At 42.9% G+C, this 71,894-nt stretch overlaps 4 protein-coding genes across 7 annotated transcripts; 2 read left to right on the top strand and 2 right to left on the bottom strand.

The window, feature by feature from the left end:
• The first annotated feature begins 13,621 nt into the window (after nucleotides 1-13,621).
• On the top strand, nucleotides 13,622-16,513 carry LOC147868973 (uncharacterized). Its single transcript, XM_087325354.1, has one exon. The coding sequence runs from the start codon at nucleotides 13,917-13,919 to the stop codon at nucleotides 16,131-16,133; it is 2,217 nt and encodes a 738-aa protein (XP_087181480.1). The 5' UTR covers nucleotides 13,622-13,916; the 3' UTR covers nucleotides 16,134-16,513.
• Nucleotides 16,514-18,883: 2,370 nt separating this feature from the next.
• LOC147868972 (Galactose oxidase/kelch repeat superfamily protein) lies at nucleotides 18,884-30,198 on the bottom strand. 2 transcript variants are annotated; one of them, XM_087325337.1, is made up of 21 exons: nucleotides 30,006-30,198; nucleotides 29,554-29,640; nucleotides 27,519-27,587; nucleotides 27,293-27,425; nucleotides 27,005-27,051; nucleotides 26,781-26,867; nucleotides 26,579-26,640; nucleotides 26,118-26,160; nucleotides 25,939-26,019; nucleotides 25,726-25,845; nucleotides 25,235-25,340; nucleotides 24,646-24,709; nucleotides 23,879-23,921; nucleotides 23,748-23,805; nucleotides 23,520-23,680; nucleotides 23,221-23,379; nucleotides 23,028-23,141; nucleotides 22,669-22,818; nucleotides 22,495-22,581; nucleotides 19,337-19,405; nucleotides 18,884-19,259 (listed from the first exon to the last, which is right to left on the bottom strand). In XM_087325337.1, exons 1-21 carry the CDS (start codon nucleotides 30,138-30,140, stop codon nucleotides 19,158-19,160), a joined length of 1,977 nt encoding a protein of 658 aa, XP_087181463.1. In that variant the 5' UTR covers nucleotides 30,141-30,198; the 3' UTR covers nucleotides 18,884-19,157. The 2 variants fall into 2 exon arrangements, with proteins under 2 accessions (XP_087181463.1, XP_087181471.1); XM_087325345.1 differs by lacking the exons at nucleotides 18,884-19,259; nucleotides 19,337-19,405; nucleotides 22,495-22,581 and having other exon boundaries at nucleotides 22,722-22,881.
• A 3,733-nt stretch (nucleotides 30,199-33,931) lies between these two features.
• On the bottom strand, nucleotides 33,932-38,675 carry LOC147868971 (uncharacterized). The gene has a single exon (XM_087325326.1). It carries the CDS (start codon nucleotides 38,414-38,416, stop codon nucleotides 34,058-34,060), a length of 4,359 nt encoding a protein of 1,452 aa, XP_087181452.1. The 5' UTR covers nucleotides 38,417-38,675; the 3' UTR covers nucleotides 33,932-34,057.
• Nucleotides 38,676-65,017: 26,342 nt separating this feature from the next.
• LOC147868970 (uncharacterized) lies at nucleotides 65,018-71,177 on the top strand. Of its 3 annotated transcripts, none has more exons than XM_087325308.1 (6): nucleotides 65,018-65,273; nucleotides 66,603-66,769; nucleotides 67,056-68,123; nucleotides 68,223-68,293; nucleotides 70,336-70,422; nucleotides 70,719-71,177. In XM_087325308.1, exons 2-6 carry the CDS (start codon nucleotides 66,643-66,645, stop codon nucleotides 71,121-71,123), a joined length of 1,758 nt encoding a protein of 585 aa, XP_087181434.1. In that variant the 5' UTR covers nucleotides 65,018-65,273; nucleotides 66,603-66,642; the 3' UTR covers nucleotides 71,124-71,177. The 3 variants fall into 3 exon arrangements, with proteins under 3 accessions (XP_087181434.1, XP_087181427.1, XP_087181441.1); XM_087325301.1 differs by having other exon boundaries at nucleotides 65,018-65,291; XM_087325315.1 differs by having other exon boundaries at nucleotides 65,021-65,291; nucleotides 70,753-71,099.
• The last annotated feature ends 717 nt before the right edge of the window (nucleotides 71,178-71,894 follow it).

The raw sequence follows: 71,894 nt of genomic DNA, 5'->3' as shown, positions 1-71,894 counted from the left end.
GCACCAAGAGAATCGAGACCTCTCGATTTGGTCCACTCGGACGTCTGTGGCCCAATGCCGCATCAGTCTCTCGGTGGTGCCTCTTACTTCGTCACTTTTATTGACGATTCGACTCGAAAGGTGTGGGCTTATCCAATTCGCACCAAAGATCGGGTCTTCTCGATCTTCACCGATTGGCTCGCTATGGTAGAAAATCAAACCGACCGAAAGCTGAAATGCCTTCGGACAGACAATGGGGGAGAGTTTAAATCTGAAGAATTCGTCAAATTCTGCCGACAACGCGGCATCCGACGAGAATTTACGGCACCACACAGTCCGGAGCAAAACGGGATTGCCGAACGCATGAATCGGACAATCCAAGAACGGACAGTTTCCATGCTCCAACACTCCGGACTGTCGGATGGCTTCTGGGCAGAGGCTCTACTCACGGCAGTACACATAATCAATATGTCGCCAAGTAGACCTCTAGGACTTCAAATTCCTCAGGAACTATGGATCGGCAGTAAGCCGAATTACGACAAGCTGAGGATCTTCGGATGCGAGGCGTACACCCTTATTCCGAAAGATGATCGCCGAAAACTTGCACCTCGGTCCAGGAAATGCATTTTCCTTGGATATGGATCCAACGGCGAAATGGGATACCGACTCTGGGACCCCGAACGCAGACAAATCGTTCGAAGTTCGGACGTTGTGTTCAACGAGTCGGCCATGAATCCATCAGTCGAAAAACCGATCGAAGTCCGAAGGGTAACCTTTTCCGATGTGCCGACCCTTCAAGAAGGCCCCGCTCTCAACACACGGTCAGCTTCACGGGTAGCTGAACCTTACACTACCGACTCGGACAACTCCGACTCGGCACAGCAGAACAATCCGCTTTCGGACCATCCGACCACGATACCCGATGCGACCAGTCCAATCATGCCTCGACGATCCGAGAGACTGTCGCAACCTCCGGAGAGGTATTCTCCTGGAATTTTCTTCACCGACGCCGGCGAACCGACGTCTTACGAAGAAGCATCGACATCCGTCGATTCAGCCACCTGGCATCTGGCGATGGAGTCGGAAATGCACTCCATTCGGGCAAACAAGACTTGGGATCTGGTCGAATTACCTAGGAACCGACGTGCTCTTCCTTGCAAGTGGGTTTATCGACTAAAAGAGACGTCTGATTCGACCACCCCAAAGTACAAGGCCAGACTAGTTGCGAAGGGCTTCCGACAAGAATACGGCGTCGACTTCGACGAGATTTTTTCACCAGTGGTGAAAATGACAACCCTTCGTTTCCTACTCGGCGTAGTGGCAGCCGACAACTTGGAGCTGATTCAGCTAGATGTCAAAACAGCATTCCTCCATGGTGATCTAGACGAGGAAATTTATATGGAGCAGCCAAAAGGCTTCGTGGCGACTGGCCAAGAACATCTAGTCTGCCGACTCAGGAAGAGTCTATACGGCCTCAAACAGGCACCGCGACAATGGTACAAGAAGTTCGACGACTTCATCAAATCGATCGGCTTCTCAAAAAGCGATGAGGACCATTGTCTCTTCACCAACACAGCTCAAGATGGATCACCCATCTTCCTCATCATTTACGTGGACGACATGCTAATTTCTGGACGCCACGCGGGCGAACTTGCCGATCTCATTCGGCAACTGCGGTTGAAGTTTGCCATGAAGGATCTCGGTCCGGCACGACACATACTCGGCATGAAGATCAGTCGGCATCGCGACAAACGACACCTTTTTTTGTCTCAGACCGACTATATCGGACGTGTCTTGGAACGCTTCAACATGCAATCAGCCAAATCTGCTTCAACCCCGCTCCCTATGAATCTTCGGCTCTCTCAGCGAGACTGCCCGACATCCGGTCCGGAGGGGGAAGATATGAAGTCGGTACCGTATGCACCGGCAGTCGGCTCCCTTATGTACCTGATGGTCGCGACACGGCCTGATATCTCTCATGCCGTAGGAGTCGTTAGCAGATTTATGCACAATCCTGGCCGATCGCATTGGAACGCAGTCAAGCATGTGTTCAGATATCTGGCTGGCACAAAAGACCATGGCATTCTTTTCGGACCGAACCGAACCTCAGGCGTAGTCGGTTACACCGACTCGGACTTCGCCGGCTGTATAGACAGTCGGAAATCAACAACCGGATACTGCTTCAAATTCGGCAATGGAGCAATCTCGTGGAAGTCGAAACTTCAGGAGTGCACAGCGACCTCAACGACCGAAGCAGAATATGTAGCTGCGTCCGACGCAGCAAAAGAAGCTTTGTGGCTCGGTCGGCTGGCGCACACGTTTCGACAAGTCGACCATGACTCGGCTCCAGTTGTCTACAGCGACAGTCAAGGTGTTGTTGCCTTGTCGAAAAATCCGGTTCACCACAACGCCTCCAAACATATCGACGTTCGATATCACTTCGTTCGGGACTGCGTCATTTCAGGGAAAATCGGTCTAGAGAAAATATCCACAACCGACAATGTCGCAGATGGAATGACCAAGTGTCTTTCGGCAGACCGTTTTCGGTCTCTTCGGCATCAGATGGGCGTAACGGCAAACCAGTCCGGTTAGAGCCGGACACAGAGCAGGATGGTTCCCGACAACCGACATCAGTTCCTTAATGATCGGCTTCAACTGTTCCGACCCGACCAGTTCGGTCTTCTGCCTTCGGACCCTGCCGACTCGAACAAAGCTGATATGTCCGAGAACCTAAGTCTATACCTGTAATCTCAGATAACCCATGTATACGCCCATTACGGGGGAGTGTCGAATACATGTGTATAATGGACGTATTCACACTATCTCGTCTTGGCCATTTATGTAATTAGCATAAAGGGTAGTTGCCCTAAGTCGGTCACTATATATATTGACCTTGTAACCTTTTTGTAAGGTTGGCTGTTGTATTATTGCTTTGGGAAATAGAAAGTTCTTTTGTGTGTGTGTGTCTCTCTCTCTCTCTCTCTCTCTCTCTCTCTATGCAACGACCTACATTCTGTCATACGCAGGAGAAGAACAGAACTGAATGCTTCAAGATCTTCCGCATTGACGACCTCGCTTCCAACACTCCCATCTCTACGCCCTTGCGCAATAATATGGCCTTCTTCCTCAATGAAGCACCCAAGGTGTGTAAACCGAACCTGCATCCCCTGGTCGACGATTTGCCTGACCGACACCAGATTCTTCGTGATGGTCGAGACGTGTAACACGTTCATAATTTTCCCTTTCTGCCCGACATGGCTCAAGGGAACTTCACCGACATTCGCGATCGGATGCGGAGTGTCATCTCCGATTGCGACTACTCCTAGTTGCGTCGGTTTCTCAAGGTATGAGAACCACTCCTCGTGGCACGTCATGTGGTTTGACGCGCCGGAGTCGACGTACCACACCTCCTCCGACTTCGGGGTGATCTTCTTCATTGAGTTTGCTTCGTGTCTCGTCACGAAGACTGACCCTTTTCCGGCTTTTCCGGATCCTTCGGCATAGTGCGATCGTTGCCGGTTTCCTTTGTCGGTATGTCCGGAACCAAATCTGGAACCAGTCCTCTCCGACTCAGCATGCTTTTTCTAGCACTCGCTCTCCCTGTGGCCTTTCTTGCCACAGTACCAGCATTCTGCGGCGGATTTCCCTTGCCGGTTCTCATCGCCTCGACTCCCCCTGTTTCCGAAGGGTCCGGAATTGCTGTCGGCATCACTTCGGTGCCTTCTTCCTTGATCCCGTCGACCACCTCCATTGCGTACCGAGTCGCCTCGTCCGCCACAACCACGGGGCCTATCTCCCTCCGTGTACAACATCTTGTTGTCGGCGTGCGTGCTCGTTGACGCACCCCATGGTTCTCCTCTACCAGGAGCATCGACTGTAAGTCGAAAAAGGACGGCGTATTCTCCCGAGTACACACAGCAGTTCGGAACGCACCGAACTTTGACACCAAACCCCCGAGACAGACCTGGACCATCTCGCTTTCCTCGATGTTCACATCAATGGAAGCTAAGGAGTCACATATGTCCTTGATCTTCGAGGTATAGTCAGCCACCGACAAATCGCGTTGTCGTAGGTTGCTCAACTCCTGTCGAAGTTGAAGCTTCCTAGTTGTGGTGCTCGCGGTGAAAATCTTCTTCAGATTTTCCCACGCACCCTTCGGCGTTTTTGCATCCCGAACATAGCTTAATAGTTGTTCACCCACACAAGACGCGAAGCAGTACAACACTCTGCTCGCCGATTGTTCCCACGCCGAGAAGTCTTTGTGTGTCGAATCGGGTGTTGTGTCATTTGCACCATCGACATAGCTCCAGTAACCGTGTCCAAGCAGGTACTGGTGCATCTTGTAAGACCAAGACACATAGTTGTTTTTGTCGAGCTTCTCCGTCGGAAGGGAGCTAGTCATTCCTTTGTCCATCGGTTTTCTTGTTCTTCTTCATTGGTTTTTCCTTCGAGCAAAGTCGGTTGCAGAGGTTCTCAACCCTCGCGCTCTGATACCATGAAAAGAATGGTGTGTGGAAGCAATATAGAAAAACCGAACAATAGAAAACTCAGGTTTAATGGAAAGCTTAGGTTTGCACAGTACGCACGGGAGAGACAGGGAGAGAGTAAACACTAGAACTTTATTAAAAAATACGGCCTTCCTACGCACCGGTTTGCGTATCGATTTACGCATCCGTTTTACGCACCGGTCCGGCCTAACCGATCGGTCCCAACCGATCCGGTCCTCGGCTTGCTCAGCCGATCCGGCCAATGTTGAGCTTGTCTCTCAACAATATTCCTACGCGGAATATCATTCCAATGGCCTCACGGTTTATGCATAGCTACGGCTTCTCGTTGTGCACCGGTTTGCGTTGTCGCGAAAATCCGTGCATGCGGGTCAGTCGAACGGAACCACCGGGGTCTTTGACCAAGGAGGATGAATCGGGTGACTTGTGCTTGTAAGGAATCGACCATCATTTAGGTTTATCATCGAGTCGTCCTTTGTTGTCGAAGATGCTTGTGTGGGTTGACTGTGAGAGAGAGAGAGAGAGAGAGAGAGAGAGAGAGAGATTGAGAAAATATTTACCACACCATAAAGATGTTGTGAAGCATGTGACGCATGTGCCAATGTCGAGATGTGTGTGTTACACGTGTGCAGACAAGCATTGGCCTCTATCCGCAAGTGGTGATGGAGGATCGAAGGATTGTTCAAGACAATGGAACGGCGGAAGAACTAGCGCATGCAAGCAGTATTAAAGATGGATTGATACATATAGGACGAATTCCCGGTTTGAACTTTTGACTTCAAATTTGAGATACAAGACACATTGTCAATGAGATAACTAAGGTTTATTAATTATTATTGATTGCATATTTTGCTTGCCTTCCTTTCCCTTCCTCTCCTTCTTATATAGATGCCCCCATGCATATGCGCATGTGAGGGTGTAGTACATGCATACAATGTATGAAATGCATGCAATGCATGATTGCCATTTGGCGCTCATGCATCACATGCGATGCATGATGACCATGTACCTCATCCAAGCTCTCATGTACCAGTAGTTCGTGTAAAAATTATGAAAAAAATAAGTTTAAAGGAGATAACCTAGTCTAATGGTATGTCAATTGCCTCCTATCTTAGAAGTGTAAGGTTCAAACCTTTACTTGCACCTCATTGTATGCGTTAGGCTTATTTTATATATTTGTGTAATGAACACCTAAACACACATCACACGTGCACATTAATGTGTTAACATATGCGTCTAACCATCACTCATTTCATGTGTGTGCACATTGCACCTTCTCGATTTCCCTCGTTCCACGCGATTTTCACACTCTTGTCGAAAATCTTCACGACAGCGTACCGGTTTACGCACCCGTTTTACTCACCAGTCACGCCTAACCAATCGGTCCCAACCGATCCGGTTCTCGTCTTGCACAGCCGATCTGGCCAATGTTGAGCTTGTATCTCAACACTCCCCCTCAAGCTCAACTTGAGGCTCTTCTGGTTCTTCCGGATCACCACTCCGGTTTCTTCTGGCTTCACGCCTCACTCACACTCCTCGTCCTGTTCGATTCCACGTGCCTCGACCCTTCCAGTCAGCGTGTGTGCTAGTGCGGCTCTTCTCAGCTCCCTTGTTGTCGCGGTGTTGGCGCTTCTTCGGCTGCCCTTTCTTCTGCTTGGCCCATAGTTGATTCGGCGTCTCTCCCCCTCAAGTTCGGCACATCGAGGTGTCACAACCCAAGCGCACCCGAGAATGGTAGCAACTTGACGAGACCAAGGGGCTTGGTGAAAATGTCAGTGGTCTGCCGATCCGTCGGAACATACTGAAGTTCGACTTCACTGGAGAGGACACGCTCGCAGACAAAGTGGTAGTGCACCTCAATGTGCTTAATCCGGGCGTGGAAGATAGGGTTCTTCACTAATTGGATGTTGTTGAGGTTGTCGCAGTAGATCGTCGTCGGATTGGACACCTCCACCTGCAAATCCTTAAGTGGTCGTTTCAACCAGATGGCTTCGCATGTTGCGACAACCGCTCCTCTATACTTGACTTCGGTGCTTGACAGGGCAATTGTCGGTTGCTTCTTACTACTCCACGTGATCACGACGCTCCCAAGAGAGAACGCAAATCCGGATGTGGATCGGCGATCACCGGCGTTTCCGGCCCAATCAACATTAGTGTAGCCGACTAACTGCACGGCAGTATCGGTCCAATATAGTAACCCCCGGTCCTTAGTGCCACTGACGTACCGGAGTACGCGTTGTGTGCACTGAAGGTGTTCCTCGGTTGGCCACACCATGAACTGACTAATCACACCGACCGGGTAACTGACATCTGGTCGAGTGATAGTCAAGCATATGAGGCTTCCGACAATATGTCGGAACCTCTTCAGGTCGCAAACCTTTCCGGAGTCGGGGCGAAGCTTGACAGTTCTATCCAAAGGAGTCGAGACGAACTTACAATCTGCCATCCCGAACTTAAAGAGATTACATAACACGTAATGTCGTTGGCTGATCAGTATGCCTTCGGGGGTACGGATCACTTCGAACCCAAGGAAGTAATGAAGGTCCCCTAGGTCCTTCATGTCAAATGATGTCGTGAGCTAGAGCTTTACACGCTCAATTTCACCTAGGTCGGCGCTGGTGATGAACAAGTCATCAACATAAAGAAAAATACTAACTGGCCCGAGTCGACCTTTCCAAATGAACAGTGAAGAGTCCGATTTGGACGTCGCAAATCCCATCTGACGCAATCGTTGCGTGATTTTCGCGTTCCAAGCACGCGGGGCTTGCTTTAGTCCATAAAGGGACTTCTTCAACCGGTAGACAATCGAGGTATTCATTTCGGAGTGAAATCCGAGGGGTTGTACCATGTACACGTGTTAATCAAACTCGCCTTGCAGGAACGTATTCTTAACATCCATCTGATGTAAATGCCACCCCTTCACCGCAGCTACTGCAAACGTCTCATCGTAGTCGATGCTATGTTGTTGTGCGTGGCCTTTTGCTACTAACCGAGCCGTTGGTGTTGTACTTGACCTTGTACACCCACCTACATCCGATCGGCTTCACACCCTTCGGTGCATCAACTAGGTTCCAGGTTTCATTCTCCGCCAATGTGCGCATCTCTTCCTCCATTTCAGCACGCCAATTTGCGTCCTTCGCTGCTTCTGTGTAGCTCTCCGGCTCACGCACTTCCGCTACACACATCATGTACGCATAGTGATGCGCCATGTACTCGTTGTATTCGAACCGCACAACAGGGTTCTTCTGGCGGGTAGATCGGCATAATTGCTCATTAGCCGCCGTTGAGGCTTTCTTGGCCGACACGGACTTCGCTCTCGAAGGCCCGTCATCGCTCTTCTCGGAGTCGAATTTGCGTCAATCTGACTCGCCCTTATCCGTGTCGTACTCCAGCATCTTCTTCTTCCCTTTTTCCTTGCGCGTAAACTGTCTCCTCAGCTTCCTGCGCGGGGAATGCACGGTCAAGTCTCCACTACTTGCCGGCTCTTCTTCGAATTGGTCAAACCAACCCAATCGCTCGTTCGGTCCACTTAGCCGAAATGTAATCAGACTCTCATCGAGGGTCTTGATTTCGCGGTCATCCGGAGTCATTTCAGCCTCGCTGACCTCATCGTCAGAACTCGGGTCCAGAGGTCTAGAGTTGGAGTTGAGGTTCAGAGTCGGAGGCAAGTACCAGGACGTGGACTCATCAAACACAACATCGCGGCTCACGCGAGCTTGTTTGGTTTAGGGGTTATAACACTTATAACCCTTTTGTTCGTCTGAATAGCCGACCAAGATACACTTCTCAGCTTTCGCGTTCAACTTCCTCTGTTTCTCCTTCGACACATGCACATACGCAATGCTACCAAAAACTCTCAAGTGTCGTAGATTCGATTTCCTTCCGAAATACAGCTCATGCACCGACACCTTGTCTCTGATCTGATTCTGGATGTAGACCACGGTTCGTACTACTTCGGCCCAATAGAACTTGGGCAAGCTCTTTTCTTCCAACATTGCCTGCGTCGCTTCCACAACTGACCAATTTTTCCTTTCAGCTACACCGTTTTGCTCCAGCGTATACCTACAACTGAATTCGCGATACAGCATCTTGCTATCGGTGTGCGTACTCGTCGATGCACCCGCATGGTTCTCCTCTATAAGGAGCATTGACTATAGGTCAAAAAACGACGGTGTATTCTCCCGTGTGCACACAACAGTTTGGAACACTCCGAACTTCAACGCCAGTCCCCCGAGATAGATCTGCACCATTTCTCCTTCCTTGACGTTCACATCGATGGAGGCTAAGGAGTCGCATATATCTTTCATCTTCGAGGTGTAATCAGCCACCGCCAAGTCGTGTTGTCGCAAGTTGCTCAACTCATCTCGGAGTTGGAGCTTTCTAGTTGTGGTGCTTGCGGCGAAAATCTTTTTCAGATTTCCCCAAGCATCCTTCGGCGTTTTCGCATCCCGAATATAGTTCAGAAGCTGTTTGCCCACAGAAGACGCGAAGCAGTAGAGAACTCTGCTCGCCGACTGTTCTCAAGCCCGGAAGTCTCTGTATGTTGAATCAGGTGTTGTGTCATTTGCTCCGTCGACATAGCTCCAATATCCATGCCCGAGCAAGTACTAGTGCATCTTGTACTACCAAGACGCGTAGTTTTTTCTGTCGAGCTTCTCAGTCGGAAGCAAGCTAGCCATGCCTCTATCCATTTTGTTTTTCCTATTCTTTTCTGATGGAAATAATCGACACTTTCCAAACTTCACCTCTCGGCCACAACCAAGAAAACACACGAATCGTTGTTGCAGAAAATGGGAAATGCAAAAGTAAATAAGTGGACACACGATTTAACGTGGAAAACCCTGTACGGGAAAAAAAAACCACGGGAGTACAAGACTCCGAACCAAAACTATGCACAGAGAAATATACAATGGCGAGCTGCAAGGCGACGACCTTGAGCTCGTTGTCCTCGCCACAGGCGGCGGAATTACACAGAGGCGTCGACCTCTTCGTCTCTCACGCTCTATCTCTCTCACGGTTGCTCTCTCTTCACTCCTCTTGAGTGGAAAAACAGAAAAATGAGTAGCAACATCAAAACTGTTTGCCCTAAGTCATATTTATACACATATGACTTTAGGGCTATTTACAACTATAGCCTCAAGGGCCCTTGGCAAACATATTCACAGATATGTCCCCGCATCCGGATCTCTCTCCGGGTACATTCGTCGTCCGGCTCCGAAGTCGGGGTCTTCATCATCCGGTTCCGAAATCGCAACCGGGCTTGTCATCATTCATCTCCGACATCCGACCATCCCATCCGAAGGGACCGTAATCCCAACATTTTCGAAGGTTAGGTTTTCTTCTCAAGCTAAGGTCGGCTGTAGAGGTTCTCAACCCTTGCCCTCTGATACCATGTAAAAAGAACAACGTGCGGAAGCAACAAAAAACCGAACATAGGAAAGAAACACAAGTTTAATGGAAAGATTGGACTCACACAGTACGCGGGAGAGACAGAGAGAGAGAGGGAGAGAGAGTCAATACACACAACTCTATTCAAAATAATAATACTCAATCTGTACATAGGATGTGCTCAATGAGCACTTTTATACAAGTCCATGCGGACTGACACAAGTACTGACACGTAATTCAATGCTCATAACTGAGTTCTACACTAACTCCCAAAATATATTCCTACACGGAATATCTTTCCGACGGCCTCGCAGTTTACGCACCGGTTTGCATACCGGTTTACGCACCAGTCTGACCTAACCGATCGGTCCCAACAGATTCGATTCTCGGCTTGCACAACCGATCCGGCCAATGTTGAGCTTGTATCTCAACAAACAATATGCCAAATCGACCGGAGAAGTCGATACTGATAGAGTCAGAACAAGCGGCAAAGCCGACCAAAAGAAAAAGGCTAGGACCAAGACATGGTCAAGGGCCTGCATACGGATAACGAATCAGAGACAACCAATTCGGTCGAGCATCTCAATTCGGATGAGCCGAATCACATAAACGATGAGAGGATGAGAAGTCAACTGAAGTTGACGTCTGATAGGTCGAGAAGCGTCGATGCCATGACAACGAGGGAGCTTAGATGGGCCTGATGCACAGAGAAACCGACTGAGGAGGTCAAGGTGTGCAGAACCGGACGGGTCAAGGAGTGTGAGCAAGGCGTGAAGACGTCAAGAGGAGCTAGAGACAAGAACCGATGGATGTTGACATAGAAGACAGACCTCAAGTTGAGCTTGATGGGGACTGTTGAGCGGGCAAGCTCAACGTGGGCCGAATCGGTTGAACAAGCCGAGAGTTGGATCAAATGAAGACCGATTGGCTAGGCCCAGATCGGATCGGAGGGCCAGATCGGTGAGCCAGATCAGAGAGCCAAATCCACGTGAGCCGATAGGCCGTTAGAGGCCTACGATCCTAGCCTTGTAGATAGGCATATTTTTAGGAGTTAATGTCAATCGCTCAGTTATGAGTATTGAAGTACATGTCAGTACTTCTGCTAGTCCTTTTAAGGACTTGTATAAAAGTGCTCTCTGAGCACATTGTATGTACAGAGTATTATTTTGAAATTGATTTTAGGTGTTCTGCTCTCTCTGTCCCTCTTGAGTTCTCTCTCACCAATGTTCTCTGTGTTCACCGTTCTCTGTTGCTATCCGGCTAAGCCGGTAGTGTCTGTGTAGCTTCCGCACGCTACTCTTTTCACCACACTTACATTGAAGGTTTTTAAGATATCAAATACTTGATCTTTAGTCTTCAATGTGAAGCACCACAACTTCCTTGAGAAGTCATCAATAAATGTGGCTTTATTTGTCTCTGCTTCACATGGTTTTTTGTAGTTTCTCTTTTGAAGAGGATGGTTTTTGTAGTTTCTCTTTTGAAGAGGAGTCCAATCTTTTGATAAGAAAAGTGCTAGAGGATGAGAGAATGCTTTTGCATTGGATGAGCATTGGAAGGCATCCCATTATAAGGGGGCCATTGTTTTGTGTACACATATATGTTGCATGTGAAGGTCTTGGCATGATGCAACTATGTGTTCCAAACCCGATTGTGGCTCAGATTGTTTCTCATACATCTTCAAAAAAATGTTAAATTATAGTAATGCATTTCAAAAAGATTTGGCAAAATGTTAAATTATTTAAGTTGACTAGGATAATATTTGTCGATGAACAATCTTCATTATTATGTACATACATATTGAGAACAATGAATTTCTTGTATTGACGGGTGTTAATGGAAGCATGTATCATGATGTATAAAGCAACTAATAAATTGATGTGATGATAAGATACTAAAAGACTTTATTAGAAATATTTGCGAAACATGCAACCCATGGGGCATGAGACATGCATGATATGCAAGCCTCAAATTGCTTAAACATATTAAAGAGACAAATAAAAAATCGTTAATGTCACTCAACTTCGTACATTTGTGGAGTCTAGTTTTGTTTTTCTTGAGTATCGAATTTCAAGTTGAATTTTATCACAAGCCATGACCATTGCAACATCTAGTGCAAATACGTATCATAATCTAGTAAATTGCAAACTTTGTCACTTTCAACATGATCGCTAATAGGAAAGGAGTTTACAATGGGCTATCCGAAGATTAGGTTGGGGCTGCTACTATAACAATAAAAAAGTTTCCTACATAACAATGTCTATCAATTCAACAATACCGAATAATTACGCAACCACCGTATTTCTAGGTTATATTCCCGTTGGCAGATTTTGGGAAGGGCGGGGAGAGGGGCAATTCGATGCTTGAAATGTGGAATAACTCATAAAAATTGTTGAGGAAAGAGCACGAGAGAGTTTGCTTATCTAAACGTGTCCTTGGTTTTTTCAACCATAATTTGCCCAAGTGTTTCCCAACATAATCTTCAAATAGCCCATTGTTAAGGAAGGAAGGAGCACGAGAGAGCTTGCTTATCTCAACGTGTCCTTGGTTTTTCATCGACATTGTTAAGTTGAGTTCCTCATCTACAAACTAGGGTTTGGCATTTGAACCCAAAGGAATGTGCTCAAACAACAAGATGAGCAAGCCAAGCAGATGCAAAATGTATGTATGAATGTATGAATGAATGAATGTGTGTGTGTGTGTGTGTGTGTGTATGTATGGAGAGTGGGTCCATTCATAAATTCATTCAACAAATAATCAGGCAAAACGGTTGGGTGGTTTAAACAGGAACAAATACATAAATACAAATAAAATGTAAATGGGCGGGCGGGCGTGCGCGTTGCGTACTTTACTTAGATTCGTTTGTTTTAGTTTTGATTATATATTTACATTTATTTTTAAATGGGCGGACGTAATTTATGAGCATGATTCGGTTCCCTATATATCTTATTTATTGCTCTCTATTATTCCCTCCTCTTACGCCTAAACACAACAAAAAAAAACCATTGAGAACAAATAATTTATACAGTATGTACATATAGAGGAAAGGCTTTTTTATACACACATTAAAATGAAAACAGCATTTTTAAAAACAGAAATAAAAATGTGCCAAAAAAACGCGTTCTCACATTCGTTTCAAAAAAAACAAAAAACAAAAAAACATTACAGAGAAAAGAAAAAGCATGAGGAGGAGGAGGAGGGGATTTTAATTTAGGATTTGAGCCGTTTTTAAAGAAAAAGTTAAATAAATAAAGAAAGGAAAACTTCCCGAGCAGAAGAAAACAAAAGAAAAACCTCTGTGAGAGAGAGACATCAATTATTATTTTTGAAAACACCAGTTAATAATCTTATCATTTGTTTTGATTTTATTTTATTCATCTTGAGTCAATCAAAAACATTTTATTTATTTATTTTATAACATATTATTATTCCGGAAGTTTTCGACATATTTATGTACATATTAGTCAATTAGTTTCTTTTTATTTTATTTTATTTATTTATTTTCTGAATGCCTTTTTCCCGCCCACACGAGAATGGCTGTAGGAGGAGGCAAAGGCGATGCATGTAAACGTATACGTATACGTATGTATGCATAGCCATGCATACATAATACAAATACACATTATTCCGTATGTACATACATACATACATACATACATACATATATATGTGAGGCATGGTCACGTGAGATAGAATATGTATGTATAGAGATCGAGCTCCGCCATCGCTGCCTCATCATCTTCCTCCTTCTATCCCATCCCCTTCATCTTCTCTGCTGCTCTTCTTCTTCTTCTTCTTCTTCTTCTTCTTCTTCTGCAGACTGATAATAACAACACACTCCATCCATATAATCGATCGCATATTCATCTGATTCCTACATTGGATTCCCCATAGCCACCATATCCATCATCTACAACTGCTGCTGCTTCTACTGCTCCATCCCCGACTCCATCACCATCACCATCGCCATCGCCATCGCCATCATACTTGATTCGTATTCATCCGAAGATCTTCTCCGTATTCTGCACCTAACCTTCGAGCATCACCATGCATTTCCGTAGAAGCAAAAACCCTCGGTCTTCTTCCGCTGCTGCCACTCCTTCTGCAACGGAAAACAGCGTTAGCAACAAACCAGCGATGGAGAAAGAGAATGCTTCTGTGATCAATTGCCAGAATCCTTCGCTAATATCTCATTCTTCTTCCTCATCCTCGTCGTCTGCTCCGCCTGTCCAACCTCTCTCCCCTCGTCTTTTCCGTTGCCACTCTGATACCTCTCAACGGAACATCTGCTCGAATGTGAACCCTAATACTATTTCCACTGCTGGTAATCTTCATCGCCATGGAGCTCTCTCCAACAATGAGAAGATCTCCAAACTCCAAGAGCTCAACACTACGCTTGTCAAAGAAGTATCTTCCCTGCGTTCTTCTCAAACCGCGATGGAATCGTCCATCCAAGCTCTCAATATTCAACTCCAAGCATCGACCTACACGACTGAATCTCTCCGAGTCGAGAACAAGGAGCTCGAAGAAGAGGTAGAGACTACTCGATCGGAGCTGAAAGAGAAATCGGCGTCTTTCCTTGCTTCTGAGGATCGTCTCCAAGCTATGGTTGAGAACCTTCAGAATACCAACAGCATGCTCGCCGAAGAAGCTTCTCGTCTCAGACAAGAAACAGAGGTAATCTCTACAGAGAAAAAAACCTTGATTGCGGAGATGGATAGCTTGTTGCAAGAGAAGTTGCGCCTTGAAGACCTCGTCGAGAGCTTTCGCTTGGGTGAAAAGGCTCTCAGAGACGAAATGTCCAAGGCCATTGCAAAAGCTGATCAGCAAAGAAAGGCAGCGGAAGACGAGAAAGAACAGCGTCTGAAGCTCAACGCGAGGTTTGAGGAAGACAAAAACACATTCGAGAGAGAAGCGCGTACTCTTCGGGCAAAGCTTTCCGAGTCCGACAGTCAGAAAAATGCCATTACAGCTGAGAAAGAGAAGCTAATTAAAGACATCTCTAAGCTCCGATTCGACCAAATAACTTTAGAGAAATATTCAGAGGCTCTTCTATCTCAGGTTTCAGACATGGCTGCTGAAACAGAAAAGATGAAGGTTGAGTTTGAAGAAAGAGAATCGGCCATGGAGGTCCAGTTTAGGTCGGAGAAAGAGGAAATACTGTCAGAGAAGGTTATTGTCGATTCAGCTCTGAAAATTCTACGCGTTGATCACGAGAAGACTATGGATCTTCTGAATGCAGAGAGGAGTTCCTCCAAACGAGCTAAGGACGAAGCTTTGGAACTCCGTAGGCAAAACAAGAACCTTCGTGATAGAGAGGAGTGTCTGAAAATGGAAATTCATGGAGTCACGGAAAAGATGAGGAATTTGCAGAACGCGCTTCTACATGCGGAGATGGTTTCTTCCGAGTGCGAATGTCAGAAAGAAATGGTGATGGAGGAGGTTTCGAGTCTTAATGTAGATCTTTCTTCTGCACAGGCGATCAATGAACAGCTGAGATCTAGATCTGTTTCTCTTCACATGGAGCTTTCGATAGCCAAAGCAGAGTCTCACCATCTTCAAGAAGAGTTAAAAAATCTTCAAGAGATTTCTACAGAGCTGGAAACTCAGAAGAAGGAATGCCAAAATCGAATGAGAGAGATGGAATCGGAGATAAAAATGCTGACTTCTTGTACTGATTCTCTTCGATCCTTAGCCGAAGTGACAAAAAGGGAGTTTAGAGCTGCAAAGGAAGAATTTACTCGTGTAGAGGATGATCTCAATGAAAAGCTTCTAGTTCTGATGGATGATCTTAAGACCAGTAAAAGCATGGCTGCGGCCAAAGTGGAAAAAGCTATCATGGAAGTTGCAGAGAAGGACGCTATGGTGAAGCAAGCAGAATCACAGATATGCACTCTAAGAGGAGAGCTTCTTATAGTTGAAGAGGAAGAGAAGAAGTTGAAGAAAGAGAGTAAAGCTGTAGTAGAAAAGCAACTGCAAAAAATAAACGTTTTAGAGAGCAAGGTTGCAGCCATGGCTGAGAAGGAGACTGCGATGGAAGCTGCCTTGGTTGCCAAAGAGGGAGCTCTGAAGAAAGCTTCTCAAGTCTTGGATATGATGGTTTCTCTGCAGAAGGACTTGTCTGTGTTTTTGAGCGTGGAACAAAAGCCATGCATGGCGACAAATGCTAGTAGTAATGTAACTAACACGAAGAACAAAAGAAAGAATAAGAAGGGACGCGATGCCAAAACAGTTAAAGTCAAGATCTCGGGAATGCAGCTTTAGCTCTAGTGTGTCTGATTATTAGTATTGTCGTTTTTCTATTCAGCTGATCCAATTACAATCTGGGTGTCGCATCAGTCAAATCTGATTCGAATTGGCGTAGTTTCTTTTCATGCAGTTGAAATGGAATTGATTCCATAGCATTGAATCCAATCAGACATGCGTTTGATCTAATTGCATTCGATGTTCAATTGAATAGCATTTTGATTCTATCCAATTTGGGTTCAACTTGAAGGGGTTGGACTGGATTGGACCCAGTTTTCTGTTTTGTTTCTTTTTAGACTGGTTGGGGGTACTTAATTAGATGAAGGGTTAGTATATATAGTTGTCTAACTTCTAGGATTAATTATTTTGTTTTCATTCCTCTGCTCTAGATTTCGGCTCTGAGTGTATGGTCTTGAAATTTCTATTTTAGAGTTTTAGGTGTGTTGGTGTTAAAAAAATCAAGACAATGCAGATCTCCTCCCTCTATCTCTGCTCTTCGGTGTTTGGAGTGACCTTTTCCTGTCTTCTTTCTTCTTCTTCTTCTTCTGTGGTCTTCAGTCTTCCACCAGTAGACTGGGTTTTAATTATGTGAATTGCTTTGCAAATGGAAATGAACAGTCAATTAATCAAAAGTTTTTGTGCTGTTTTTTATTTATTTATGCAATTCTCTTGAGTCTCTACAACTAGCATTTCAATTGATTAAGTTTTGAGTTTGCTTTCCAACTTTTTACGAATACATTAAATCATGTGGACAGGGTCATGTCAATACATGAACCTCCACACCGTCTTGACATGCATTCTTTTCCAGTAAATATTGCTGTTGTTTGGCTAAGGTTGCTAATTCTGAACTATACCTAATCTTTGTAATCGCAATGCTAATTCTGCTAATTCTGAAGAATTGCCACGCGATTGGTTTTGTGTCACCCAAATCGAATCGCTAGTTTTGATTACATAATGGATTGTACAGGAATGCCTGTCGATAATTGAATGGTAATGACTTTATTATCGATTCTAATCAAGAATATATAATCCAATAATAGAGATAACCAGAGTACACCCCCTGTCCCTACGATCCCTACCCCATTAAAACAACACATTCGTGTTGTATGCCCCTTCTTTTGAAACATTCTTGGTACTCGGAACGTGAGTTAAAAGCCATTTGTCATGAATCCTATGATGTGCCCTATCCATCTTACCTCATCCTTAGCCTTATAGGGATGGATGAGCTTGCACCTCAAGGTCCTAGAATGCTAATTGCTCAAATCCAAGTGGACCATAATCTCGTTGTTTGTGCGAAAAGAATGTGTAGGATAACAAAGTATGTACTTCCTAAGTTAATTAATACTACATTTTGCAAAGGTTGAAGATCTCGTGATTTGTGACATTGTGATGAAGAATTTGGGTAGGTTTTCTTGATTGGGAGCAAGAGGAAGTTTTGTGTATGTGCTTAATTTAAAGTGGTGAAATACATAGGGATGGAGGATGGAATACTTATTTAAAAATGAAAAAGCCGCGGGAAATATGCAATCCGTAGTGATTTGTCGTGTCTGCTTAGATAGAACCACCAAGATTTGGAAACTACCTGACGGCATTGTCACTTCACTCCTGAATTATCCACAACGATAATAATAGGTTGTTTTACATTTGAGAACCAATTTGTCTATGTCTCCAACTAACTTCACACCTTTCAAACATCATTAACCTTATAAATGTGGATGAAATGTCTAGTGAACATTGTCACACATTAAAAAACAAGCACTACCACAAGATTTCGAAAAACCCTACTAGCATTTCCCAAGAGCAATCTTCAAATAATATTGTAACAAGAAGCACCCACACGCAAAAGTATGATAATATAGCCGTCTCCATCAAAAAAAGTTTAGCTTTGAAAAAAATATGTGAAGGGGTGAACTGTGTAGGAAATTGTCAGATTGATACCTATATGTATTGCACATGGCCACAGTGTAAAGATACTAGGTATTAATGGGGTCTTTGTGATGGTATCAAGCATGCTATGTATGGCTTAGCCGAGTACAATATATCCATGGAAGTTATTTATTAGTGGGCATCATGCAATCTAGATTATCTTTTCGTTATATCTCACCTTCCATTCATAGTGCATGAAAATAAAAAGGCTATTGGCAAAGAGGCAAGTTAACTAATATCAATGCTCTTATTGGGCACATTATTGTGACATGTTTTCTAAGGGGAAGTTAATGCCACAATTCATACCTCTTACAAAGGTGAACCTTTTTTTCTCATTGGAATAGGCAAATTATGTTGGAAAACCACTAAAAAACCACATGATGAAGAGTTAGCACATTCAAGATTGATCTAGAACACCCTACATAATTGAAGAAATCTCGCTAATATCCTAAGTAGAACTAGATAGTGATCATGCTAAGACTTCTTAGCTTTTACATCCCATGATCAGTGTCATATGTTGGATTGGATCATTGATATCAATATAATAAAACGCATATTACTAGACCAATGTCAGTTCTCCCTTAAATAGTTTTTAATTCACTCACTGGAGCATGACTTTTTCAGCTCAATACCACATGCCTTAACATACAACCAAACTCATACATACACGGCATGCACCCAGCAATATTGAGGTGATATTCTTCCAATAGGATGCTGAAAAGATGTTATATAAATTTGAGTTCAAATGGTGCAAAAACTTTAAGAGCTCTAATCTGAGGCAGGATACCACATATGGTCAGAGAAGTTATCCTATTTAAATTGGTATTTTCAGTACATGTTGCAAGAGAATAAATAAATCTGGATTTCTCATTATAATAACATTATCAATGTGAAACAATAATGAAGCTATACCACATCAGATACAAGATGCTTATGTTATCCCAAGTAACTATTAATATGTAAAATGAACATTAAGAATGACCACCAAAAGCATTTTTGCTTGTCAAAAACCTTGTCTGCACTACTTTCAATATAAGTGTTACAAAATTGAGCTAAGGCAGGCCATTGGAGACCCAAGCCATTTTTTTCTTTTTTATGCTGATAGATTTACAATAATTATCGATTCGAGCTTCGGGCTTTTTCTTTTGCCTTCCTAGACTTCAAAACTTGAGCATTCTCTTCCTCTTCGTCCTTTTGTTCAGCTTCTAGTTTAGCAAGCTATTTCAAAACATGAAAAAAAGTTTAGTAGCAATACCACTTTCCAATCTGTGCACAACATTGATCACTGTAATCACCTCATCTAGAATAGGCTTCAATTCCCTATATCGTCCATCAGCAAGATCAAATCCATCCTTGCGTAGTTCCTTATATATCATACAAAAACAATTTAGTTCATGTTAAAGAGATAAAGAAAAACTTCCATTAAATTTGCATGAGAAACTTTTGTAAATCGTAAACACAGGTATCAAGCCTTCTCTAAAAGTTAAAGAGTGGCATAATACCAAATGAGGGTTTTTTAGGATTAAGATATTGACGAAAGCTGCCTTACAGATAGTGCTAGGCACATAGGTTAGCCAATAAGTCTCAAGGACTGTTTCGTTCACAAGACGACAGCTTGACAATCAGGTAGCTGGCCCACAGTTAGAGATTGAGATAGCAGATATGCATGAATACCTCTAGAAGCTAGAATTTTCCAATTTAGTGATCAGGAAGTTGAATCTGAATAACATTATGTTTGTCATTGTACTGTTTTTCATAAAATACGAAAATATCATTGCCTCTTTAAGCAAGGGTTTCCCACACTACGCGGCGTAATCGAATATGAGGACCAACGATATCATAGCTACGCACAGTTGCCAAAATATCTTCATGATATTTTGAGAGAACATGGGGCGATCCTCCAACACAATATCTCTACGAGATTACCATAGAAGCACTTAAGCGCACACACTCATTCACCCAATAACTTATTTATGGACAACAAATGGGCAACACACTAGCCAATTTCGGCCGTCCAACAGTTTTGACAAAATTTCTCTTTTCAGGGTATCTGTTTGCAACAAAGCCATTGTACCACAATCATGCCATGTGTTGGCAATCTAGCTGGCCAATCGATAAGTAGAGTTTAGAAATGTAAAAAGGGAAGGGGCATTGTTTCCTATGAATACAATTAGCTTCCAATGGGTACATCAAGGCTCAAAATTAGAGTATATAAGGCTCATTCAAGAGCAATGTAGAAGTTAACCAGAAATAACAGTACAAAGCATATGATGGAGGCAAGATCTCTCCTCCATCACCCACACCTATATAAATATTATAGAATATAATAGATATTTTATCATTTATAATAGATATTCATCCTACACTACGTCATTGCATCCCTTGCATATTCAAAATTTATAATAGATATTCATCCTACACTACGTTTTCATTGCATCCCTTGCATATCCAAACTTGAGTGACGATGCCATCATGCTACCTCAGCAACTAATAATGTAGAAGTTAACCAGAAATAACAGTACAAAGCATATGATGGAGGCAAGATATCTCCTCCATCACCCACACCTATATAAATATTATAGAATATAATAGATATTCATCCTACACTACGTCATTGCATCCCTTGCATATCCAAAATTTATAATCAATATTCATCCTACACTACGTTTTCATTGCATCCCTTGCATATCCAAACTTGAGTGACGATGCCATCATGTTACCTCAGCAACTAGTATATGAGCAAGTTTGCCGAAGTCTTACGGCTCTTTGAGAGCCCAGGCTCATGGGTAGTAATATGTCATTGGATGTGTTTTGGCCTTTTTTCAATTTTGAAGATTGACATTTGCAATGTAGTATTCCAATTTTGATATTTTGGCATCCTGCCACTTGATCTTTAGGTAGTGTCTCTGGTAACCTATCCATATTTTTGCATCACCTGAGAGTTCCTCCATCATTTACTCCCCATCTTTTAAATGATTTTATAATGTCATACACCTAGCCAAATGAGAAGATTTGTCAATTTAGTTTTTTGTATCTTGCATCCCATGTTCTGAGCCTGTTTTGGCAATCTATGATCAGGCATATTCTTGATTTTTATGACGTACTTGTATACTCTTTGCAAAGCTAGCACCTCTATGGGTTGAGCACATGTTCCTAATAGCATGACAAGATAGGATGTTGAGGATTTAACTCCCAATTATCTACAATTTAAATAAATAAATCTTTATTTCATTCCATGCACTAAGTGAGATGATGCCACCTCTCACTTCAATCCTATAAAGCAACACTTGGACCACCATAGCAATTGAATAACAATCTCACTTCCCATCCTCAAGTATCACATTGTTTGCATTGATTCTCAAACATATAATAACTACTCCAACCTACTTGAAGTCAAGCCGCATTGCATTTGCATTTCCCATCCTTGAATATCACTTTGTTTGCATTGATTCTCAAACGTATAATAACTGTTCCAACCTGCATGATTTCTGAACTCAGCATACATTCCACCTATTTGTCGAAGGGGCATTAATACCACGATATTTGAAGCTTTGTACCACTTGTATTAATTCTCCATTTTATGTAGGGAAGAGAGAGAGAGAGAGAGAGAGAGAGTAGTTGAGGCTTTATGCAGTTAGGCTTTGTACATACTCCCTCTCTCCATTATACATTAATTATTGAGTGATTGATTGCTGAAGTACATGTTAACCATGGGTCAAGTTGTTACAGGTAATAACCATAAATTATCCTGTGGTAAGTTTGTACCGTAGTATTCTATACATGTGGATAAAGTGTGAGGGTTAAACGGGAGTGTAAAGAAGGGAAGATTACTTTTAATCCTAGGAATTGAGACAACCCATAAGAGCCAAGTATGAACTTGCTTAGGGGCCTTAGGTCTGTCTATAAACATGAGGCTTAGCTACCTTCATTTGGCACATTATCGAGTACGTCGAGACTCTGATCTTGTGGTGATCAACTCTTGTAACAAGCATGCCAGTACCAGGTACAACTCGATGCCATGGCGGACGTATGGGACACCGATCGAGGCTCGAGTCCATCTCGATCCCTTCGCTCGGGGGTCCCTTCTTTCTCTCTCTTCTCTATATACCTATCTTATATTTCCTTATCATTCACTTACATTAGGATTAAGCTCTAACACAAGTACCTGAGCATCAAGCCTCAGGTTCTATTGGCTAATCTATGTCCCACGAACCATCCATAAGGCAGCTTTTGCCCTTAACCAATTCTTAACCAGCCCAGATACACCCTCTTATGAAGTACAATCAACTAGAGTGTGGCCTTTTAGTTGGCTGTAGTTGACTCTCTAAAATCAGTGTTGTCCCTTAGAACCCACGATAACACTTGCTTACTCTATCATAAGAATTTCTATGCATACACATATATAACTCTAAATGACTTAATGCAATGGTGCAATGTGTTCTAAGAAGAGTACCTTTCCAGTATGTTGTGTATGCTCATAAGCAGCCATTTGCCAATACACACTTGTGCGGTTAAAAAAGTCCTTCAAACTTTCACCAGGCTGAGGATGACAAATTTGTATATAAGAAATAACACACATATTAGCGGTTCAAAAATCATATGGAATTGGTATGTAAGAAAATCAAACCTTTGGGGTGCGTTGCAGGTCTGCCAAACCCAATTCTGATCGCAAGGTTTCAATTTTCTGTTTTCTTTCCTTCCGAAGCATTTTTTTGCCTTCACCTCTTATTAGAGCTGCTGTCTCTTCTGCAGCAGAGAGCATTGCCATCTTTCCATCCTTCAAAGGTTCACAGCCATATCTCAATAAATCCAACATACAAGAACCCAAACCATGCTATATCTTTCATAAATCAAGAATATGCATAATTATCACAATATAGCATGCATGGAAATAAATAAAGATCTCAAATCTGCATAGCACTAGAATATGTGTACAGTGATCACAGGATAACACTCACATATATAACTCATCATCCTTAAACACACCTGGACTTCTTCATCATCTTCGTCTTCACCACTGCTCTCCTCATCAGTTCCCTCATCAGTTTCTTCATCAGAATCCTCCTCGTCCTTAGGATCAATCCACTCGCTCTTAGTTGCCTAAAATCAATCCTGAAACTGGTGAGCACTTTCTACTTTTACAACACACTAGAGAAGGGTATATCAATGAATGGATTACCTCAATTACACATTTCCATTCATCCAGTTTATTAAGATCAAGTGTGTAAAGATCATCTAATGTAACCTCTCTATCTCCAACTTCCATAAGACCTCCATATAAATAAAGGGTGTCTTTTGCAACAGCCATGCAAGCATTGATTCGACCACAAGGTTTAACCTAGCAATGAAGCACAATACTTAATTTTAATTTCTTATATTTGCAGGCATACACCTATAACTTTATAAAGCGTAAAAATCATAGCAAACCATTAAGTCACGCAGGATTGACAAGATCTATACAACAAAAAATATGGATACCTGTGGAGAAGACAAAGATGGAGAAATACCACTGCTTGCATCCTTTCCAGCAAACCCTATGTCAACGCTTTCACAATCAATCTCAATTCCATCATCATCTAGAGTGGCTCCTTCCACTTGGCCAATAAGCTTGCGGAAACTGGAGGGTTCAACATCCATATCTGCAGCAAACCAAGTTTCAGATAAAACATTCTAGACACCATTCTTACAAAGGAAAGCTCTTTTCACCTTTCTCTCCATGTTCACAGGAACCATCAGATTCTTTAGGCACAATCTTTGTCTTGCTCTAATTTCAAAAACAGGAAACAAAATTAGGTGATCTCAGGCATAGAAGCAGGACAAAAGAGGTAAAGTTATACCTTCTGTTTTGGTGCTTTTGCTTTTCTTAGTTCCAAAGGATACCTGGTTAAGTAAACAGAAAGACACAAATTAAAAAATATCATTACAAATTCTGACGATGTTTTATAAATTAAAAATTTGTAAAGGTGTAGTTACAAATCGAGGTTTTCTAAAAAATATCAATTAAGTACTTATTCTAGCCATTTATAAGTTTCATGTTGCTTCTAACAATAATTACTCTTACAATTTTCTCTACTTTAACATTGGTCAAGCTTACATGACTTCTATTTATTAAATTTGCATTTTCTTAAAACATTTGATTGGAGGAAAAAGGGAGATGGGAAACATTCAGTTTACAACACTTTAATTTATCTGCAGCTAAATGGAATTCAACAAAATACAAGAACAGAGAATCATGTATGCTTCCAACTTCTAAATCAGCTCTCCTTATTACCTATCTCATACATTATACATTTATATATTCGATTTCTGCTACATCATTGAGTTCATATCCCTTCTGACACAGCTTATTTAAGCCATAGAGAAAAAACCTCAATCTTCACTCATTTTCCATAATCATTGGTAAGCCTATCAATTCAAATGGATATCGTAACCTTATTGACTGCTTCATCACATTGAGTTATTTTTAATCATTGAGACTAAAAATGTGCATATTTCAAATTTTTTAACATCACTAACAAGACCAAACACATGTTATAACAAAAAGAGATGAAATAGAACATATCTAGCAAAACAGTGTAATTATGAGAGAGACAGACAGACCGACCAGCGACGATTATCCATCTGAAAAGCATATAGTTCATTCAAGAATAAACTACGAAGCAAATCCCCTGCAATGTCAACAGAGAAGAAAAGGTGTTGATAAGACAGCAGCAAAATCAAGTAATTATTCATAAGCTCCTTGTCTCAACTGAATTCTTTTTAAATGGAACAAAAGAGGAGCAACAACAAACCATAGTAAAATATATGCATATGATGATTACCTATGATATAGTCTCAAACATTTAGATAAGCAATAATAATAATAATAATATAAGTTTCATAAACTCTAATTACACAAATATATTCATAACACCATAGAAAACCTAATGTAAATTTGTTTGATGTGGCAAATATCAGCATTATGATTGAAAGAATATTTAAGCCTATGAAAGTTCCTGTAAGTGTAGAACTTATTTTTAAGGTAACATACCACAGGACAACAGTATCCAATGTTTTTTGCTAAGCCCTGACCCTGGTAAGCTAAGTAACTTTTTAAAGCTATCAGAACCAACATTATCATCCTTATATTTTCCACACGTTTGTGCACAGTCAAAAGAATATAATCCTGTCAAAGTCCCAAGTAAATGACTGACCTTGTTCTTCTGTATCTACAACTCCCCCAAAGAGGACAGCTCGTTTCTTATGAGTACACATGGAGAAACCAGCACGTGCACCAGGAGGCATACCTAATTTTTTAACCTGTTGACCAAAGCTTTCAATATTAACTCCAATGCAGTATGCTTAGTAATCAAGGTACCCAACTTTTTTTTATTTTCACAAATGCCCGATTTGAGCCCCTGAAAGCCAGAAATGGGGATGAATTGAAGACATAATTGCTGAATTAGCAAATATAATTAAGATAAAGGGGGGTATGAAGAGGGGGTTGACTGGGGGCATCTTGGGGCACCTTGGGGAATTTACGAAAACCTGCATGCATTTGGGGAAAATACAAAAAGGCTCAGGGGTGTTTCAGAGTTTTCTCCTGTTAATAATTATGTTGAAGAAAACAAATAGTGAAACACACTTGTTTAAAGAAAAGAAGATGATTAAAGAACCAAAACCCATTCATAAAAGAAAGTTTAACCTTATTCCACTCCCAACTTCGGGGATCAAGCACCCATAGGTCAGCATGTACCACACCCTTTTCAGAACCCGGGTCTTTCTCGGAGTTGGCATCCTTGAAATATCCACCATATAAGAATATCTGTATATATAATGCAGCGAGAACATAATACACATAAGCTTTTATTGGAGAGAGATATCACATCTGCCTGAGCTTGAAAACCTTCAGCCTAACCTCATCAGCATGAACTGCTAATTGGAAGCCACTTCTATGACTTGGCCAGGGCATACCTAATTTTGGCTTGATTTCTTGCCACTGTTCACATATCAATAAACATTGACTGAAAGTAAATGCACAAGTGTTATAAACGGACAAACCATGCAATCAATGCAGCATCCAAACACAGAAAACACCTTATATTCATCAAGATCAAGCACGTGTAAGTCATTGAAATACCTGCCAAAAGAACTTGACAAGGTTAAAAGCTGATAGCAGTATATGTAGATGTCCTTTTCCAATCCAAAAATACATCACAATCCAAAATTGATAATCGTTTTTAGGAAGGCATCCCATGTTTCTCAACCATCAATATTTTGCATAATGAATGCATGACAAACTCAGATATTATACTAAATAGCATTATAGCATCATAATTTGATGAGAAATTGAGTCCAAATTGTACGTGAATATTGCATGGACACAGTTTATTAGTTAATCATGACAGTAGTTTATGACTTGACTATATACAAATCCATCAATAGAACCCTTAAATTACTAAGTAAAATAAACTATAAGATTGCTGACTTATATGCGGTTTGCAAATAGAAACTGCAATTAGGCTGTATTCTGCTTGGAAAACCAATGGTATACTTACCTCACTTCTCGAAGTGTATCATAGAATCCACCAAATAAAATGATCTTATGCTTATAAAGAACCTACAAGCACTGAAAATCTTATCAACGCAAAACCTTGAGGCATGAACTTACAAAGAGTATCTAGAAAAATAAAATTGAGAAGAGAAGGCATACTTCTGCCAAATCAGATGAAAAAAAGGAAAGCACAGGCACATTATTACCATTCTATGACCTGAACGAGCACCAGGGCATCCCTTCAATACCAATTGTTCCCAAGCATTTGTATTCAAGTCAAATCTCCATAGGTCCTGTCAATGGAGGTTGTCGCTTATGAGCAGAAGTAGCTCACTCCTTAGCAGTTTTAATTTTGAGCCTTTCACATAAAGCGTGATGTTTTCTCTCCATGAGTCATTTTGAGAAGTATTTAAAAAACATTATTAGGTACCTTATAATGATGAAACCTTTCCTGGTTAGGAGAAGTGAATTCGCCACCTACACAGGAAGGAAGAATATGAGCTGAAAATGAGCTACTTTATCAGATGCTTTCACCAGGTTAGGTTTTTTGCCTTGCAGGAAATTTATAATCTAAAGGGATTCCCATTCACAACTATTGACATGACATATGTGAAAGGGTCTGCAAACCGCTATGCAAAACAGACTCTTACAGCACATTAACATTCATAAAAAAACAATTTCACTCGCGGAATATCAAAGATAAAAACTAGAGTAATACCAAAGACAAAAATAGAGTTTTTCCAAGCAACAGATTGATGAGCACTCCGGGGAGGGGGGCTATTTGGACTGGAAACAAGCTTCCATTCCTTTTTTTCTGTATTGTATCTGTAAAGATCGCCATAAACATATGTCTGGAACAACGATAGATTTAGCACAAATAATATGATATCAGTTATTATCAATCCCTTCCAACGATAAACAATTAGAAGGATTAATTCAGTTACCTTATCCCCATTGTAATATTCTCCTCCATATATTACCAATTCTGAATCCTTCATTGGATTAACAGAAACCTGAAAATCAATTTAAAAATCAAGGATAAAATATAGAACACCTTAGCTATCAGACATCAAAAGGTACATGAATGGGAAAGAAGACTCTATGATTGAAAGCAATTTTGAGCTGACTATAAGTTTATGCATTATGTGATTCTGACATATTAGAACAAGAATATGGGTAATTACTAATGATTATTATATTCAACATAAATACATAAGACGTCAGATAACTGTGACAAGTGATACATAAACAGATATTATTTCAAAACTATAAGATGAAGATGGTGGAGCACTACGCTCCAGATGTCCAACCTACTAAGAACATGAATGAATATCAGCTCTTTAATGAGATTCAAGAAACATAATGTCAAGTCAAGTAGCCCCAAACCAGAGAACTCCTGCAATACTTCACTAAACAGTAGGATACACATTCCTTATGGGATAAAGAAATTTCAAAGACCATGTAAGACTTTATTTCAAGGAGTAAAGCAGTGCCTCGTCATATAACTTGGGTGGAGATGGGAGCAGTCCCAGTAATCAACAAGAAATTATTCCTATCAATGGTATCAATGACATCTTCACCAAGGCAGCAATGATGTTATGGGTCATCGTCAACTTCTCTCAATTGGTCCTTCCCTTCAATTAGGAGGTGGAAAGCCTCTGATCTCTACATTCTCTCTTCTCTTTTACAGAAAAATCATAATTTTTCCTATAAATTCTCGTGACCTTTTCAGCTGAATAAAGCAAACCATTTTCAAAGTTGTGTAAACATTTTGGATTTGGTTCCATAAAAAGAGCCACATCTTTCTCCCACTAATTAGTGAGGTATGGACCCAGGAACTGTTTTCTCTATGAATTCACTATTCATTGTCTATGCTTCATTCCTTGATTGAACATATTTATTAGAGATTTTTATCTCCAACAGTATCTACTTTTCTATTGTTCTGTTTTGTGTGACTATTGTTAGAAATATTGAGAATTAACTAGATAGGCATATAGAGTTACACTCACAGAGATGTATATGTGAATACAAACTTCCTATTACATATGAGGAAAGCAGTTCACAATGATAGTCCTCCCGTGCACACACACCTTAGAGCTTAGATGGCATCTGGACTAGTCGACTATAAAGTTAGTGGATACAGATAATAGTCACAGCATCTGTGTAAGAGAAAAAGAGTGGATATTTATTTTCTTTGTTTGGTCTCATTGTCACATTAAATGTGTAAGTCGGTTAATAATGACAGGGATATTCCTTTTCTGTCAACTGACTTGTCATTTAATATGACCCAGCTCCCTATATACACACTAGTGCTAGATAGAACTTATCTTAAAGTCAATGGCAAATGCTTCAAGACTAAGAACCTCTTAACTTGCCAACAAAGAACATTCTTCCAGTTTACCTACTAGTCAATCCAATTACCCTACTTCCCTCTTTCCTAAATACATTCTCGTCCTACTCACCTACAGTTTCCCACATTGACACCTCATCGACCCATATGGTCATGTTGCACAATAGATACTCCGCATTTGGGGTACGGGGTGTTGTCACAAAATGTGCACTCTAAGAATGCATGTGGGGAGAAAGTGACAACTTGGGGTTGATCATTGATTATATCTAACAGCTATAGTAACTTCTTATCAAGTGGATTGTAATGGATACACCGAATGTATCAGTTTTGTACTACAGGTAGAGTTCGGTGATCCATGTTTCTCCTCAAAGAAGCTGGTGTCTAAGCATCAGACTCTAATGCAATGTTCCACCCTCAATCACATTTGAATTTGCTTTGCCCACAATCTTTGACCCCAACTACCTATCGCCACACACGTTTCTCTATCAGTCACAAAGCCTGCCCTCAATTGCAACATACATTAGTGAAATTTGCCACTTACCAAATCCATAGGTCATACATATCTGGTGTCTGACCATGGCAATAAAACCAATCTCTCTATCTCTATCGATATCTCCCTCGCTACATACCGTGCAGTTACAACGAGGAGAAGGTGCAGCTACATTCTCTTCCACATGCACCGCTGTCTTTTTGCATTCCTCTTTTTTAATATTGGCCTGCAAAATCAAAAGAAAACAAGAAACAAAAAAATGAAAAACATGAATATTAAGAAGAAGAAGAAATCAATCAAAAATATTTATATAAAAAATAGAAGGAAGAAGACAATAAAAAGGACGAAAGGAAAAATGAAGTAAAAGAATCTGAATCTCAAATAAAAAGAAGAAAAAATGCAGAATTAAAGGTAAAAGAAGAAATATACTAACAAATAAAGAATAGAAGAAAAATTCCAAATAAAACATAAACAAAAAGAAGTTAAGAGAAATAAGAAATCAGAGAAGAAGAAAATAGTAAAAATATGGTATTTATGTGATAAGGAAAAAAATTAAATGAATGAAATGTTTTTGTTTCTTCTTTTTCTTACCAAGATAGCATCAATGTCGTCTTCTTGGTCGAGCTTCTTCTCATCCCGACGAGCACGCTTCTCTGAAGCCTTCGCAGTCTTCCTCTCAGTCTTCTCTTTCCCTTTCCCTGGCTTCTTCTGCTTCTTCCCCGCCATCGCTACAACGCTAAACCTTTGTTCGTCGTCGCCTTATTCGCAAAGCAAACAGAGCCAAATAATTTCATACGCTGAACATAAGAATGAATACATAATACTCGTACTGTGTATACATACATACATACATACATACATATGGTGGTCTCATCAAACTACCCTTCTCTCGATCGATCCAAATTCACCAAAATCGCCCTTCTCTACAAACTCACCAAATTAAGCCTTAAATAAATGACTTGCCACAATCCAAATCCAATGTTGGTTTACATAAGTTCCCAATGTCCGCGCAAATGGTTGATTTCACAAAATACACCCCCCAACAACTTACACCCCCCTTCTGCCACAACGTGAAGATATAATAATAATAACATGTTCCAAAACATTAAGTGTAAATCATTCTTGGTCCATCCATGTATGTATGTATGTATGTATGTACTCAATGGCAATATAGATATATATATATGGGCCCCATGACACATTTTTGCATTTTGTGACTTTCCATACATTAAATTTCTCCCCCAATTAAAGTTGTTCTTGTCTTAAACTATGTCTTTAGGTATCATGAGTTACTTGCTTAGGGGAACCTTGAATCACATCAACTATCTTAATCTAATTAAAACATATAACACTTCAAATTTGTCAACAAATCTTGAACACTGCTTAACTGACGCATAATTATTTGGAGTATGTTAGTGAACCAAGGGTAACATCCACTTAGCCCAAAAAATCCTTGCACTCACTTCTTGTTAATTAGAGTGTGGCATCTCTAGTATTAGTTTAACTTTGGCTTCATCAATGGAGATATCATCCTCATATATTATAATTAGAACTTAAATGAGCTCAAATGCAACTAATGTTTGCATCTTTTCTCAAAAATATTCCTAAGAGAGTAAGTTTTTCTCTCCATTTAGATTTGCAACATAAGACACTCTACATGTAAATCCATCCCCTCTTTGAGGTTAAGGTGAATATTCGAGGTCCCCTCCTCAACAAGGGCTAAAGGCACTCTTGAGTAAATGCATCGAATTCAGTGGCAAAAACTATGTTTGTTGATCTCTAGTTTGTTTAGCCTTTCTAGGTGTTTTGGTCTCTTGTACCTCTATGCCACTTTAGTGTGTAGTTACTAGGGGTTAACAATGCCCAAATTGTAACTTGCCTTTAATTCTCCTAAAGTCGTCATATCAAGGCTTGATATTAAACCTCAAGCCCCCCTCGTGCATAGTTCTACATGTTTGGCTAGGATGTAGTTCATGCCTTCCATTGAATATCAAAGTGTCCTATCATATTGTGTGTGCACCTCTCTTATAACAAGGATTCATTAACTTCTTTCTCAAATTATTCAGGCTTATCTTGACTATATGTTATGATACTTGTTTAACAATAGGTATCTTTGGTTTCTTGTTGCTTGTTTCCCTTGGTATCACCACTTTGTTTAGTTAGAGGGCCCATTCTTTTTATTGAATAACATTTTCTCGAAGGGATTAACACGAATCGTATCTTGGAGTGTTGCACTTACAAGGGTCACTACCAAGTGCCTAGGGGTTGCCTTCCTCCATATGGGCTAATCGAGGGATTTGGGGATGGCATTCCCCAATGGCAAAGACTATGTCACAAATTAACACAAAAACATTTATCTCTCCACTCCATGCAATCACAAAAGCCACAAAGGCTTCTTAAGTTAATATAAATTAAGACACTCTTAATCACATTAAGAATTATGTTCGTCTCAATTAAATAGATAACTACTAAAAATGGAACATGTATATCTTCATTAATTAGATGGAAACACTACACTAAGGAAAGTGACTCTTAATGTATGTAAAGCGGAGAGAATGAGGACCAAAAGGTAGTCCCAAAGTTAGGGCACCCAAAGGCCTCTTTTACATTAGAGGTTGCCCTTTTATATAAGTTGAACCCAGAAGGACCCTTTTCACATTACAAGCCCATTGGCCATTGACGGTTCTAATATAATAAAAGGTCCCCACAAATTACAATATAACAGGTTTGGCTTATGACCAATAGTTGAGAATGAAAATATGAAAGTCTTATGGGGTTTGTTATAACTAATTATACAAAGCAATCTTTCCCTTAACACTTATTGCGCCTATTCTTGCATGTTGCTTTCCTCGTTGACGATACTTTGGTTTTGCATCATTTTTGCACTGGGGAGTGTTTTATCACAATTAAGAGAAGATGGAGAGCTTCGTCCATAGCTTCCCATTCACGGAAATTTACTTCTGTTGAGATTAATTATGATGTCCATGATAAGGAGCTTTTGAGCAATGGAGATAGTTTTTGGAATGGTCTCCTCATCAAGTCATTTGTATAATGATCATAAGAATCTCACATATTTATAAGTAACTTGAGTACTTAGTATAGGAGACAAGCTCATTGGGCATAATTCTCACCGGATTCGATTTCAAAATTATATATTGGCGAGGAGCTTTACAATCACATATCAACTAGGAATTGATTTGACATTCTCTAAGCATTCTCCCTCTCCCTCTATTATTATTGAAATTGTAGTTCTCACCTTCTTGTTTCTTTTCATTGTAAATTTGTTATTTTGCCATGTTCCACAAGCTTTATTGCTTCCTTGTTGTTGCCACCTTCCTCTTCCTCTTAAAGATTTTCCTCTACCAGCATAGAAGGATGCTTCTTCATTCCAATCCTTACCACTCTTTGATGATTTTGTAATTTGATATTCCGTTAGCAACTTAGGAATCAACTCATCAAATGATTGTATTCTAACCATAGTACGTAAAATTCGTGTTCGTCTAGCATAACATTCGTTTTCCTACGTTGGAAAACGAATGTGAATGTTATTCAATCATTCTTGTGTTTTTTTTTTTGTTTTTTTCCCATTGTTTAGGCTTATTTACCTCATAATAAATAGTTAATCCAAAAGTATGGTATTTATCATTCTTTGAGGGTGTTTTTCTTACACGAATGATCGAAACATTCACGAACGCGAATGCACGTATGGTACGTATGGTTCATACTATGATTCCAACAATATAAATGGATGTTTTAAATACATTAAAGTTTGATGGCAATCCTCTCAAACATACTACACACAATATCATCATCATCATCCACAATTTTCCTAATTTTTCCAACACAATCAATGATTGTCATGTTTCTATCCATTTTAACATTTTGTAATTGCTCTTTTAGTTGCATCTCTCTAGCTGAAGACACATTCGAGAAAACCTTTTCTAATGTATCCCACATCTCCTTACCACTACTACAATGCTTTACATGTGCAATCAAAGATGATGAAAAAGTGTTTGAAAGTACTAACATAGCTTGATCATCCTTTTTACTTCAATCCTTTGCCAACATCACCAATCATCAATATTACAAATCATGTGTGATCAGTTTAGTATTCTTCTATCCTCTCGACTCCATGGGAACAACCTCATTACACGACTATTTTTTGGGCCCTTAATATTAGATTAAAGCCTTGATAGAAGAATATCAAGCAATGCAAGTAAAAATATATAGCCTTAAATGGTGGGTAGCCTTTATTATGCATGGTTCACATACTTTTGTGTTTTTCCCACCCCTGCATTAAGTGGGTCTTCATGCCTTTTAGGGTTGGTTCCTCGAGCGCAAGCAACATACATATATATTGAAACTTTGATCCATATTGCATTAGGTGGGTCTCCATGCCTCTCATGGTTGGTTCCTTTGGCACATGCAACATACACATATATCGAAACTCTATCCATACTGCATTTGCTTTCCGACACTTTCACCATCTTCCTCTTTTCAAAAAAATAATACAATGCTTTGAGAAAAATGGATAACCCAGTCAACCGAGTTTCATATTTTTGTAATTACAAATATGAGTTCCATGACGCAAAGCTCTGGAAGGGTACATCATTTACAAACGTAAATGATCCAAAACATAAGTACTAATACAACCTCCCTTTGCAATCTGAAGCTCCACAATAGCAAGCTTTGCTCTTTATATTACCACTTGCATCCAACACTTGACCAACAGTATAATTATAATCATAGGTTAGCTCTCTCATTGGGGGTATATTTTCCATTGCAAATAACATAACATGTGGGAATCTTAAATCATCAGAATCATATAATACATTCTGAGCAAAGAGATTTGGGGAGCAACTATGGTTGATGAAGCGAGCAACATTGCCCATACATTTTGCATCGATGGTATATCCTATATCCTCGTTCACCGATGATAACACTGTAGTTGCCAAATTCTTCAATTGTAGCCCACCATCAGTACTCTCTAGATTGCAGTTGTTTCCTAGTTCAAAAAGATACTCATCATTCTCAACCCTTTGTTCAGCTTCGGCATCAGATAAAAGCTCACCAGTATATTCACAAATAAAGCCTCCAGGTTGTATAGGGTTAACTGATCTAACACCCCATCCTCGATTCTTGGTCTTAAAAACCTCTAGTTGATATCTTAAACCCTTTTGGCTTACTCTATTTGAACAATTGCTAGAGCATCGGCATGAACTACCACATTCATAGACCACCTTCTTGTCTCGAATGATATAACCCTTCTCATTATAAGGTAATTCTCCACCATTTTTCAATACACAATTACAATTCGTCTCATCAGAACAACCTCCCTCACAATCACAACCTTGAGGTAATACATGTGAGAACCACTTCGGATACTTGATATTCGGAATATATGTAAAGTTAGTAGGTGCTGGATCTCCATCTACTTCATTTACAACACAAATAGGCCAATTTTCCTGGCCTTGAGATAGGTCTTCTAAGAGGAGGTTAGGTCGAGCTAACCCTTTCTTCTTAAGGTTACCAACAAACTGCACAATAGATAAGCCTAATTGTGGTTGTCCAGGTCTCCTAATCAATGTAAATTGATATACACCAAAGCCAGCTGCCCCATTATCAAAGTGTACATTAACTACATCATATAAACCATCGTATGTGTATAGTTTTGATGACGGACTCGCTGGATCGAAAGTACCTCTAATAACACGAACTGGAGTTCGTTCTTTCATACAATTGCTCATTGCAAGATTACCTCGAACTAAACTTTGATCACTTCCTTGTCGTTTGTCTCCTTTGTAGTTATTACCACCTTGACCAGAGTATATAAGCTTGTCTCCCGAATCTTTATCATCTTCATAACCGCCTGAAGCAACAATGCTCGTAGCAAGGGGCATTCCACTACTTCTTCTACTAGCAGGAATATAATCAATTCCACCTTGGAGTTGTCTATGCAAACCTATAATCAACATCTCAATTCGAAAGGAGAATTGATCACCCACTTCTACACCAGGAACCTCTCCAATAATCTTCTCTGCAGAGTGGTTTTGCCATCTTCCCTTTTGTCTTAACATGCTTCCTGCCTCAAGATCCGACCTTTTGCTTTTAGCCTTATCTTTGGACTTGACATACTCTCTACGAAGTGATTCAAACTCATGCAATGTTCTCTTCACTAATGCACGGGCACTCATTCCTTCGCCTTGAGATAAACCAGTGGCCAATGGACCTCTGAATATAATGTTGTTCACACTTGCATCACTATGCTCAGAGTGATTTATTCTACTTCGAGCTCGCTGACTACAGAGTTTCACCTCATCATTGGCCCTCTTGTTGATAATATTTTTACTGTTTCCAACAGGTACTAATGCTCTTGAACTGTTTGGAACCTCACTTATAAACTGTATTTCTGGCCTGTTGGCGTCATTCACTCTAGTTTGAGAGGAATCAAAGGCGTTGTTTTGCATAGGTATTAAGGCTCCTACATTGTTTTTAAGCTCAGGTATATAGTGTACCTTTGGCTTCTCAGTAATATTTTGTCTTCTCTTAGATGAATCAAATATCTTTGCACTCAACCCTTCCTTGTCCTTAAGCAATGGTCTATGCTTTCCATCCACATCATTCATCTCTGCACTCTTAGAAGAGCAAATGGAAACCTTTCTATCATTATCTAGTAGACAAGTTCCAAAACTTGTTTCAGGAATTGAGATAGCATCATTAACTTGAAGAGAATACTTTGAGGCATCTTGGAGTGCAGATTGACTCTCAACCGTACCTGTACATTCATTATCCAACACAATACCGTTCCTTATCAACCGTAATTTTGGACTCTCGGTAACATTCTGTGTACTCTGAAATGATGGGAAAGTAGTAACCTTTTCTTCATTACCTTGTTGATAAATTTGCAAACCTCTTTCAGGGATCGAGATTCGATCAATAGCTTGAACAGAATCTGTTGAATCATCCTCGGGCTCCAATACAATCACCTCTGTAGAAATATACTGGAAGACCTGATCCACCACTGAGTGATTTTCTAGCTTTCTAGTGGAATTTGAGATGATATCCTTAGTAAGGACTGAACTAAGATTTTCCATCCTTTCCATCTCTTCAGGCTTCTGATTCACGATCTCTTTGCCAAATTTGTGTTGCTTTGCAGAATCATCTTGTATACATTTAGGGCCAGCGGCTGATATGCTAATGCCTTTCATCTCCTCAAGCTTCTGATTTCCGATTTGTCCCATGCCTTCGAGTTTCTGAGCTCCATCATCTTCGACCTTTTTCACATCGTTGAGCTTCTGCTTTCCAATTGCTTCTCCAAAATTCTGTTTCTTCGTGTAAACGACAATATTGTCAGCAAATATAAGCTTTGAGCTTTGAGAACTTGGATGGTTCATCAAACCATCTTTGTGACCTCCAAGATCCACAGACATTCTATCCTCTGAGCAGTTGGCTACCTCCACTGGATACTCCACAGCTTGATGTTTCCATGTATCATCACCTAAGGAAAGACCAGGAGAAGATATAGCAGGCGCAGAGGATGTCCAAATGTTAGAGATCCTAGCACAACCTTCGGGATAATCGCGAATGGCAGAAGATCTCAGACGCTTTCTTTTGCCACCGTCACAAGAAATGAAAGATCTGTCAGGTCGGACTTTGAGATCTTGAACACTCATTTTCTGACCTATGATATTATCATCAGAAATATTCTGATCTGGGATTTTCCAATAATCTGTCTTGCTATCCTCAATTAGATAGGGAGAAACTGAGAAACATTCTTGTTTGCTATTAAGCCAGGTGGTAATCGAAGGTGTAGGCTGTTGGAGGCGATGGAGCTTTTCTTCTTCTTCTTCTTCTCTGTTCACATACATACGGTCTGATCCAAAAGGTCCTGCTTCTTTCCCATTTGTCTTTCCAGAACTCTTGCTATAAGCAGATTGAAGTGTTTCTTCCTTCCCCTCTCTCTTCTTGCAACTGTCTTGACAATGATCCTTTACACAGTTGCTATGGTCAGGTTGAACTGTTTCTTCTTCTTCTTCTTTTCCATCTCTCTTCTTGTCACTGTTCTGATTATGTTCATTTACATGATAACTATGGTCAGATCCAAAAATTTCATCTTTTTGTTGTTGTTCTTTTCCATCTCTCTTCTCAGGTTGAACTGTTTCTTCTTCTTCTTCTTTTCCATCGCTCTTCTTGTCACTGTTCTGATTATGTTCACTTACATGATAACTATGTTCAGATCGAACAATTTCATGTTTTTGTTCTTTTCCATCTCTCTTCATGCTATGATCAGATACATGATAATTATGATCAGATGGAGGCATTACTTCTTCTTTATCAACTATATTCTTGCTGTTGTCCTGACTATGACCATTTATATGATAGCTACGTCCAGATCTGAGAGTTTCTTCTTCTATTATTGATGTTTTGTCTTCTTGATCATCATCTTCATCATTTTCGTTCTTCTCCTCCATCGTTCCAAAACCATTTCTGCTGACCTGATGCTTCTGTTTATTCTGATGACTATTATAAGGGGAAGGCTTACCTCCATGTCGGAACCAGAGGTTATCGTTATTAATTCCTGGGTCTCTCCTTCTGCCTCCTCCCGAAGTTTCCTGCGGTTTCTTTTTCTGTTGGGAGAAGAATCTTCCTGATACTCCTTCGTAGCTACCATCATGTCGATTTTCTTCCTCCAACAAACGTCTATTTCGTGCATCCTCCATAAATCTCCCACCTGTTTTATTATTCCTATATTCTTCCATATTTCTGTTGAAACTTCTGTTAACTTTGTTCGGGTAGCTTCCTCCTCCACTTCCATGGCTCCGGCTATCGCCATGTCTATGTCTATGGTTGGAATTGTCCCAATCTACGTCGTTCCTTCCTCTGTTGTTTCTCCGCAATACTTCTTCATCCTCGCATTTCGTCTGCTTCTGACGCTGCAGAAATTCGCGACCTGTGAGATTCTTGACAAGCATCGAGAAGTCTCGATCGTCATCTTCATCCATAGATTTGAGGAGGAAGACAAGAGGAGAGACAGCGAGGATGCACCGAATTAAGGCAGCGCCATGCCTAGGAAGAAGAAGAGCGACGAATATGAAAAGGTCGAGGAATTTAAGGCTGAGTGAAAGGAACCGAAAGCGATGGAGAGAGAGAGAGAGAGAGAGAGAGTTATAAACGAGGAGAAGGTTTTATTTTATTTTGTTTCCTGATTGGCTATGGCGATGGTGTCAGGATTAGGGCTCCCGAAGAGAGAGAGAGAGAGAGAGAGAGAGAGAGAGAGAGCGCAATAACAGACTCGTGGGATTAAAATGTACACACTCCTACTGTCTCTCTTTCTCTCCCCTCCATTCTTCTTCTTCTGCCATTTTCATTCATTCATTCATTTTGTCTCAAAAGTTTGGGCTCCTCTCTCACTATGTATGTATGTATTATGCATTTGTTTCCTTGTTCATTCATTCACCCCAATCTCACCGTATCACTTCCTCGACCTCGAGATGTCATCTCGTGTGTGTGTGTGTGTGTGTGTGTGTGTGTATTGAGTGACCAAGATTATCTTACGTACCTCGCTTTGTGTCTATCTCCTATGCTCCACTCTCTGTCTAGCTCATAGGTGGGTGGGTGGGTGTGCTTGTCTACTATGTTTGTATTTGTGTGGGTGTGTTTGTTCGTGTGTGTGTGTGTGTGTGAGTACGTAGAAATTCCAAACTATTAGGGAGATGAATCTTCGTAGCATTGTGATCATTGACGCCACATAAACAACTTCCACTTTGTCAAGCTATACTGTAAAGTGATGTCAAAATAAAGCCATGACCATGAATGTTATCTCTCATTTCAACATTATGTTAGGATTTTGTCCCTCCTATGGGAGAAGTCGACAGTCGAAGCCAAGAAAGAACTCGACAGTTGAATTGACAAGCCGAATACGGGATGGTCGATCGGATCGACCAACGAGTCGACAAGGTGGTCAACTTGTTTGAAGGAGATAGAGAGTCGACTACATTGGATGGATGCTCTAAGTCGGGTTGACCGGATGGTCGAAGACAAGGCCGACAAGTCGGGTCGACCGGATGGTCAAAGACAAGGCCGACAAGTCGGGTCGACCGGATGGCCAAAGACAAGGTCGACAAGTCGAGCCGACCGGATGGCCAAAGACCGGGCCGATTAATTATTATTTACATTATATATAATAATAATAATAACGGGTACATTTGTAAATAGCCAATATTGTGTATGAGTATAAATACACCTTGGGCAACCATTATGAAAAATGATGTGCATAGAGCTTCTGTTGTAGAGAGCTAAAGTGAGAGCACCAGAGAATAGGAAGAGATGCGAGAGAGCATGAGTGTGAGTGACACTCTGGTAAAACCCTAAGTGGTGAATACTCTGAGATAACAGAGTCCTTGTGTCTTTCCTCTTGTACCTCTAATATATATTGTAGATATGTTGCCTGTGGTTTTCCCCTTGTTTAGGGTTTCCATGTAAAACTTGTGTACTATTTTATTCTCAGTCGATTTGGTTGTTTTCTGTTTTCTACATTTTGCAATTTCAATCTATCTTTCTCGTAGATCTACAATTTGAACTCTACAAATTGGTATCTGAGCCTGAGGTGCAAGAATGGAAGGAGGTGTGAGCGGTTTCCCAAGAATGATAGTCTTGAACCCACACAACTACTCTGATTGGAAGATAAAAATGGAGGATCTTCTTATAGTCAAAGATTTGTGTGAACCCATAGACAGAAGTGAAATACCCATAGGGGTATTAGAGTTTGAATGGAAACTCCTAAACAGGAAGGCGATGGCCACCATCAAATAGTGTGTAGACGTGAGTGTCCTACAACACGTTGTCGCGTTACTACGCGCGTGCGTGGAGAAACGAGGCGGGACCACCGGGGTCTTGAATCGAAGAGCAGGTGATAGAAGGGGAAAGAGAAAGAGAGAGACGCCCGGTTGCGTGTGAGCAAAGGAACATAGGGGGCACGACCCGTCAACGCAGAAGACACGAAAGGACATAGAGACAGAGAGACACGAATGTTTGTATATTAACGAATAACAAAATAAACAACAGAGCACGCGAGCGGTTACAACCGAACAGGCCGGCGAACAGATGTTGATGCCTGTTCGTCTGCGCACGAAAGGAGATAGGATGGAGGTGTTGCCGGAAGCACACGGGCGTTCCTCGAAGCAGCGCGAGCCTCCCGAAAATCTGCATAGAAGAGCAATAGAGAACAAACAGAGGAGAAGCGTTCGGTTACGGTCCAACAACACTTCGTCCTCCTTAATGCGCGATTCCCTTCTCCCCGCGTCTCCCTCTCTTTTATAACTTCAAGAAGGGAGTCGTCTCCCTCATTTACTTCCCACCTACCGAATCTAACTTCCCAGGATATACCTATGTACCTAATTCTCTATTATATACATTAAGGGGGCGCGCACGCGTGAAGAGCCGGTTCACGCACGATATGCACCGATTGCTCTAAGGGACGGTTTTCTTCACGACATCCGCCCCCACCTAACTGTGCATCCACCGGTATGTGCCAAAATTGTGTTCTGGTTGGAGAAAACCGGTCCGGGTTCCGGTTCCTCATCCATCGGTTCGTCCTCCGTCTCGGACTGTTCGTCGTCGTTGTCCAGGCCTCTTAGATCCGGTTCGCCATCGTGGCGCTTCTTGAACGCTTTGATCCGCTTCCCTGCTATCGGTATCGCCATCCTCGTACCGTCGAGTTCCGCCAGGTGATACGTCTCGTTGTCGTTGGCGCTCGTTACCACGTAAGGCTCGAACCACCGCTTTGCAAACTTCCGTGTTGCTCGGCGTTGGTTGTCGAGGCTGCTATCGTAGACTAGCACCCAGTCGCCTTCCTCGATTTTCTTTGGTCGGAGTCGGTGTGTTCGGTCGAACCGGGCTTTGTTCTTCATCCTCGCCGTCCAAAGTCTCTCCGCCGCTCGTTCCACGTCCTCTGGCCTCCGCTCGAGCTGCCATATACGCGCCGCTAGCAGTTCTTCCTCACTCATCTCGTCTCTCCAGTCTACTGTCGCCCAAGAGGAGATCGTCCATTCCATCGGCATGATCGGCTTCTGTCCGAACATGAGCTCTGACGGCATGAACCCGGTTACTGAACTGTGCGTTGTCCGGTTCGCCCACAAGGCATAAGGTAACAGTCGTGGCCAGTTCCTGACCTGGCCTCCGCATGCCCGGACTAGCGCTTTGACGATCGGTCCGTGCCCGCGCTCCACCTTCCCGTTTGCCTCCGGATTGTATGCTGTGGTGAGCGAGAGCTTGACCCCTAACCGGTCGAACAGCTCCTCGGCCTCTTCGGCGTCCAACTCCCCGCGGTCAGCCACGATCTTTCCGACGCACCCGTACCGGCATATCACGTCCTCGATCAGGAACCGACAAATGGCTGCGGTCGTTTTGTTCTGCAGGGCTCGGCCTTCCACCTGGTTCGTCAGGACCTCCCAGGCTAGCACCAGATATCGCATCTGCCCTATGCCCATCGGCATCGTCACCAAATCTACCATCCATTTGAAGTGGATGGCCGGAGGGTATGTAGGGTGAAGCTCGTCCCGATGTCGGACTATGGAGTGCACCTGACAGCTCTCACAAGTTGTCACGAACCAATGCATGTCCCGGTACAGCCCCGGCCACCAGTACTTCCCCTTTAGTTTCTCGAACGTGGCCCACGTCCCACGGTGTCCAGCCTAGGGGCTGTCGTGGTAGGCCTTCAGCAACTCCTCATGTTCCTCCTTCATCGCCACTACTCGGAGCGGGATGTCGTTTCTCTTCTTCGGGTGCTTCCACAAGTATCCGTCCCGGAGAAAGAATCGGTACGCTTTCTTCCGGATCCGGTTGGCCTCGTCCCTTGTCCATGACGCGCCCGGCGTCATCGTCCTTAAGAATCCTCCAATCTGCAGCCACTCCCCATCGTACTTGCTCTCGTTAAAATCGTTAAGCGCCAGAGTGCTCCCCCCCTCGGTTGTTACGTAAGCCGCCTCGAAGAAGTCCACGCCGACTTCCTCGTCCTCCGAAACCATGCCGCCCTCGTCGTCGAATCGCGCCCTCGAAAGCATGTCGGCCATGGCATTGTCTTTCCCGGAAATGTGTCGTATTTCCTGATCCAGGGACTTCATGTACGCTATCCACCTGAGCATTGCCAGGTCTGGGGTTGCGCATCCGGAAACCATGCCGAGAATCGGCAGGCAGTCCGTCTCAATAATCACCTATGTCCCGATCAGATAGTCTTTATCGGCCTTTACCGCCGAAACGATACCCCAGAGTTCACGTTTAACCTGAGCATATCCTCGCTGTCGCTCGCTGAGGACCTTCGCGCCGAACCGGATTGGGAACCGAATATTGTCCTCATCTTCTTGGTTGACGACCCATCCGATCCCGGTCGGACTTGTATCTACCGTTATGTAGATGGGGGTGCCTTTCTCGTAGACAGCCTTCCGGAGCGCCGGAGCTGCAACAAGAGCCTCCTTCATTTTTCGGACCAACTTCGTATGCTCGACTCGCCACTCGAATTTTCGCCCCTTTTTCAGCAACCCGTATAGCGGCTCGGCAACGTGGGCGTAATGCGGGATCCATATGTGGTAGAACGCGCATGCTCCCAAGAACCTCTGTACCTCCGTGACCGAGTTACAGTCGGGCTTCATTGCGGAGATGGCTTCCACCTTAGCCGGAGACGGTTTCCGGCCATACGGTCCACATAGATGTCCGACGACCATGATCTCTGATTGCTCGAAGGCCGATTTCTCCCCGGAGAAGGTGAGCCTCACGTCCTCTAGCCTCTGCAGCACCCTCTCGCAGTCGTCAATGTGTGTCGCCACGAATCTCCGACATCCGTTCGGTCCGATCGTTTCTTCCTTTTCCTCCATTGGACATCCCTTGATCGGGATGTCGTCCAAGAATGGCATGATGATGTCTGGGATACAATCCCTCAGCACGTTGTTCATCGCATTCACCATGTGGGCCACCGAGTTCGTCCCTCCTTGTGGCAGGGTACACATCCGCACTAGGCCGAGAGGAGTCCGCATCGTCGTAATGTCTATGCTCTCTACGGCTAGTTGGAACTGATCGTACCCTGAGTATAGATCACCGACCGAGTAGATCGACCTTCCGACGAAGGCCTCCGTGAACTCGTCTATCGTTGTTCCGAATGGTCACTCTGTTGACCGGTTGCAGGTCTTGAATGAAGCGCAACGTCCCGTTCTTCTTTGGTACAGTAAACTACCGGTTCGAGTACGGGGCACTCGACGGTTCGAGGATGCCCATATCGACTTTCTGCCTCAACAGCTCCATCAGCTCCGGGATGTGAGCTCTCGGTACCGGAATTGGTTTGAGATTCCACGGCACATGCGGTACCGTGAATATCACCATCGGCTTCACAACTGTCGGGTCTACGCACCCGATCTCTCCCGGTGAGAATGCGAAGGTTTTCCCGTGCCTTCCGAGCATTCTCCGAAACCGGTCTTCTTCCGCCGGCAGTAGGAACCCGCCCCCACCGATTTTGAGCTCCCGTAGCGTTCTGTCGGTGAAGGTGTGTCCTATGCAGGCCGGATCTCGTAAACTGGGGTCCGACGCGACCCCCTTGATTCGCAACTCGCTGCCCTCCGGTAAGGGTGCCGCGACTGGCCTTACCTTCCGGTCCACAGTCTTATACTTCGTGTTAACCCGGGCCGTCCGATCCGACTCGAGCCCTCGACTGAAGTCCGCGATGACTTCATACATCTCTTCTGAACAAACCGGTATTGTCCGGTCCTATTTAAGGCCCTCTCTGACCACCTCTCGCAGTATTCCCAAGGTATCGTCGAAGGAGACCGCCTCCACGGCTCAGTTGATTTCTTCGCTGGGCCCGAGAACTCCGCACGCCCGAAGTCGCTCTTCCGCCCTTGTCTTTTCTCGGCCAACGACACCGACTATCGTACACCCTCCGTTGTCGGAGAAACAAAACTTCCTACTTATGGTACAAGGTTTCTTCGGTTTCGCCTCTATCGTACATTTGTGGGGTTTTCCCGGAGTGTCCGGACTGTCGCGGCCCCACGCCTTGACAGCCCTCTCTAAAAATCCTCTCGGTTCTCGCCACCGAGGGACTCGCGGTTTCGCTCGTGGTTCGGTCGCACCGTCAGGAACTGGACCGAATGACGCCCGTCCTGACTCTTGACCCTCGCGTAAGCCGACCCGTTGTCCAGCACCTTGGTCTCCATTCGCGTTGTCGTAATGTACGATTCTCCCAGTATGACCGGGTGCGAGGATGTCTCCTGCACAAAGAAGTGTTGGTCTATCTCGACGTCGCCGATCTTGACTCGCACGTTTGGGCAGGCCCCGTGTAGTGTATCAGTGGTGCGCGTCGCCGCGCATATCTTCCACCCGTGCTTAGTGTTGATCGGCCATTTCCCCTTCTTGTAGAAGTCCATGGACATCAGGTTTATTTCCGAACCGTGGTCCACCAACGCCACCACCGGTTCCTAAACATCTCTGATCTTCACCGGGGTTTCCGTGGTCGCTCGGGCCCAGTGTGGCCTCGAATAGTGGCTCTCCGCCCACTCGTCTTCCAGTGCCATGTCCTTTATGTGCGCCGTCCGCACCTCCACCGGCCTTTCCGGTTCTGTCTCCGTCGACAACCTCTTCCTCTTCACCAAGTCCACGATGGAGTCATGGAACTCCTTCTTGGCGATTCCGAGCACCTCCCGCAACGACAGTTCCACCTTGTTGTCGAGGATCCGTTCTTCGAGGACCTTTCGTAGGTCCGTGGTCCTTTCGATCTCCGTGCCCAAATGGTAACCGCCCTTCTTGTGGTTATCCCGGGCACTGGACTCACCGGCCTCGTTCCGTTTCGGCCCGAATCGGGTTTCGTATCTCTGTGAGGGTCCGGCCCCTCCGGTTTTACCTACCCGTTTGTCTTCAACCAGAGCCTCGTAGTTCTGGCAAGCTGCTTTGACGAAACCCGTCTTTTCTTCGACCGGGTCACTCCACCCGGTTACCTCCTGGACCCGCTTCTCCGCGCGGTTCGCCTCGTCTCTCTTTAGTCGGGCACCGGCGAGGCCTTCCAGCACCGTCGGCCAGAACCCAGCTTTGCTCTCCTTCCAGGCCTCGTTGCCTCCGACCCGAATACCGGTTGACGCTGAGTAGTGGACGGTCTCCGCGTGCCGGGCCGCCGCCTCTTCCATCAGCCTTTTCATTCCTCCTCACCCGTCGTTTTGGTTCAGGGCCCTCCGGGTATCGCTGGCGTGCACCCGACCTTCCCACAGGTACACTACCCGGCTTCTCAAAGCCTCCGTAAAGTCCCCGCAGTCTTTCCGGATGTGGCCGACCTCGTCGCACCACATGCACCTATTTCCTGCCGGAGGTCGTCGGTCACGAGCCTGATCGCCGCCTTCCCTCCGAGCCTAGGCGATCTAGAGATCCTTTACCGCCCGTGTCAACTCCTCCAAAGTTGTTCCCCCGGACGAGCCTCTGACCACGCCGGTCGAAGCCGAACCGGTTTCGGGCCACTCCCGGGTCTCTTCCCTTCGCGCCTGCGGTATTGGTTCGAGCTTCCTTGGTGCGACAGGACCCGCCCCGGTCGCCCCTGTATCAACCCACTCCCACTGTTTGTCAAAACGGCTGCAGACTCTTTTTACCGCGGCCCAGTCGGCCGTCAGCCCGTTTTCGGTTTCCAGTAAGGAGCCCACTTGCTCCTGATCCCGTGCGTCAACCGATTTGACAAACAGTAGGACACGACTTGTGTCCAGAACGGTCCGATCGAGCGCCGAAAGGCGCGCAAAGCGTTCCTCAAACTCCCGGAGGAGTACCGACGCATTTCTTCCTTTGTTGGGGGACTCCACCCACTCCATGAAGCCCCGCTTTGAAAGTCGAAGTGCGTCATCCAACTCGTATTTCTCCAGGAGCCGTCCTTCGAACTCCTCCCAGGTCCGGCTCTCTGCCCGGACTTCGAGCACCTCTGCATGGATGCTCGGCATCGCCACTCGAGGGAATCCGGCAAGACGCCTCTCTTCCGGAATATCCCTCATCAGCATCTCCGCCCGGTAGGACGCCAAATAACTCGTGGCATCCTTTCCACTGAACCGGCCGATTGTACCGACGATCGCCTCAATAGCCCTGTCAAGGGCGCCGGTGCCCTCGCGTGCGCTCACTATCCGGTCCACGGCCGAAGCCACGGCCGCTGCAAGATCCGACCCCCTCATCTTCTGCTCCTCTGCCGCCTTGTTCACGTCGGGTTCACCAAAGATGTCGCGTTACTACGCGCGTGCGTGGAGAAACGAGGCGGGACCACCGGGGTCTTGAACCGAAAAGCAGGTGATAGAAGGGGAAAGAGAAAGAGAGAGACGCCCAGTTGCGTGTGAGCAAAGGAACACAGGGGGCACGACCCGTCAACGCAGAAGACACGAAAGGACACAGAGACAGAGAGACACGAATGTTTGTATATTAACGAATAACAAAATAAACAACAGAGCACGTGAGCGGTTACAACCGAACAGGCCGTCGAACAGATGTCAATGCCTGTTCGTCTGCGCACGAAAGGAGATAGGATGGAGGTGTTGCCGGAAGCACACAGGCGTTCCTCGAAGCAGCGCGAGCCTCCCGAAAATCTGCAAAGAAGAGCAATAGAGAACAAACAGAGGAGAAGCGTTCGGTTACGGTCCGACAACACTTCGTCCTCCTTAATGCGCGATCCCCTTCTCCCCGCGTCTCCCTCTCTTTTATAGCTTAAAGAAGGGAGTCGTCTCCCTCATTTACTTCCCACCTACCGAATCTAACTTCCCAGGATATACCTATGTACCTAATTCTCTATTATATACATTAAGGGGGCACGCACGCGTGAAGAGCCGGTTCACGCGCGATATGCATCGATTGCTCTAAAGGACGGTTTTCTTTACGACAACGTGGTTAATGACATAAACGCCTACAAAATATGGCACAAACTGTCAGGGTTGTACGAGAGGAATAAGGCCCTCAACAAAACTTCTCTAATGAGAAAGATCATGAGATTGAATTAAATAGATGGAGAAGGCATTGTGGTACACATTAACACCTTCATGGGGTTGGTGAATCAACTTGTAGCAACAAAGTTTCTATTAGATGATGCTATGCAAGCTTTGTTACTACTATGTACCCTATCGCCGACTGGACAGTTGGAAGAACCTAGTGGTCTCTCTTAGTACCTCGTGCCAAGAAGAGAACCTGTCTCTACAAGTGGTAAAGACAAGTATCCTAAACGAGGAGACAAGAAGGAAGGACAAGGGTGTCATGTCCCAATCGGAGGCAAATGTGTCACAACATTCGGGCAGAGGAAGAAGCAAGCAAAGAAGTCCATAGAGGAGAGACAAGTCTCAAGCCATATCCAAGTCCAGAGGAAAACTCACATGTTTTTATTGTGGAAAACCTGGACACTTCCAAAAGGACCGTGGACACCTTAAGAGAGACAAAGGGGCTTCAAACGATGTCGAACCCAAAAAGATTTCTGAGGAAAAGGGCACTTCAGTCCTGAATACACATGAAGAAGAGCTTATGTTCATTTGCGAGCAAGCGAATGCAAATCTTGCAAATGAAGAGTGCACGTGGGTGATTGTCTCCGGTGCATCGTTCCATATAACTCCCTCGAGAGAGTGTTTCTTGTCTTACATAACCGGTGACTATGACTGTGTAAAGATGGGAGATAATGGAGCATGCAAGATAGCCGACATTGGAAGTGTATGCCTAACAACATCGACTGGTTGTAGATTGATCCTAAGGGATGTTCGATATGTGCCTGATATCAGGCTGAATATGATATCGATTGGGAGATTGCACGATGAAGGTTACAATGGTAGTTTTCAATATGGTACGTGGAAGTTTTGCAAGGGAAGTCTCATAGTGACTCGAGCACAAAAACATGGCACGTAGTATGTGATGCATGCCAAGCTGTGCAAGGATGAAGCAAACGTGGCAACCGACTCGAGTGGAGAGATATGGCACAAGAGGCTTGGCCACATGAGCGAGAGAGGCATGCATATCCTAGTCGACTAGAAACTTCTTCCAGAAGTAAAAGGAGTGCACTTGGAGAGATGTGTCGACTGCCTGGTTGGAAAGCAAAATAGAGTTGCATTCCACTCAAGACCACCAAAGAGAAGAGAAGTTGCACTGGAATTGGTACACACAGACATGTACTACGTGCATGCCCCATCGCATCGTGGTGGATAGTACTTCGTAATATTCATTAATGACTACAATCGAAAGTTGTGGGCTTTCATACTAAAGTCGAAGGATCAAGTATTGTCGTTCTTCAAAGAGTTATAGGCCAAAGCTGAAAGAGAGTCAGGTCGAAAGTTGAAGGTTGTCTGAACCGACAATGGTGGTGAGTATAGAGGATAGTTCGAAGAGTATTGCAAGTCCCAAGGTATTCGACTCAAATATATAGTGCCAAAGACCCCTAAGTTGAATGGGCTTGCAGAGTGTTACCCGTAGGAGTTGTACGGGGCGGCATAAGGGTAAAACACGTTGAAGGGGTTGTTCGGTATGTGTAATATGTATATGAATGTGTGAGGATGAGTATGTGTGAGCACATTCACAATTATGTGCATGTGACAAGAGTGTAACGATCGTCTCTTTTGTAACGGTTATTATTTGCCGTTACATTTTGTATTATATAAACCCCTTATGGGGCATGTAATGAATATAGTTTTTTCCCCTCTCATTTGGTGTCATTTCCTATTTGTCTTTCTCTCTTGCTCATTTGTAACGGTCTTCTCTTTTGTAACGGTTATTATTTACCGTTACATTTTGTATTATATAAACCCCTTATGGGGCATGTAATGAATATAGTTTTTTCCCCTCTCATTTAGTGTCATTTCCTATTTGTCTTTCTCATTTGGTGTCATTTCCTATTTGTCAGTGACGTTGATAGAGGCAAGTGAGTCACAGATCTCTTTGATTCAGGTCGTGTAATCAGCCACTGACATGTCCTTCTGTCGGACATTGCTCAACTCCTGTCGGAGTTGCAGCTTCCTACCTGTGGTGCTTGCGGCGAAAACCTTCTTCCGGTTTCCCCAAGCCTCTTTCGGCGTCCCGATATCTCGGACGTGGCTCAACAGTTAGTCTCCAACATTGGACGCAAAGTAGTACATCACTCTGCTTGCCGATTGTTCCCACACCGGAAAGTCCTTGTGTGCCGCATCAGGTGCTGTGTCGTTAGCTCCGTCGACATAGCTCCAGTACCCATGCCCAAGCAGGTACTGGTGCATCTTGTAAGACCAAGATGTGTAGTTGGTTCTATCAAGCTTCTCCACTGGGAGCGAGCTAGCCATTCCTCTATCCATTTTGCTTTCCCTGTTCTTTACGAAAGTTTTCCTTTCAAGCTATGTCGGCTGTAGAGGTTCTCAACCCTCGTGCTCTAATACCATGTAAAAACAAATAGCGTGCGGAAGCAATAGAAAACAGAAAACAGAGAACAGGTTTAATGGAGAGCTTAACAGTACGCGGGAGAGACAGAGAGAGAGAGAACAAGAATCTCTATTAAAAAATTATATCAACGCTCTGTACATCGTATGTGTTCCACAACCAATTTTATACAGGTCCATACAGACTGACAGAAGTACAGTGTACTTCAATGCTCACTCGAGCGCCTGACACTAACTACGAGAGTAACAACTCCCTAGTAGTCTAGCTGCTACTAGGCTTCCGGTTACTGATGGATCCGGCTAACCGGCTCCCCAGCTCACCGATCCGTCTCGCTCACCGGCTCAGGCTTATCCAGTCGATCCGGCTCCAATTGAGCTTGCCGCTCAACATTGTCCCACAAAGGGCGTGGGTAGGTAAAGATGTCTCCAATCAACACTTGAAGGTGTTCGGATGTCTGGCATATATGCATATAGCAAAGGATCAGAGGTCGAAGCTTGACAACAAGTCGAAACCATGCATATTCCTAAGGTACTTGGAAGATGAATTCGGTTACAGGTTGTGGGACTTACTTGACAAGAAGGTGGTGAGGAGTCGAGACATCGTGTTCTTGGAAGACAAGAAGATCGAGGACTGGAAACAATAGAAGTCAGAACCGGCTTCCCAGTCGACTACCACTATTATAGACTCAAGACCAGTTGACCATACACTATCGACTGCGAGGAGGCAGCTCTAGTCGGAATGGCCGAATCCGAGATGGTCGACTTAGAGCAACCGACTAATACATATGAGTCGGAGTCAACAAAATTATAGAAGTCGATTGAAACATACTAATTGGAGTCGATTGACCTTCGGCAACCGATAGACATGTATGAATGCGAGTCGTGTGAAGAGTCGGCAGACACATCCGAACTTGAGCCGACAATGAGAAGACACCCAGATATAAGGCCTGAATAGTAGTAAAGGGATTTCAACAGAAGAAAGGGATCGATTTTGATGAGATCTTCGCACCAATCATAAAGATGACATCCATTCAGACAATGTTAGGCATTGCTGCCAGTATGAATATGGAGATAGAGCAATTGGATATCAAGACAACATTCTTGCATGCGGAATAAGACGAAGAGATCTATATGTAGCAGCCCGAAGTCTTTGTGGAGAAAGGAAAAGAGAATCTGGTGTGTCAACTAAGGAAAAGCTTGTATGGTCTGAAACAAGCTCCATGCCAATGGTACAAGAAGTTCAAATCCGTCATGCTGGAACATGTATTCCATAAAACACAAGTTGATCACTGTGTGTTCGTCAAAAGGTACAATGAAGGCGACTTCTTGATTCTCTTACTATATGTGGGTGACATGTTAGTGGTTGGTCACGATATTTAGAAGATTACGAGCTTGAAGGGAGCCCTAGGCAAGTTGTTTGCCATGAAAGATATTGGATTTGCCAAACAAATCTTGGGGATGCACATAGTTCGAGATTGAACTAAGAATGTGCTATGGTTGTCACAAGAGAATTATGTGACAAAGGTGTTGAAAAGATTCAACATGTCGGAAGCAAACCTAGTCAGGTCTACATTGCCAACAAATTGTAAGTTGAATGCTAGGCAAAGTCTGAAAAGTGAGAAGGACAAGGCTGATATGAGGAAAGTGCTATATGCCTCAGTCGTTAGCAGTTTGATGTATGTTATGGTCTGTATGAGACCATACATAGCATTTGTGGTCGAATAGTAAGTCGATATATGAGTAATCGAGGAAGAGAACATTGGGTAGTAGTAAATTGGATACTCATGTACTTGAAAGGAACCTTAAGGGTATGCCTTAGGTATGGTTTCAAAAAACCTATGCTCGAAGGTTTTATTTATTCAGACATGTCGGGGGATGTAGACTCAAGCTTATTTACATCAAGTTATGTGATGACCTATGTAGGGGGACCAATGTCGTGGTAGTCAAGACTGTAGAAGACTATAGTGTAGTTGACCATAGAGGCAGAGTACATGGTTGTTGTAGAGGCTGGTGTTGAAATACAAGCTCAACATTGGGTGCGTAAACGGGTGTGTAACCCAATGCGTAGACTGGGTGCGTAAAATCGTACACACAAAGGCCATAGCGGTGCGTCAGCCGAGAGGCCGTTAGAGCATTATTCCTCGTAAGGAATAATTTTGGGAGTTACTGTAGGAGGCTCATTAATGAGCATTGAAGTATGTGTCAATACTCTGACAATACTTTTGTCTGTCCATAAGGACTTTTATAAAAAGCGTCGATTGAGTGCATCTTGTATAGAGTGACTGAGAGTTATTTTTGAATCTAAGTTTTTGTGTGTTCTGCTTACTCTCTCTCTCATTCTCTGTCTCTCCTTCATACGTTGTGTCGTGTTCAAAGCTTTCCATTAAACCTTCTTTTCGTCATCTGTGTTACACGGTTGTGTCTGTTACGCTTCTACACATGCTATTCTTTTACATGGTATCAAAGCGCGAGGGTTGAAATCCTCTACGGCCGACAAACAGACAAACATCACCGTGAAGAACTGAAAAGAAATAAGAATGGATAGAGGGATGGGTAGCTCACTTCCTACGAAGAAGCTGGACAGAAGCAACTATGCATCTTGGTCATACAAGATGCACCAGTACTTGCTTGGGCACGACTACTGGAGTTATGTCGATGGAGCTAACGACACAACACTTGAATCGACACATAGAGACTTCCTGACCTGGGAACAGGTGGCAAGCAGAGTACTATACTGCCTTGCGTCCTATGTGAGCGACCAGCTCTTGAGCTACATTTGGGATGCGAAGACGCCAAACGACGTGTGGGCGAATCTCAAGAGGATTTTCACTGCGAGCATAACGGCCAGGAAGCTGCAGCTCAGACATGAGCTCAAGAATGTCCGACAGAAAGATCTGTCTATGGCCAATTACACGGCTCGAATTAAGGAAATTTGTGATTTTCTCGCCTCCGTGAACGTGAACATCGAGGAATATGAAATGGTGCAGGTGTGCCTTAGAGGGCTAGCATCCAAGTTCGGAGCTTTTCGAACAGAGGTCTGCACCAGGGAGAATACGCCATGGTTCTTCAAGCTTCAATCAATGTTGCTCATAGAGGAAAATCACGCGGGTGCATCGATGAGTACGCACGCCGACATCAAAATGTTGTACACAGAGGAAGATAGGCCCCGTGGTTGTGGCGGGTCGGTGCGCAATGGAGGCGACCGAAAAGAGCAGAACGTGCAGCATAATCAAAATGCTGGAAGCAGTTCTGAACCCTCCGGAAGCAGGGGGAGTCATGGCGGCACCAGAAACCGGCAAGAGAAGGTTGTGACGGATTTTTGGTACTGTGGCAAGAAAGGCCACAGAGAGAGCGAGTGTTGGAAGAAACGAGCCGATTCCGACAAAGCTGGATCGAGCCGAAGAGAGGTAGAGAGGCATCAAAGGTCGTACTATGCTGAAGGCTCCGAACGAGCTGGAAATGGATCGGGCCCGACCTTCGTAATGAAGCACAAGGCTAATTCGATGGCCGTGAACACCTCTAGAGCAAACGAGGTGAGGTATGTGGACTCCAGAGCGTCAAATCATATGACAAGTCATGAGGAATGGTTCTCATAACGGAGAGACCGGAAAAACAAGGAGTGGTCGAAACTGGAGACAACACTCCGCATACCATCGAATATCTCAGTGAAGTTCCCCTCGGTCACGTTCGACAAAAAGGGAAGCTCATGAACATGTTATACGTCTCGACAATAACCAAGAACTTAGTGTCGGTCGGCCAGATCGTTGACCAGGGGATGCAAGTTCAATTCACACATCTTGGGTGCTTCATAGAAGAGGAAGGCAAGATAATCGTGCAAGGGCACCATGAAGGGAGGATGTTTACCCTCGAGACCAACGACGTAGGCACTGCTATGTTCGCGAAATGATGAAAGGTCGAATCAGATATCGACATATCGACCACGTCAACTTCCCGAAGCTTCGAGAAATGTAGACGAAAAACATCGTTTTCGGCTTGCCGAAAGGGCCAAGTCTGCGAAGCCTGCCAGTTGGGAAAGCATCACCGACTTCCATTCCCCAATGAGCGTAACCGAAGTTGAAATACACTCGATGTGATCCATTCGGATGTATGGGAACCAACACAGAACGTGAGTCTCGGGGGAAGCTGATATTTTGTGACTTTCATCGATGACTTCTCTCAGCACACTTGGGCGTGCTTGATCACGTAAAAGAGAGAAGTCTTCACGTGTTTCCTGAAGGTAAAGAGCCTTGCGGAAAGGGAAACGGGGCGTAAGATCAAGTGTCTACGGTCCGATGGCGGGAAGGAGTACTTCTCTAACCAATTCGCAAGTTATCTACAGAAGGAGGGAATTCGACGCGAATTCTCGTGTAGATACACGCCACAACAGAACAATGTGGCCAAGTGGAAGAATCAGACAATCGAAGAGGCGGCAAAGGCGATGCTTGAAGAGAAGCATCTACCGAAGTTCTATTGGGCTGAAGCTGTAAGGATGACTATTTATTTGCAGAATCAGACTTCTGCCAATGGAGGAGTGTCACCACATGAGCTGTACTTCGGCAAGAAGCCAAACTTGGCACACTTAAGGGTTTTCGGTAGCATCGCGTATGTGCATGTGTTGAAGGCAAAACAGAGGAAGTTGGATGCTGTCGTGAAGATCCGTCACTATGTGCGGATCGTGAGGCGGAACCGCCAAGGTTCTGGACCGGAAGGACTCGAAGTTTGCACTAGCTTTAACGAGAAAGGAATTAAGATAGACTGAAAGAGAGAGAGATTGAGATAAGATAGAACGCTTGACTTTAGATTGAGAGAGATTAAGATTGAACACTTGACTTTAGATTTGAAGAACAAGATTAATACATCAATTGGATAACAAATTTTCTTCTTAATATTAATTTTGATATAAAGTACCAAAAGCCCCCCTTTGATATTTTTCATCCACCATTTTATAGATGCTCCCATGCATATGATGCATGTGAGGGTACAAGACATGCATACAATGCATGTGATGCATGTTTGCCATTTGGCACTCATGCATCACATGTCAATCAAGCTCTAATATGAGGATTTACATGTAAAAACTATAATGATAGGAAAATCATTTCTAAGGAAATGACATAGCTTAGTGGTAAGTCTATTGCCTCCTATCTTGGAGGTGCAAAGTTCGAGTCTTGGTTATATCTTTTTCTTTTATGCACAAAATACTATTAGGTTTTCAGACCAAATATCTTTAAGACACCATGCACCGTTGTTGCGTTGTTACGCGCGTGCGTGGAGAAAGGCAGGACCACGGGGGTCTTGGACTAGGGAGTGACAGAGCGTAGGAGGTCGTACTTCACCGTTTCCAGGGCATCCCAAAAGCACACCGGAAGCAACCGAAGGGAGAGAGAAAGAGAGGGAGCGCGCGCTTGACACCGACTCACGCACACACACAGGCCGACCTGACTCACGCCCTTATGTACAGGAAACGCAGGAAAGGGGAAGCGCCCGACACCAACAGAGACACGAATATGCACAAACAGACGCAAATGTAAGTATTAGAAGGGAAAGAATGCAACCCCGGCTTCGAGCCGGACCATGGTAGGGTAGGTTACAACAGTAGTATGTTGCCAAGCCGCCGTCCGGGGAGCTCTCGGGCTCGTCACGCGGAGCGGGGTCTTGCACATGAGACCTAGCAGAGACAACCCTCAACGGTCGACTTCCCCGCCAAGAAGAAGAAGAAAAAAAACTAACTCTAAACCTAACGGTATACCCTCTAACACAAAACGGGCAAACCTTTCACAAAGGGCGCTCCCTTCCTTTTATAGAACAAGGAGAGGGATGCGTTACAATGTGGGATAAATCCCGACTTACATGGGATCGTCTGTCCCGACTTGACTACTCTTCGGCGTCATAAAGGCGCCCTCGTTATTCACACTAAATGTACAAGGGTAAGCACACATGCTGCACCCCGCCGATGTAGCCAATGTTTCCCGGTTTCTGCCTCTGGCCGAAATTCTTCATGACACCGCGATCAACCAACCTGACCGATCCGTCTGATTTGCATCCGTTTGGTCTGGCCCAGTCCGCATCACGATTCGGTTCGGTCAACGGCACTACATCCTCAACTTGTTATACAAGTTCGGAATGGCTGAGTGCAAATTCGCGGCAACCCCGCTCGATCACAATCTCAAACTAGATGTGAATTCTGGCACCAAAGCGTGTGAGCCGACTCAGTATCGGCAACTCATCGGGAGTCTCATCTACCTCACGATCCCTCGACCCGATCTCAGTTATCTGGTTGGTCTCCTTAGTCAATTCATGCAAACATTGTGTGATACTCACTTGGATTGCGCTAAGTGAGTTCTACGGTACGTGAGTGGCACAATGGATTATGGCATCCTCTACAAGACTGCGATGCCAATACGACACGAGGGGTACACAGATGTCGATTGGGCCGGCTACAAGCCGATAGAAGATCAACCTCCGGATTTGTTTTTTCCCTCGGCAGCGGAGCAATATCCTAGAGCAGCAAAAAGCAACCAACAGTCGCTCTTTCAAGCATAGAGGCGGAATACAGGGGCGCGACAGTGGCCGCATGTGAAGCCGTATGGCTCAAAAGAATACTCAAGGATCTAGGCATACCCATCAAGGATCTGACTTCCCTTTACTGCGTCAACATGAGCAGTATCTATCTGGCTCGGAACCCGGTGTTCCACGCACGGACAAAGCACATCGAAGTGCATTATCACTTCATCCGAGAGTGCGTTCTAGCTGGCGATGTCAACCTACAACACATTAGCACAAATCTTCAAATGGCCGACATCTTCACTAAAGCCTTAAGAGCCGACAAGTTGAGGCAATTCATGACCGATCTCGGATTGACGATCCTTGACCTGCCAAGCTTGAGGGAGAGTACTGAAGACACTACGAAATAACACGTGGATTCCGCAACTGCACAACGAAGCCACGAAGAACCCATCTACCGCGCAAAGCCGCGAAGAAAGACACAAGCCAAAGCACAGACTTCGCAACTACACACAACGCAAGGTGGAGCACGGATTCCGCAACTCTGCATAAATGCGAGTCAACGCGGACTCCGGAACGCGAGTCGAAGCGGATTTCGGATACCGTCTGAAACCGACCCAACTTGAGCTTAAGGGGGCGTGTTGAGAATCAAGTTCAACTTGGTCTAGTGTGTGAACTCAGCTTGAGAGTGAATAGACACTCAAACGGTCAAGAGTCACCATTATCTCACCACTTTGTATTCTAGCATTATGAGTCTTGTAGTTAATGAAGAGAGAGGGTGACTATATAAAGCACCCTCCTCCCACCTTGTATAATGTTGAGTCTTTCTCCTTTGTTAATATACTTTACCTTGTGTATTCTTTGTGTCTTACTCCTTGTCTCTCTCACTCTCTCACTCTCTCTCATATACACACATAGTTCATATCTATTCCGCTGTACAAAATCCATCTCTTGATTCTTTACACTATCCAAACTTCGAGAACATGGGCTTTACACCAAAAGTGAGAAATGTGTGTTCGATCGGACCTTTGTCGAATTCCTAGGCTACATGATTTCACTCTCTGAGATCACAATGGATGCACACAAGGTAGCGGCAATCACCGATTGGCATGTCCCTACTCGGTTGAAAGAGGTACAATCATTTCTTGGTTTTGCAAATTTCTATCGACGATTTATTAATGGTTTTTCCTCTGTAGTGTAACCTTTAATCATCCTTATACAAAGTGCTTTTGATGCCGTGAAGGCAGCTTTTCTCACAACCCCAGTGTTGGTCCACCCCGACCCCACAAGGCCCTTCCAAGTTGAAATCAATGCCTCCGACTTTGCCATTGGAGATGTCCTATCCCAACCAGACAACGAGGGCACACTACATCATGTTGCCTTCTACTCTTGGAAGTTTACAACTTGGAAATCAATTATCTGGTCTATGACAATGAGCTTGCAACAATCATTTTTGCCTTCGCCGAATGGCGACCCTATTTTGTAGGGGCCCAACATCGTATCTAGGTGTTGATCGACCAAAAAAATCTAATTTACTTCATCACCAATCGTACATTGAATTGGAGGCAAGCCCGATGGTGATTTTTTCTCGCTGACTTCAAGATCTTGTTTCAATCCGGAGTTCAACATGGGAAAGTTGATGCCCTCTCTCGGCGACCTGATTTGGCATTACACCCATGGGATGACGCATATTCTCAACAATCTCATTGTTTGTTGAGGCCCGATCAACTTCAGATGTTCGCCACTTGCATGTTGCATGATGATTCTTTGCTCAACGAGATCGCCACGGCAACATTGTCAGATCCATTCGCCAAAGACATCATGGCCCGCATCAATGACCCATCCCCAGACATGAAAAGCTCATATCTCAACCAATTTACAACCGGGGATGGGTTCCTATATCGTAATCATCTCTTGTACATTCCCGAAGTATCGTGTCGTGCACGAGTATTGCAAAATTGTCATGATGATCCTCTTGCCGACCACTTTGGGGTCACAAAAACCATGGAGTTGTTATCTCGAGGGTTTTGGTGGCCCCAACCTTGGAAATTTGTTAAGGAATCTATCAAGACATGTGATGTATGTGCTCGGTCCAAAATGGCTCACCATCGGCCATACAGCCTTCTCCACCCGCTCCCAATTCCAAGTAGACCATAGGCCTCTCTATCCATGGACTTTATAACGGACTTCCCTCTAGTCGGTGACCATGACACGGTGCTCGTAATTGTCGATCGGTTTTCGATGATGGCTCACTTTGTCCAATGTTCCAAAACCATTCCCGGAGAAGAGACAACTAAACTTTTTCTTAAAAATGTTGTCTGATTACATGGCTTACCCGAGGATATCACCTCTGATCGAGGTTCTCAATTCATTTCCCACTTTTGGCAACAACTTCTGCAGACATTCAGGACTTTTATAAACTTGTCATCAACATACCATCCTCAAACTGATGGACAAACCAAACAAGTCAACCAAATCCTCAAACAATACCTCTGATGTACCATGAGCTACCAACAAGAGGATTGGGTGGACTTCCTTGCAATGCCAAAATTTGCCTACAATAATAGTATCCATGCTTTGACTAAGTGCTCCCCCTTCTTTGCAAACTATGGATTTCACCATTGTTTCAACGTTTCCATACTTGCAACTTTAGTCAATCCTTCGGCAGAGACGCGTGCCCGCACTTTACACGATGTTCATAGTGACCTCTCCCTAGAGCTCCGTGTCATTGGCAACCAATATAAAGGTCAAGTGGACCGACATCGCTTGGTTGCACCAATGTTTGCAGAACATGGTTTGGCTATTACGAAGCCGGATTGGAACAACCAGTAGAAACCAGACGGGAGCAGCCGGAAGAAGAAGAAGAGTTGGGAGCGGAAAGAACCGGAGAAGATGGTGTCGTGAAAATCCATCACTATGAGCGTATTGTGAGGTGGAACCGTCGGGGTTATGGACTGGAAGGAATTAGTGCTCACATGTACAACACAAGCAATATTTAAACATAAGACAAGTAGGTGGGAGAAAACGTTCGTTGCTTGCAAAAGAAAATAGATTCTTTATAATTCTAGAATCACGTTACAACGGATTGGATATGAATATCAAAGATCATTCTTGAAAGAAAGGAGCCAACAACCATGTAAGGAGTGGTCTGATATGAATATGAGAGATTATTTTTCAAAGAAAGGGCCAACAACCAAATAAGGAGTGGTCTGATATCAATATGAGAGATTATTCTTCGAAGAAAGGAGCCAACAACCATGTAAGGAGTGGTTCGATATCAATATGAGAGATTATTCTCGGAAGAAAGGAGCCAACAACCATGTAAGGAGTGGTCTGATATCAATATGAGAGATTATTTGTCCCCAATGAATGGGAGAGAGGAGAAGAGAAAAAAAAAACTAGAGAAAAAAAGAGTGGAACATATACGGAGTTCCTCGTCCCGAGCCGTGCTTCATGACCGACCCACCGAGCCGTGCGTCCCTTTCGAAACATTTGTTATTGAGCCGCCAAGCTGTGAGTCCGTCCGAAACATCCATGCCCCTGTGCGCGCGCGCATTCGTCCGAACCGTCTGAATCGTGCACGTGACCAATATAGCCACGATCCAACGTCATTCAACATGATCCAACATAAGTTCAGCCCGTGCATGATTCGTACTTGTGTCCCAACAGACTCGTGCGTTGTCCCGACCGACCCACCGAGCCGTGCACCCATTATTGAGCCGCCAAGCTGTGAATCCGTCTAAAACGTCCACACACATGTGCGTGCGCCCATTCGTCTGAACTGTCCGAATCATGCACGTGACCAATATAGCCACAACCCAAAGTCATCCAAGCCACTTATCCACACAGTTCAGCTAAATTCACATTGAACATTTTGTGCTCCACACATAGACATATAGTAACAAGTTATGGCTTTCCTTATATAATGGGGGATCTATTGTTGTCCTATCTATGTGGGATATCTCCTAGTTTTGTTTTCTTAATCTTCTCAAACTTTATACTTACATAACTTGATACTTAGTTGTCTGTTTCATGTGTCGTAAAATGTGTTCAGAAAGCTTTTGAAGACGTCCATCTTTCCATATCAACCCATTAAGCTAATATTAAATAATTATTTTACTAGTTTTCATATCATGTGTGAAGAACCACACGACAGCGGAAATGTTGGAAATGGAAAGGACCAACGGGACCAACAAGAGCTAGAGCGGGAGCAACAAAGTGAGGAACCCCTCGAACTCCTTGACTAGAGTATTTTAGACATACTTGATGAGGAGTAGTGGAGCTAACTTGTGGGTTCAACGTACAAGGTACTGTCCCACCGGCGTGCCATGTGTTGGTCGTTGGCGGCCAAGTATGTAATGAGGAAGAGGTGAGCCGGTTTCCAGATATATAATAATAATATTAGTTATAGGAATGAACAGATCCGGAATAGGTATGTTGATCCGGATCAAGACCGATTCATAGCCGGTTGCTGGTTAGGCACCGTCTTTTAACATAGAATTGGATGCATATAAAAGGATCCAGGTATCGATGTATTTAGATGACGAAATATTAATATAAGGAAGTTTTGTTATTGTATCTTGGGGATCTTTATGTTCCTATTCTATTCTGCACTCAATGTATGGATCTTATGCATGTAATTGATGAGTGTTGTGAATCTAGATACCGAACTAGAAGATAACTGGTTATGGTTGTTAGTGTTGAATCCCTTACCGTAACCACCCTTTGGCGAATTGTTTCGAAGGGACACCTTGTGTCAGAGGCAAGTCCGGCCCAGGAGTAACACGTACACGCTAACTCGTATAACATGCCATAGAAAAAGGCAAGCATCATAATCACCGCCTACAGAGGCAATGCCATCGATTGGGGCATCATCATCAGGGACAGAGTTTGTGCCGCCTTGACGGCTTTTCAAGCAAGAAAATGGTTCTTGCCTGCGTTAGCACATTACTTAGTTGTGCTTTACCCTCCCCACCCCACTACAACACCCCGACGAAAGAACTATCTGACTCGGCAATGGCCACGTTAACGATCGTGGTCCCAACCTATAACTACGACATGGAGCTCGCGGCCCAAATGACGATTGCCGAGAAGGCCAAGGCATGATACGAAACGGTCGCAAAGGAAGCAACCCAACTCCGGGCACATGCCACAAAGCGCGAGGCCGAACTCCAAGAGTTGCTAGATGCACGGATGACCCAACTCGAGGTCATAAAAAAGGACTTCGCCATGTTTCTTAAGGTTGCGCAGGACTTGGCAACCACAAAGTTAGCGGAAGGGGAGGAAAAACATCAACGGGCATCTCGCCAACACGCCGTAGAATTTGACTCCTTGAAAAGTGAACTTTTGGAACTCCAGATCCGCTCAAGTCGGTTCCTTCAGCAGTTATACGAAACCGAGGAGTAGCGAACAACATTTGTGGAATCCCTTCACTAGTTGCAAATCTCCACGACCCTATAACTCAAACGACAACAACACCATTAAACGCAGGAGTTAGTCGATAATTCGGATCGACTTCTTCGACGCTAAGACATGCATACGCAGAAGCTAGAGGCCCAACTCACTAATGTTACAACATCATGTGCGATCCTCAAAGCCAAGTTCGAACGAGATGCGACGAAAGCTCAAGCCGATTTGAACCTCCTCCGAGCCAAATATGAAATGGGCGAAGAACGAATCAAAGCCATAGTGGCCAAACACGGGATACAACTAAAAGTCGAGGAGACACTGATTAGCGGCTGGACTGAATGGTTAGCTCAAGCAACTGAATTACATGTCTTCCGAGCAAACGCCAAAAATCAGTGAAAAGAAGGCCGCAATTTCTACAAAATGGATGAAAATAGCATCCAAATCCTCCGCGAAGACCCCATTGAGGAATTCCATGCCCTGGCACAAACGCACACCACAACAATCGAACACCTCCTTGAGGAATTCAACGACGATCACATGTTGCTAAGACTGGATGCAGAAGCGTATAAACGCGATTGCCTCCTCACTGAAAAGGAAGCAGAAGTCGTCGCACATGCATCAACGCAGTATAATCGAGGAAGCCGCATAGGCACTGAAAGAATAAGAAGAACCACGACTGAGAGTAGAAACTGAGCAAGTGGATGCACCGATCACCGAACCACATCCGGAGGCAACGATTCCAAAATCTAGGAAGAAGACTCAAAACCAACAACTGGATATATCATTCGAGTTACACGCCAACGAGCTCACGGATGAAGAGCCACCTCCAACAATGACAAAGTCACAATTAGAGGAAATTCTCGCAATTTTGGAAGAAGAATGAGGCTACCCGAGCAAAGTTTTTTGGCTACATCACATTTCGAATGTTTATTCTTTTCAATCTCTATTTTGGATGTTTTGGTTTGGGGTTCGACATGCAAGGCACTGCCCCATGGGCGTGCCAGGTGTTATCCGTGGGACAAAGGGCACGAAGTGTGAAATGAATCTAAAGAAACGAGTAGGTAAAGTAGGTGAAAAGGAGTATCGATAGAGCATGAAGGGGGGTAGATAAACGAAATACGTGCAACTGAGAATGGAGGCTGAAAATGGGAGGAGTGGTTAGAGCGTGCCGAGAGGAAACATAAACTATGGAAAGCAAGCAACAACAACAGGACGGTGGTGCGCGGCATAGAGGGAGAGATCTGTATATGTTGTATAAGAGAGAGGACTTATATCGTAGGCCGGTCGTGAGCCGTGTACTCATACTTTGTGGTAGTAAAGCTATAATACATACTTTGTTGGGTCAATCTTTTGGTGTCAATTAAGTAATCTTTGTGCTCATTCTGTCTGAGTCTTAAACCATAAGTCTGGTTGTGGCCGGCCAGTTTCATAGTAAGTGGGCTTGTTCAAACTATCTTTCCTTCCTACGTAACCATGATTCCTTGACCCGATTACCCATGGAGTAATCAAAGCTGTATCTCTAAAGAAGAGACAATAGGTGTGGTTTGACATGTGTGTGGAGGAAACTCTTGTCCAAGTTTGGTAGAATGTTCAACTACGGACATGTTGACACTACCAATATTGTGGAAAGACGTTAGCAGTTTATCAAGAATACCGCCTTGAGAGGAAGAATAAACCGATCAATTACTGACATTGAGCATGTCTTAATCGGGGATAGTGAAATTGGCACTTGCATTGTAGGAACGATCATAGAGTGGTACAAGCAACAACAAGAAATATGTGAGTGGTCGATTTGCACCCCATGCAAATTGTAGGGATGAAAGGTCCCGACTTAAAGCGACCGAGAGAATATATGGAAAGGTATGTTGACGATACTTCCACAATGCATATTGTGGAGGAGGCACAATATTGGTTTAGAATCTTTAGTAGGACGACTCCCACTCTATGGTATAATGTCTCACTCCAATGCTCATATTGTGATTGCCAAGACCTTGTGAGTAAATGTAAGAATTTACTCGGTATCCGAATGATTATTGAGAGGCATATGCCACATTTATGTGGCTCGTTGCCTTTTATAGATCACACGACCCAAATGCGAATGGTCCATAATACAGAAATAGAAGTGGAGATAGAGGTAGAACGTGTCGAGGAGATAAACCCCACAACATTAGAGATTGAATCATTGAAGTCCAAAATACAAACGATCGAGGAAGCACTTCAATGTCTCAAGCAAGGGTTAGGAACCTTTGACCGTGCAACTATTTTGGAATGTATACAAACACTAGAAGATATGATTGAGAAGGTGTATCGCGTCCATAATCAACCAACGAAGAAGATGGCAGATCAATAAGTTGTAACCAACAAATCGGTGCCAAAAGAAGCACAACAATAGACATCTCGCAATAACTTATTGGCAGCTTCCCAAACATTTCCAAATCCCACACTCAAAAACTACAAAGAGGTGCAAGTCAGGCTAGGAGGCAATTGCCAATATGTGACCATGAGAAGGTTTGGTGTTTGCGTTGTGATGGCTTGACCTTGACTTCAAGGGACTTGATTGTTACATGTTGTAAAAATTGTGGTTGCATTTTTCCATCATCCTGACATGAGCCATAATTGTTATATGTAACGTGTGTATTCATATTGCATTTCAGGGTTCCAAGGCTTGGATTATTCCCACTGTCAACATTTGACGTTCTTATCTTTTATGTAAGACTGGTTATTTGAATCTTTAAGTTGATTTGTTATTTGAAGCTTGGAGATATAAGTTTGTGTGATTTTTGAGTTTTAAGTTTTAGGTTTTGAGCAATTGGAAGTTTAGGATTTTCTAAGTAATTTTATGCATCGTTTTCATGGCAAATTATTGTTGTACACTTAACAAAATTTTGGAGTTTTTGATGTTTATTTCTAAGTCGGGCTCCTGGTGACAGAGGTTGTCAGACAATGGGGTTGCTTTTGACAGATTCGGGCCCCTAGTTACAGAGGCGGTCAGACAACAGAGCTCCTTGTGACAGAGTCGGGCTCCTAGTTACAGAGGCTGTCGAACAATGGGGTTCCTTGTGAGAGAGTCGGGCTCTTGGTGACAGAGGCTGTCCAAGAGTCGGGCTCCTGGTGACAATCGTTGTCAGCTTTTTATCCACATTGGACGGTGGAGATCGCAGGCGCCATCAACGGTGCGACCTGCACTGTCCGCGCCTGCGATTCCCTCACTTGCCCTCTCAAATTTTTGGTAGTAGTCAGTAAGGAGCTATCTATCTGTCTACATGTAAATAATGTGTATGTGTGTTTGTGAGAACAACACAAATTAACACAAATGCGTGAACCAAAAAAACATAAAACATATGGTTCAAAGCCTTTTTCTGAAGAAGAAATCTAAATGAATACCTAGACGACACACACAGAGACAGAGGCCGATAGACAGACGGAAGGACGAAGAAAAGAAGAAGAACGAACGAACGAAAGGAAGGTAGAAGCAACAGAAGGGTGGAAGAAAAAAAGAAAAGAAAAGAAAATACAAGAGACTGCTTTATTTCCATTTGGCATCCACTACAATTTCCTGTGCATCGATCCATTGCAGGTTTTTTCTTCATCCCAGGTTTGTTTGGTCTCCCATCTCATTCGCTCCTCCATGGATTTACTCTCTGTATATATATATATATATATATATATTTGTAAAAAAATCTACCTTCTTGTTTTGTTTTTGTCGTAAGCAGAAAAATCATGATCCTAGCTTTCGCCTGTCCCTTTATAAACAGAAAGAATTACGTATGCTCAAAAATTAGTGTTTGTTTGATTTTATTCTAAACAGGAAGAAGTATATATGTACGTTTGCTGTTTGCGAAACCCTAGGTTTAGCCTATTCTCTTCTATCAATCAGGAACTATATGTTTCAAACCTTAGCTTCTGTCTTTTTCACGTGAACAGCAAATGCTTCTTTGCAAAGCCCTAGTTTTCTTGTAACAGCAAGATCCGCTGCCTTGGGCATTAAATCTTGAAAAACAAAGAGAAACGTCCTTCTCTTATCTCAAAATCCTGTTTTAATCCGTTCTCAGGCTTTTCGTTGCTGATCTCAGAGGTGCTTGAATCTTGTCCCAAGAAAAGTTTTTTGTTATTAATTTTTGGTTTGAAGCAGAACCATGTTCCCAGACACGAATCTTGAAGAAGAGAATGGAACAGGTTTTTATGCACTAGATTTGAAGCAAAACCTTGGTCTTAGACATGAAATTGTGAAAACAGAAAGAGAGCCTTTTGTGTTCTCTTTCTGTTTTCACAGTTGTATCTTGAATATAAAGAAAGCAAACCCCTTGTGTTTCCTTAATCACAGAATTGTGTTTCTTCAAATTTAGAGTACTTCAAATTATACCCTGAGTATAAGAACGAGAATCTTCTGTGTTTTCTTAATCACAGAATTCTGTTTCTTCAATTTTAAGGATATCTCAAATTGTATCCTGAGTATAAAGGAAGAGAACCATTTGGAATTTCCTTAATCACAAAAGTCTGTTTCTTTTATTGAATCATGGGCGAGCATAGGCTTTTTATGTTTGTACATTTGAAGTTGAACCATTGTTGAAAAACGAAACAGACTAGCAGTCTGTTTTACTTTCAGATCTTAGGGATTCTGTATACAGGTCTGTTATGATCTATATTTGAAGCAGAATGATCGTCAGATATAAATGTTGAAAAACGAAACAGACGAGCATTCTGTTTTAACTTTTCAGATCTTAGGAATACTGTACACAGGTATGTTATAATCTATACACGAACCAGAATGATCGTATGAGATATGAAATTTTAAAAATGGAAGAGAACTGATTTTCATCTCGGATTTCTATTTTCAGCGTAACTTTTCAGCCCTCAGCATTTCTATGCATATCTTTAGAATGCTTGAAACTGTTGTCTGCAACAGGTGTTTTATGCTCTACATTTGAAGCATAGAGTCCCAGCAAATGGATATGGAAGCATGCTCTCCTGAAACTAAGGATTCCTTTCGAAAACCTGCTAATGAGGTGTCACGGAGGAATTATAGGCGCCACTCTCCATCTTCTTCTCGTTCTCCAAGTCCTCCATCACCAGGTACCCTATGAAACCAGTTTCAGAACTCATTGATTTTGTGGTGATATTTATATGTATTTATGTATTCGTCTCCTGTGTTTGTATGTCTTAGATGTCTATAATAATAATATGTTTTTAATTATCTTCTTTTTGTATGTCTTAGGTGTCCATATAATTTATGTGTTCTATTATCTCCTTTGGCATATCTAAGGTGGCTATATAAGTATGTTTTTATCTCCTTTAGTATGTCTTAAGTTGCTATAGGAAGGGGTGTTAATTGTTTTGTTCATCCTTTGATATGTTACAGGTGGGTGGAAACGTGATAGAAGTCCAGCACGTGCTGTCCAAGAGGATGGAGGATCGAAGAGGGAGCGTCGATTTGATACAGAGAGTGAAGGTGTAAGAGGAGATACAGGAAACAATAGAAAGAGTTCAGATGATTATCGAAATTCCAGTCGTAGGTCTGATGACTATGACCATGGATACAACAGGAGGCACACTAGTCATTATGATCGAAGCTATCACAGTACAAGAGATTCTCGTGCTGATTCTTATCGGCATGATGATGGCAGGTATTCAAAACGCAGCCCTGAGAGAGGGGTGAGAGAGAGAGGTGCTGAGGAGAGTAGGCACAGAAGAAAAGAGAATCACATAAGTGAAAGAGACAGAGAGAGGCAGGATAGAGAGAGGCAGGATAGAAGTGATGTTCGAGATCGATACAAGACTAAAGACCATGAAACTCATTTGGGCAGGAACAAAACTGGTGGGAAAAGAGTAGATGAAGCTTCAGATGTGGATCTTGAAAGATCTCGATATGGAAAAAAATTGGAGAATAGTGGTATAGGGGATGATAGTGAGGGAAAAGGTCGGAACTTTGAGAATATGGAAAGAGATAAGTGCAAGAAAGAATTGGAGAGCCGGAGGAAAAGCAGAGATGAGGAGAAGGATAGTGACAATCATTACAGAAACAAGGATACTGAATACAAAGAGTTGGGGGAGAGACATGGGAAGAAATCAGATACTACAATGAGAAAAAATGATGAGAGCCCTCCAAGCCGACATGAAGGAACTGACCATTTGAAAGAGAGGACAATACAAGGTAAAGATAGCACAAAGAAAGAAGAGAGAGACAAAAGAAGTGAACTACCAAAAGCAAATTCTTCTAGATTTGGTTTAGCATCAGAGTCTTTCACAGTACAAGGACTGCCATTTGGAACTGACAATCTCGATGAGTCCAAGAAATTTTCTTCAACCGTGGATGAAAAATTGGCTAAGGGATCAAAGTGGGGTCCGGAATCAGGATCCTCAGATGGAGCTATGGTTACCCCAGATCCAGAAGCAGCAAGATTAGCAGCTTTAAAAGCTGCACAACAAGGTTTGTGCGCTATTGCTTCCAAATTTCCAATGGAAAACTTTCCTTAGATATCTGATCATCAAGGCATGTTTCTTACTTTTCTTTGATGATGACCTTTAGTTAGCATAAACCTTGGGGGTTTCAAATCTGTTGATGAGAAGAAGAAAATGCTCTGGAAGAGCAAAGCTCAGGTAACCTTCTTTCTATTTGTAAAACGTTTCTATCTTTATGAACTTATTCATTCTTGAAAACTTGTCACATGTGATTCCTTATTTAGGGATGTCAGATGCGAGAAATGAATTTCTAAATGCAGAAATTACTAACCTGCTTATTTTTGAATTGTAGTCGTAGGTTACTCTTGTTTTCTGTGATTTGAAAACGTTATTATAGTATAGCTGAGTCAGATTTCTCATTGTTAAAGAGTACTAACGAAAATAGTAAAAATGAAAAGGTCAGTCCAGCTCATATTGGGTGTAATGGTGTGCTTATATAATGTTCTGTCTTTTAAACTCACTTTAGGTTAGGCCCAACATAAAAGTAAAAAGTTATATAAGGGAGTCGTGATAACATATTTGTTTTGAAAAGATGCATGAAAAACACGTGGCTTGTTTTAACAAACCTCTTTTTAGATTAATTCTGATAAATCTTGCTCCATGATGAATATCATTCAGCAAATCTCTGGAATGGAGCCATGAACCTGTATTGGGGAGCTTCACAAAGGTGGTAAAGCACCAATTGACCTTACCTTAAATTCACCACTGGAAAATACATAAACAAAGAAATATGTTCTGAAAATTTTGAGCTCACTGCAACTTACTGTTACATCTATGAATCTAGATTACTCCCGAATAAAGAATTCAATTCCTTGTTGGTGACAAAGAATGGCACTCATTTTGGTGCTTGGTTTATTGATAATGAATAGAAGATAATATAACAATAAGAGCTCAACTTCTAGAAACATAGCCATCAGTTTAAACCTATTTCATCAACCAAAATGTCTACATAGAGCTTTCAGAGTCTTCTCCACTGAGCACACACGTGTAAAGAGTGTAATTACTATTATTCATGCTGTATTTCAGCATGAAGAAACAACTGTCCTTATGTTCTAAATTGAATGGTGAGTTATAAGAAAATAATTTATTTGAAGTAAAGTGTTTCTCATTTTGCAAAGAATCCCCTCTTCAAAAACATATCTTAATTAGCTCACTTTCTTATCCACACTCCTATGGCTTTAAGTAACACTATGTAAGGCCCAACCTACAATGACTTTGTCAAGGCATATCTTTATTCTCGGACACCTACATCTACAGACATACGAAAACTCAATGCTAATTGGATTGACAACATGAAGAGCATGTGGTCTATAAACTGACTATATTCACTTTACGATTGGACCGACTGCATTCAGATTCTTATGTCTTCTCTGGCCTAGGAACAATTAATAGAAACTTATTATTATCAAATAATGTCATAAAAGATATAAAAAAGTTTTTTGGAAAAAAAAAAGATATAAAAAAGTACACATCTTGGTGATAATGCCTATTTATTTTCGATAACCAATGCAATTTGGGCCTTGGGGACATGGGGAATTGATCGAAGATACTTGGCTTGGTTAAAATATTTCTCGTTTTTTGGTCATTCAATATGTTTTTCCATAGAAAGTGTTTAGAGTGAATCGTGATAGCTGGAGACTAGCATTAAGAAATTTTACTGATGTATATATTGCTTTTCACGTTTGTTGACATTAAGAATTTATGCTGCCCAAGACAAGCATCAAACAGTAAAGGTAATAGTCAATGTTCTTATTTTACAAGAAGTTAAAAATCTTAAATTTCAATTAAAGCAATGTAAAAGTTTTTTTTCTTGTCATCTCGAAGCTCACAGCTGAAAGATGATTTTCAAAATCACAAGTTAAAATATATTAAAATACCAGTATCTATGTGGGTTATGTGGATGGGTATATTTGTTATTGTGAGCTTGTTTATACTGCAAGTTCTACCTTCTAATACTTCTTTTTAGTTCTTTATTATTTGAATCATTACTGAATTGCAATTTGATGTCAACTGTTACACCCAAATAAGCATATTTCATTTCATATTCACTAAGTCACATGTACAGTAAATTTGCAGAAAAATCCAGAATATTTTTGTCTTTCTTGTAAAAAAATGCATATATCTTTGGTATCAGGACATAGATTCATCAGAGTCAAGAGTTAATATGATGTTTATTACAGGAACCTGCAGCTGTAACTGGAACTATAAGATGGGATACAGTCGAGTTTGCTGATGGTGACCGTCGTGAGAAATTTAAGAAGCTCATGGTACGTCAATGATTCACTTTCTGCATTTTTTTAAATATACTTTACCAGTGATGTGAAATCTGATCTTAGTCTTCAATTTTTATTAACAACTGTCTAACCTAGGATAATTATTTTGGGTAAAATACCAAAATACCTGTGTCTTTTGCCAGAGTATCCCTAAGTTTCTGCATAATGTATATTTTAAGCGTAGGGGTATTCTGGTAAAAAAGCAACAAGGTAATGGGTATTTTTGTGATTTTTCCTGTTTTTTCTGTTTGTTGAAACTTGCCTATAACAAAATGCTGACACAATTTTAGAGCCTGAGTGTCCTGTACATCTCCCCCACTGTAGGGTGTGAAAGGGGAAGGAACTACAGAAGAAGGAATCAAGGTTGGAGATGGAGGATCTGGAGTATTTGCGCAGGAGAGACAGCAAGAGCTGCAACAAGATCTAGAGAAGCAATTCACCGCAGGTCTCAGAAGAAGGGATGGACGAACAGTTGGATTAGGGTTATAATGTACACCGGTTCATTTGATTTTGTAGATGGAAATGGGAAAATCTCTGTTTGGATTACTATGCTATGCTTTTTTGCACAGCTACTCCATGCCGGTTTTGTAATTCTGTTTAATTTTGTACTGTATAAACACAAGCGTTCTACTGTTCTTCGAAGAACATTTCTATACAGTCTCATTTTAAAAGTTGGTGTTGGGGGTAGTATTTGATTAACTTCTGAAAATTTGTGTACTAATATGTAGAAGCTACAAGAAAAATTACAAATTGATGGGAATTGGTAGGAGATTTATATACATATGGAACTAGTTATCATTCAAGGCTTTGCAGTAAATATGCTCATGTTTTGAGCGTCTTAATGTCACATTTTGAGGAGAAGAGAAAGCTCAAGAATATAAGGAGATTTATTGCTAAGGTATTCATGTTTTGACTGGCACACTTTTCATAAGCACAGAAAGACTGTTACCCCTACCTCCTGTTCTATAATTGTGGTTGCTACGACATTTAGCATAAATAACCTATTTCTTTATCGACTCGAGATTCTCTTGGTGTAAGACTAACATTTCTTTATTGACTTGAGCTTCTCTTGGTGCAAATAATTGCATCTAACACAATGTGATTTTCTATGTTGACCCCTAAAATCACTGACACAATTTTATGTATGCAGAGTCATCTTGTTCCCATGTTTGGTGCAGTCATATTCAGACCCCACAATTGTGATCAAAGGCATTGAGGCATTTGTTGTGAAATTATCCACCATTCTTACTTTTCTCAATGGGGCTCTTAAATCATCAGCTACAATGAATTCATATTCACATCACAATTGTAATTGTGATCCATCATTGATTCATTTGTTAGATGTGAAGTCATCTACACCATTGTCACTTTCATCAACAGGGCCTTTAATCATCAGGAACAATCATGATATTGTTATCTTGATGGGTTTTGTTATAGTCCACTCATTGGCCACCAAACTATAATAT

Source organism: Azolla caroliniana, unplaced genomic scaffold (genome assembly GCF_043228905.1).
Source record: "Azolla caroliniana isolate FFs.n. ecotype wild unplaced genomic scaffold, voAzoCaro1.0.p SCAF_1, whole genome shotgun sequence".
Taxonomy (NCBI): Eukaryota; Viridiplantae; Streptophyta; class Polypodiopsida; order Salviniales; family Salviniaceae; genus Azolla; species Azolla caroliniana.
This window is presented reverse-complemented; position numbering and strand designations above follow the sequence as displayed.

Coding starts and splice junctions, on each gene's coding strand:
- LOC147868973 (XM_087325354.1), top strand. CDS start 13,917: ATGCATTTCCGTAGAAGCAAAAACCCTCGGTCTTCTTCCGCTGCTGCC.
- LOC147868970 (XM_087325308.1), top strand. CDS start 66,643: ATGGATATGGAAGCATGCTCTCCTGAAACTAAGGATTCCTTTCGAAAA. Junction 66,770..67,055: donor TCCAAGTCCTCCATCACCAG/GTACCCTATGAA, acceptor GATATGTTACAG/GTGGGTGGAAACGTGATAGA. Junction 68,294..70,335: donor TCTGGAAGAGCAAAGCTCAG/GTAACCTTCTTT, acceptor TGTTTATTACAG/GAACCTGCAGCTGTAACTGG.
- LOC147868971 (XM_087325326.1), bottom strand. CDS start 38,416: ATGGATGAAGATGACGATCGAGACTTCTCGATGCTTGTCAAGAATCTC.
- LOC147868972 (XM_087325337.1), bottom strand. CDS start 30,140: ATGGCGGGGAAGAAGCAGAAGAAGCCAGGGAAAGGGAAAGAGAAGACT. Junction 23,806..23,878: donor CAAAAGCACCAAAACAGAAG/GTATAACTTTAC, acceptor TTTTGAAATTAG/AGCAAGACAAAGATTGTGCC. Junction 22,582..22,668: donor ACCTGCAACGCACCCCAAAG/GTTTGATTTTCT, acceptor TGTCATCCTCAG/CCTGGTGAAAGTTTGAAGGA.